Raw genomic sequence first — 72,089 nt, forward strand, 5'->3', positions numbered from 1 at the left:
TTGTGTTAAAAAATCATCAAAATAGGGTCCATTTATGGCAGCAAAATTCTTCTTGTGGTCCCCTTAGCTTAGACTTTCATTTGATTCCAAAGGACACCTCATGCCATATGAAAGCATGACATTGTTCCTTGACAAAGCTTTGTAATCATGCTTGCAATAATGCATTAAAATAAGTGTATCTTTGAAATCATGCCACCTAGTGTCCCACTAGGATTTGATTCCCCCCTAGTAGCTATTTAAAAAGAAATATAAGAAAAATATGAAAAATACATAGAATATATATATATTGGAGTTTATCTTAGATATAGGATCTAGCTAGGGTGTGAGATGATAATGAGATAGTAGAAATAAAGAATCAATGTTTTTTGCCCCAAGTTAAAGAGGTGGAGCTATTGACGCTTTTCCCATAGTATTTTCTGATGGTAAAGTAAGAATAGGTTACCCTTGAGATAAATAATAGGATGAGATAGAAGGCTTATTATTATACTTAATATGCATATGTACATTATAGGAAATATAATTATGTATCTAAAGAATTACAAGATAACTCTTGTAGCATGCGTTCCCACTATGTACATGTCACAGCATGACATCCACCCCCTCTAAACCTGCACATCTGCTACTACATTATATCGCCCCTTGTGATATCATAGCTTACAATCATAATCTTGAAGGATTTCTGCCCATCTAGCTTTTACAGCCCTTCAAGTGTGTTTGAGTAGTAAACCATTTGATACTCTCATGGTCAAAAACTACTTCAAACTCGGCGCCATATAAATAGTGTCGCCACTTTCGTAAAGCGTGAATTATGGCATAGAGCTCTCTCTCATAGACAGAATAATTCTGTTGAGCTCTATCTAACTTTTTACTTTCAAAGGCTATATGTCTTCCCTCCTGGAGAAGTACCGCACCAATGGCTTTATCACTAGCATCAGTCTCTACCACGAATGGCTTAAGTGGGTCGACGATTGCTAGGATGGGAGCAGTGGCTATAGCTACCTTGAGCTGTTCGAAACTGCGTTTTTGGGCTTCTTCCTAAGAAAAGGTCTTACCTTTTGCTTTAAGTTGATCCGTCATAGGAACAATGATTTTGGCATAGTCACGGATATACTGTCTATAAAATCCAGCCATGCCTAAAAATATTTGAAGCTCCTCAACCGTGTTGGGATGTGGCCATCAAAGAATGGCAGTGACCTTGTCAGTGTCCATCTTGATGCCAGAATAAGAGATCACATGACCGAGGTAATGTATCTCTGTTTTAAAGAAGCTTTGCTTAGCATACAGCGCATGAGCTCGTAGCTGTTCAAACACTAATCGTAAGTGTTCTATGTGTTCATCTTCAGTCTTACTGTAAATGAGAATATCGTCAAGGAAAACAACAACAAATTTTCCAAGATAGGGACGTAAGACACTATCCATGAGTGTCATAAATGCAGCTGAAGCATTGGTTAGACCAAAAGGCATAACCAAAAATTCAAAATGCCCGAACCGTGTTCTAAAGGCAGTTTTGGAGATATCTTGGAGAAGGATGCGTACCTGGTGGTATCCTGAACGAAGATCTATCTTTGTATAGTATCTTGGCCCGTGGAGTTGATCAAACAACTCATCCACTCGAGGCAAAGGATACTTGTTCTTGATGGTTATCGCGTTTAATCCGCGATAATCTACGCACATGCGCATAGTACCATCTTTCTTTTTTACCAATAGAATTGGTGATGCCCAAGGAGAAGTGCTAGGTCTAATGAAACCACGAGCGAGGTAGTCAGCCAACTGACTCTCAACCTCCTTGGCTTCTTTAGCACTCATACAATAAGGTGGTTTACTCACCGGTTCAGTGCCTGGAAAGACATCTATGCCATGCTGCACATCACGTGTAGGGGGTAAACCCGGTGGTAAATCACTTGAGAACACATCACTATACTCCGTGAGTAAGTGATCCAGCTTTTGCCATGCAAAAGGAGAAAGTAAACTAGAGTTATGCTAGATGGAGAATCTTATAATTCTTGTAATGTTTGTTTTACAACACTTGCTCGTTGCTCTATAGAATTAAAATTGAGAGCACTTTGCTCATTAGATTTGTTAACACTTTGTTTATCAGTAAAATTCAATCCAAAGTCTTGAAAGTAGCCATACCTACAAGCCCAGGATCTCCTAGATCATCATCATCATGCATATTAGTGTCAGCAACACCCGTGGTGCCCTGATTTTGATCTACGTGCTCAAAATCAAAAGTGTGTGTAGGTGGGATATCTTCACTGGCCATGGTAAACACACACTAATGCAAAGAGAGAAAAAGAAACAACAACTTGTACCTTGAGAAATTGAAGTCTTTGTGTTTTGTATGCTCCGTGATTTGCGTTGAATGCGAACCTCGCCTTGTGGGAAATTGAGCGCTTCACTTGTCGTTCCTTGTAAGAACACCGTTGATGATTCTTCACAAAAACTCGTCGTTTTTGTGAAGGCTTTTCTTCACTTTGAAGCTACCTCCTTGAGGAAAAAAGAATTTTTGGAGGAAAACTTGCCTTCCTCCAAGAAGTGAAAAGGAAGGGTAAAGCTACTTTCTTGAAGTTTGAAGCTTTCCCTTTCCTTCTATTTTTCCTTTCAACACAAGTAAACTATCTTTCCTTGTTATACACAACAATGGCCAATAGCTTGATGGCAAAGTGTTGGCCTCTTACCCACATGGGGTGGGTTCAACCCGCCTTCATGCAAGGGTTAAGCGTGCCTTCCTACGCGCGCAGCCAACGGCACCCAATGGAAGCCTTCGGAGCCTCGGTGTCGTCGAGTTGTCGGTCGAGTTTGCCTTGGTCGCCTGTTGTGGAGAGCGTAGGTGGGACGGTCGGCTATCTCTGTCTGTCCACGTGTTGCTTGCACAGGAAACTATGCATGTCTTCTTTTTGCCGCGCAGCAGAGACGTCGCTGTCTGCGGAACGTGGGGTTGAAGTAGGGCATCGCACGCACATGCAAAGCCGCTTTTAACCTCTTCCCAAAAATAGCTCGGATACCAGTGAAAGGGCGGTGGTAATGTGTATGCTAGTCTCCACCCAATCGTGCTATCTTATAGCCTCCCCCTAGTGTACACATTGTCCGGCCGTGCCGGTAGCCTTGCCCATAGGACCCATGTCCTTACAAAAGACTACCCTCTTACTTGGAAGATGGCGAAGATGAATCCATAGTGTGTAAAACCACTCAGGTAAAAAGAGCGAAACAGACCCTAGAAGTAGACAACCTTCATTCAATCATGTCTACACCCATTCAATGCACTCTTACTTTAGGAGAAATGTTAAAAATCAGACCATATTTATGGAATGATCTACAGAAAATTCTAGAGAAGGTGGGGATAGCACGGCTAATCGCAAAGAATTTGGGAAAATTGAAACACGAACTGGATAACAAAGAGATTCAATATGTTCCAATAGTTAGAGAATACTACGAAGGGAAAGAAGGAAACACAACCCTTCCAGTGAGATATAATGATATCGAAACCATGGCAATATTGGATAGTGGGGCAGGCATAGCCATAGCCACGAAAGTAGTATGGGAATCCTGGGGACAACCAACCATTAGACAAACTCAAATGAAATTGCAATTGGTTGATGGACATATTGAAATACCCTTAGGACTATTTGAAAAAGTGATAGTTAATCCCTGTGGGATTGACTATCAACACACTTTTGCCATAGTAGACTTTGGAAAGAAACTCAATTATGAAATCATCTTGGGAAGACCTTTCATGCGACAAGTACAACTCATTCAAGATTGGGAAAACAATTATCTGTACTTGAAGCAAGTGGGATCAATAACAAGAGTTAATCTAACAGATCACACTTATAGAGATGTCATGAAAATGCCCATATAAGAATTTGACTCGGTCTCTTCGGCTGAAACTAAGCTTCCATCTTGGTCGAACAAAGACACACCTATTTGGATGTGCGGAGCCTCAGAAAACGGGAGTTTAAAACGAGAAGAATGTATCTTAGAAAGGGATTGCGCAGACGAAGCCTATGTACATGAACCCTTTCCAGAGCATTTTTTTGAGCCATTTGAGTGGACGTAAATCTTAGCAACAATGGATTTATGTGTAAATACGTCTATGCCTACTCAATTTTGCAATGAGGACGTCTATGACATAATTCCTATCCAAATGATTTCAACCCTTCATATTGAAGAAGAAATTCAAGAATCCAAGGACTTGATGAAGGCTCAACAAGTCTTTTATACCTCTACTATGATGCGACATATGAGTTAGAAGAACATTCAGCTACCTCAGATGATTCGGGGTCAGAAAAAGAACATGTGAGAGCTAAACTACTCATGAAAGGAGGGGAGGAAAAGTTTTTTGACTTTCCAAACCAGAACTTGAGAAGACAAAAATGGTATAGAAGAAAAAGAGACACGAGAAATTTGAAAGCTGGACCTATGCCATCAGTCTCCCGTAGAACACAGTTCCTGATGCAGATAGATGCACAAGATTGCGTCAAGGACAAAATCACTGGAAGATATCCTTTAAATGGAAAGCAAAAAATATCAAAAACCTTGAGAAGAATGAGAAAGGAAACTCAAGCAAAACTGAAACACCAGGACAAGGATTCAACCATGACACGAGTTGAACGAAGAAAGAAGTATCAAGGGTTGAAGAAAGCTTTAAAGGAGATATATGCAGCTGAAATGGAAACCACTGAGGAGGAAGATAAAGATGTAATGAGTGTTCCATCCTATTACAAGAAATATACTCTCCCAGACCGAAAAATCATAGTCGAAGAACAACCTGTCAGGAAACTACGAAAACAGGGCAAGTCTTACGAAGGACCTGACAATACAAAAAAGACAGATCTGGCCGAACTAGGAGAAGAGCATAGACCTGCCTACATTGCAAATGACCTGACAGACGAAGAAGAAGAGATTTTGTTAAGCTTACTGAAAGAATACCGATATATCTTTTCTTGGTCTTATAAGGATCTCAAGGGTGTTGATCCAAATTTTGTCAACGTACCATACTGATGAGAGATGATGCTAAACCAAGTAGACAAAGGCCATACACTTGTAATGAGACATTTTTCACGAAGATCAAAGAAGAGATTGAAAAGATAAAGGAAGCCGAATTCATTTATGAAATTGAACACAAAAATTGGGTGTCTCCAATCGTGGTAATACGCTAGAAAAATGGAAAATTAAGGGTGTGTGTCAATCTCAAAAAAGTGAATGCAGCTACCATTAGAGACAACTTTCCTCTTCCAATCAGTGAGCATGTTTTAGAGCGAGTTGCAAGAAAAGAGGCTTACAAATTTTTAGATGGCTTTTCATGATACAATCAACTTTTGTCTGACCCCAAAGATAAGCATAAGCCTGCCTTTGCAACTGAATGGGGTATTTTTGCCTATTGGGTAATGCCTTTTGGGTTAACTTATGCTCCTCCCACCTTCCATATATTGATGAGCCATGCTTTTAAAAAATATCTTTGGAATTTCTTAGAAGTATATATAGATGACTTATGTGTACATTCATCAATCCGAGCTGATCATTTTGAACACCTGGTATTCGAAAAATGTAGACTTTATAGGATTTGCTTAATCCTGAAAAGTGCACATTCATTGGAAGACAAGGAAAAATTCTTGGACATATAGTGTCTAAAAATGGAATAGCTAATGATATGGATAAAATTCATGTTATTGCTGATTTGCCTAGACCGACAACAGTCAAAGGGGTCCAAGATTTCATGGGACATTGTGGATATTACAGACGTTCATTTACATGTACGCTATAATTGCAAAACCCATGTATAGCTTGATTACACACTTTGAATGGACTGATGAGTGTGAAGAATCCTTCATGAAGCTTAAGCAAGCTCTCACTTCAGCTCCAATATTGAAAGCACTAGATTGGAATAAGATATTCCACATACATGTAGATGCTTCCAATTTTGCCAGTGGGTGTATCCTAGCTCAACCAAGAGACGAGAAAATTGATTTTCCTATTTCTTATCCTAGTAGACAGTTGAATATGGCAGAGAAAAACTACACAACCACCGAAAGGGAAGGATTAGGAATGATCTATGCCGTAAAAAAGTATAGACTTTACCTAATAGCAAACAAATTTGTGTTCTTTGTGGACCACCAAGCCTTATTGTACTTGGTCAACAAGTCATGCAACACAGGAAGAATAGTGAGATGGTTCATCATTCTTTTGGAATTCGATTTCACTGTAGTTGTGAAAAATGGCACCACTCATCAAAGAGCGGATCATTTGTTAAGGATTGTTTCAGGAGAACCACCTAAGGGAGTAGATGACGATCTACCAGATGCATATTTGTTCTCCGTGGAAATGATACCTCGATGGTCGGAAAACATGGTATCATTGATGACCATAGCTCAAGTGGATTTGCAAATATCACTTCCTATTACAGCTGGAAAAATTGAGCACTCGGCTTTGTATCAATTACTAGCTGGAAGATTGTACAAAAGAAATCGAGACAGAATATTGATTTTATGCATTAATCCTAAGGAGAAAACCCAATACCTAAGTCAAGCACATATTATCGTAGTAGGACTTCACTTTGCGGAAGACCAAACTATGCGACAAATGTTGAGAATTGGAGTATTTTGGCCAACTATGAGGAGGGCTGTTCACTCATTTGTAAAACAATGTCCTCAATTTCAAAAACAAACACCCATACCTCATGTAACATTGTTCCAAATGTGCCTGTTCCTAAGTGGAGTAACTATTTAGTTACTTACTTTTATCAAACCAAAATTTTCCTAAGGATATGAGTAAACGCTGTCAAAGAGCAATTGAAACTGAAGCAAGAGACTATGCTCTTATCGAGAACCAATTATATCGAAGGGGGAAAGATCAACATTTGCGTCTTTGTGCAAATGAAGATGAATATATTCCCATTATAGAACAAGCACATGCTGGATTAGCTGGAGGTCACTTTTCGAGTGAGACCACCGCAAGAGCAATCTTAACGACAGGCATATGGTGGCCAACACTTTTTGCAAATGCCAAGGAATATGTTCGAAGATGTGATGCATGTCAACGAGCAAAAATGCCAACCCGTGTAGATATCATGTCCTTAAGACCAATGATAGGGACAAGAGCTTTTGCAAAATGGGGTATAGACTTTGTTGGACCAGTATACTCACTTGCTTATAGAACCCAAGCTCAATATATCATTGTAGCTACAGACTATTTGACTAAGTGAAATTATCAGTGATAGAGAAACTCATTTCCTCAATGAAGTGATCGAAAATTATCAAAAAATGGTCCTTTTTTGTTATTTTTTCATCATTATTTTTAATATTGGGACTTTAAAATAAAAAAATCCAACAAAAAATAATAAAGCTATCTTTTTAATGGATTTTTATAATTATTGGGTTTCACTTTGCTTTTTAGCTCATTTTGTTATTTTCTTTGATTTTTTAATAAACATGTCAAAAATTAATAATAAATAGCAAATGAGCTCATATGAAAAATTGAAGATACAATACTTAGAAGGACAAGGCGGACAGGCACAAAAAATTTCAATCAAATCGACAAATGGAGGCGAAAAGCTTAAATTAGGCGGCCAAGGCTAACTTTCGCAAATTATTGTAGAATGAGCTACAGGAATCCGATTGAGAAAATTTTTGAGTCTAACATAGATTTCACGGCCTAGTAGGACTAACAGGGGTATTTGGGAAAAATTGTTCAGGAAGTTCGAGTATAGATATCTAAGGTAGTATAAAATCACCTCATTTCCACTAGTTGCCCTTGGAGAGAGAGCTCTCGACCTTCTTCGTGTGTGATTTTCGGAGTCCACAGTCACCTGTTTACAGCACCATCTCACACGAGACATGAGGGGTAAGTTCTATACTTATCAATGATTAACTCCGTATGGCCGGTAGCTAGTCTAAGCCCAAGGAAAAAACCCTAGAATCTGAGCAGTGCACGAAGTCGTACGACAAAAAATTGACCATAGTGGCCTGTCAGCTCAACCAAATCGGACAAGACTTGAACTGTAGCATGTCCCTATATAATAGAATACTTCTATATCACCAGATGACCATTCGGTAGGGGTCGAGGGAGGTCCCAAGTAGAAAATCTAGGTTTTTGTCAGATGCCAAAATTGGATTCTGACTCCACAGACAGCTTATAGACTGGGTCTATACACAATGTATATGGTTGGTATCATAAAAACAATCAAGGCAAGCTCTCAAAACGCAGAAAACAGCTCGAAGGCTACAAAGCGTCAAATTTGACATTTGAAGTCAAATTGACGCCACATGGGCCAAAATTGGATGGGTAGCTTCAGGACTATGTAGCGGACCAAGTCCATAGCTTCAAAAGTGACTATTCAACTCCACAGGCAATGTAGTCACAAAAATCGGTGATTTCAGAGTCGACAAAGCACGAAGTGATGCCGACAAGACAAAACTTTACCATATTCAATTTAGGGTTTTAGGTGTATTGAATATGTTTAGGTCAAAACTTGTCAAGTTTAACAAAAAAAGTTGACTGTTGTAAATAATCGCGATTATTTACTTTTGAAATTTTTTGGTTTGAAAATGGTACCTTCACTTCACCTATCATTTGTACACACTTATTACATGCCAAATTTCAAGTATGAGCCAATGATCAATGATAACTTGAAAAATTGTCAAAAAACTCAAATAAGTCCTTCCAATCCAAATTATGAGTTATCAGTCACATTTTTTGATCCAAATCACCTCATATCTCATACAGAGGACATGGTCTACACCATGCCTAGAACCAAGTTGCACAAAAAAATGTTCATTTTGATGAAAAAGTTAATAATCATGATTATTTTCTGTTTTGCCAAGATGGGGGGAAATTGCAACATTGACCTTATGGGACCAAAGCAAATGATGTCCCAAGCCCACTGACCAAGTTTGAGCAAATTTGGATTCCAAAATCTCAAAATCCCTTTATATCTACTGTTTCAGAGACGGAAAGCCTAAATCTGACACCATTTCCACCCTGTGCACTCAGATGAGCCCACACTTCACTCAAAATATATGATTGCTATTTATTTCAAGCCTATCATGACAAAAATGCAAAAAGTTGGAAAAAATTCCCAGCTATAAATAATCACGATTATTTACTTTTGTTGCAAATTTTTGCTTGGACTTTATGATTTGATTTTTACATGTTTTTATGCATCTATACATGCTCCAAAATTGATTTGAAGCAAATTGGACTCAATTTGTCAGCAATTCAGACTCAAGGGCATTTCAGAACGGAAATTGCAGAAATTTTCTAACATTGGCACTTACTTCCCTTAACAGGAGCAATGCAAGCTGTAGAGAAGGCCATGAAGAGGGTGTCCCAAAAAGAGAAGCTGCAAGAGCTGCCACCCTCCAACTGGACCCAAGTTCAGTGAAGACGGCCAAAGCAACATATTTGTCCAGAGAACAGCTTGAGAAAAACAATATAACAGTTTTCAATGCAGGGTTAGGAGTGAAGAAGGACACCAAGTAGAGCTACAGATGCTTCCAAAAAAGATCTATGATGTCGTGGCAAAGCAGACACAAAAGAAGCCAACAGAAGGCTGTTGGAATTAGGGTTGCAGAGAAACAAACACAGCTTGGAGAAGACGAAGGAAGCTCAAGTCACACAATAGAGAGTGTGTTACTTAGTGTGCAATGGAAAGATAGATAGCCCTAGAGTGATGGGCGTATATACAATGCTCAGGGGGAAAAACCTCCTAAAGAGGGAAAATGCATCGGCAGTCCTAGTGTGTTCACACACATCACTACCACATGGTAACAAATCCCCCCTAGAGTGATGCGGTGAACGAGAGCTAGCACATGAGTAAAGGGAAGTGCCATGCCCTGAGGACATGATCAATCCACAAAGGGGAGTAAGCCCAAAGCTTTGTGGAAAGCTTCAAGCTTCTCACGAGACAATGCCTTTGTGAAAAGATCTGCAAGGTTGTCTTGTGTTGGCACATAAGCCAAGCTGATCTCTCTTGCTGAGAGCCTCTCCCTGACATAATGGTAATGTACCTCAATGTTCTTTGTGCGAGCATGAAAAATTGGGTTCCTCGCAACTGCCAATGCGCTCTGACTATCAGTGTAGATAGTGTTGGCAATGTCCTGCCCAACACCCAAATCATCCATAAGGCGTCTGAGCCATACACACTCAACCGTAGTTGTGAAGACTGCCCTGTACTCAGCCTCACAACTCAAAGTGGCCACAGTAGGTTGCTTCTTGCTCAACCATGATATACATGAACTCCCAAGCATGAAACAAAAACCACTTGTGGACAATCGTGTGTCAAAACAACCAGCCCAATCTGAGTCCGAAAAAGCATGTAAGTCTGGCGACAATGATCCCTCCTTGGGATAAAACAAGCCAAGAACCACAAATACAATTGTCAATCCATGGATTGACAATTGTATTTGTGGTTCTTCCAAGTCATCATACGACAAGTGGGAGCAAAATTCTCTTCATAATCTATGCCTTTTTGCTGTGCATAACCCTTTGCAACAAGTTGAGCCTTATGGCGATCGATCTCACCATCCTGCTTGCGTTTCAACTTGTACAAGTGATCGCCCTGATTCACTCTCTCTTTGGTGGATACTCTACTAGCAATCTCTCCAAATATGCCTTGATTTGCTAGTATACGACTAGATCTAAGGTTCATATAGACTTGTGAAGCTCTGGATAGAGTACTTACCGTCGAATTGACTTGTTTGCAACTTCTGTCAAGCTTTCAATTCCTTGTCTGCAACTTGATTCTTGTATCACTTTTGATCAAGTTAGCTATTCTTTCATAAAAACTGTACAATTTTTGCTAGCTATTTCGACTGGTCTATGTGTATCACTTCAAATTGAGCTAAGTGAGTCAACAATTGAGACTTTCAGATTCTACTTTTGCAAAAAGCCAAAGGACTAGTATGCAACCTGAAAACTGAGTGAACATGTACCAATTTGGATCCGATTGAACTCAAAATTGCCCGATGGCCTTGTATTATGTTGATCTAGCACTATACAGGTTTAAAATTCAAAAAGTTTGTCTCTGTGTATCAGTAGTAAATAATCACGATTATTTACTTTTCTCAGTTTTTTGCACTTTTTGGCTTGATTTGCCAAGTATGCAACTTGTTGAGGTCTCTGGACAAGTTTCACTAAGTTTGAACAAAATTTGTTCAAGTTATCAACTGTTTCGTGTCCGCAAACTCAGTTTTCAAGAATCTGGCTTAAGTCTCACTTTTTTTATCCAAATTTCACCAAAATTGATTTGTGTGGTCTACTTGGTATGCTTGACCTTGTGGTATACTCAAATGTGCAAAAATACTAAATTGGTAGCAGATGTAAATAATCGCGATTATTTACTCCAGCTATTTTTGTGCACTTTTTTGCAACAATTTGGACACAGATCTGTTAAGCAGCTTCAGTTAAGCTCCCTAGCCAAGTTTCATCAAGTTTGGATAATTTCTGCTCAAATGGTCAACAGTTTTGTGTCTGCAGACTGACTTTGCAAATTTGGCCACATTTTTCAGTCCAATGATCCAAGTCTTACCAAATTTGATTTGTGGGCTCAGTATAACATGCTAAAACTAGTGGTATGCTAAATTGGTCAGAAAAGTTGAAAAATGAGACAAAAGTAAATAATCGCGATTATTTACGTCTGGCAAATTTTTGCATCTTTTTTATCAAATGAGCATGTACTCTAGTTTATCACATCAATATAAGCCTATAAGTCAAGTTTAACTTGGTTTGAACAAAAGTTTCCCAATTTACACTCAAGTTCTCAAAAGTCAGTACAGAATTTAGTTTTTACCAAGTGTTTGGTCAGTTTAGTGATCCAAATTCTATGGGCCTTTACAAAAGATGTTTGTACACATGCATAGAGTCTGTGGTATCCCCCTTGGTTAGTTTTGAGCTGAAAGTAAATAATTGTGATTATTTACTTTAAGCTTAAAATGAACACTTTTTTGAACTTTTTCACTGGACAGTCTTTTCATGAGCTATTTTAAGCCTCTGAGTCAAGTCAAGACTTAATTTGGCCTAAACTGTCAAGAAAAAGTAAATAACTTGAGTTTTTGCAAACTCTTGAAATTTTAACCTCAATGTGTCCTTGAGCTTACCCACTAGTTCATACAACTTTTAAAGCATACTTCTCAATCGGATTGAGTGGTTGATAGTCTTCTGAAGCTATTTCTAGCCGTAGACCTGAAATTCTGCAACTTCACATAACAACTCACAATTGATTCTTTTGGAGAGAGCAATGTTCTAAAATCCACCTCGGATTCTACTTACCCTACTCCTAGGTTCTACTGCAATGGGGTTGTGGAAAGTGTCCACAAACACTCGTTTGCTTGTTTTTTATGGTTTTTTGAGCCTTGATCTCAATACTTGTCTCGTCTATCAATCATTTTCAACATTCTAATATAATCCTACAATCCTACAGTCTTAAAAGGTACTTAGCAAGTACAACTTACTTCCAAGCTACCTCTACACAGCAAAAGATGACAATCTTAAGCTATGCGGTTTTAAAAAGAAGGTTTTGACTCTAGGTGATCCTAAAGGAAGTTAAAGGATAACTTCACAAGATGCTCGTGTTTTCCCTATTTTAGGTCTCTTCGATCCCTGGCAGCGGCGCCAAATGTGGGACGGGTGTCTAATCTCACTCCTATCTTATTGCAGACATGGCAAGAACCACAAATACAATTGTCAATCCATGGGACGAAGATGACTTGACTAGTGCATAGAGGCTACAAGACGTTGTCAGTCTCTTGGTAAACAACAAACAACTCGCACCTAACTCAAGCTACACTCAAATGATAGAAATCACCAAAAGCTAGTCGCTCATGGACAAACAAATCACATCCGTTACAGCATCAAACGACATCCAAACCTAACGAAACTTCTAGGACATGTTTATAAGACCTAAGCACACATGCTTATAGTCTCAAATTTCACTTTAGGTCAAGTGCAAAAATCGTGATTATTAACAACAGTGAGTTTTTGACCTAATTGTTTTCAACCTAGAATGCATCTAAATGTTTAGCAATGATGCCCCAATACCCCGCCTATACTTAGTTTTTTATTTTTAAGCTTAAATTCCTACTTAGGATGCCGCGGGTCGGCGACGCCAAAATCTACAAAATACCGTGAAATGCTTACGTCAATGCGTAGAGCTCTTACCTACGCGGCTGCAATGCAACAGACGCGACTGCAATGTGACAACCGGGGAGGGAGTAGGAAGTGCGAGAAGGAGAGAAGTGAGCGTCGTTAACTCTCGTCGTGTTTCATTATCCAAAAACTTACAAAAAACTTACAAAAATTGCCTTTTATACCTTAGCCAAAGTTTTTGGTGGTCAAAACTAATAATCTGGGAGCTGTAACTAAAGACAAGTTGATACAATCTGGAAGCTTGTAGCTCCTTACAATGTTTATCTGAAAGTAGGAGTTACAATATTCCCGATTCATCAAAATAATAAGTGTTTTTACAATGAAATCTTTGAAAAATGATATCCGAGTTAGCTTGCTGCTAACATACCCAAAGTAACCATCTCAAATCAAACTTCACAAACAACCCATTCAAGCTTACAAGAAGCAAAAGCAATTATTATTGGCCGAAGAAATACATGCAATGGACTCATGTCTCATCAGATCCACCATGGTTTAAATGGATTCCAAAGTTCATATCCGAGAGGTTAACAACTGACAAAAAACAGACATGGCAATGGAGACCTAAACAATCGAACCGTCAACAACCTCCACAATCTTCAAACTAAGTCTACAAATGGGTACCCAAAACCAAGCCAATCCAAATCAACAACCCACCATTATTACTCACTAAACCAACAATCCAGGGATGGGCGTACCATCTCCAAAAGCTTTTGTTTGAAAAATGTAGCTTAGATGGAACCTCAATCACAAAAACCACAGAACAATCCATTCAGTACCCGCATCTTGCACAACATAGTGTTACCCAGAGCATCTCTTCCATCAGCATCATAAGACCACATTCCATGGCCTTCTATAGACACGTTGTTCGCGCCCAACACATTGCACAAACCTTCGTCTGGGATGACTCACAGTGGGAAGGGGGGAGTAACAGTAGTTGGAGTAGCATATTGTAAGATCTCAAGCTGCAAGATGATATAAGATCATGTATATAGTGTATAAAGTTTGTTTTATCGCTTAAATTTTTTCTTTTTTATTGCCTTTTAGCAAAATTTGACACTTATCAAGCATAATCATGAGTCATATTGACAAATTTCGACGGACGTAATGCATAAAGGATTAAAAAATTATTAAACACAGCCAAGAAAGTCGGATTCAAGTTTTGAAAGCAACCAATAAATCTACAAAGCAAGAGATTCAAGCATGTCAAGTATGGAAGGATTTGGTACATATTAGAATTCGGGCCAAGAATGACAAAATCAAGAGAATTTAACGACCAAGCGTCCAAATGATGAGCCGTCTAAACCATAGGTGGTATACCATGGGAAAAGTGAGCAAATAAGGTGAGTATGCACTTAGCATTTGGGGTAAGCCGGGCACATATAGGAAAAATGGGCAAAATAGGCATCATTGCACTCAGACATCGTCACACACACACACACACACTTATCTAGCTGACAATTCGTTGGCTAACCCTTCGCTAACAGCTTCCCTTTTTGGTGCTTTAGGCCGATGTCAGTCTTGGACATGGGTTCATGCCTACATCTTTTAGAATGGCCTCTGTTATACACATAACCTTCAAGGTTTAGAGAATGGGTCTGGTTTTGGACAAAGAGCCTCACCTTTCAGACTTATACCTGCACACACATTTACTCAGAAGCTAATCCTAGATGTCAGCTATGAGAGCTAATATATAGCCACTCATAATTACTCATCTACACACCTGCTTCAACACACCCATTTGTGTTTGATAAAAGGCAACTCAGTTAAATATAATCAGACAATCACCGTGATCAGGGATACGGTATATCATGCGAAGTTGTTACTTCTTTGCAAATCTGCACCTAGCTGGTAAATAGTATTGAAGATGTCCAATCCAATAAATTAAATGGTTTTTTATTACATCCCTAGATTATGGTTCCATACTTGGTTTGTATCTTACTTGAAAAAACTGTGGCTATTCAGTTGTCTTACCTTTGTAGAAATCTCCAGCTTAATGTCTACCATACTTGTGGGCTCAGTTTTCCTATGTTGGCTGGCCTACTATGTACGGTTAATTTCCAAATTAAATATAACATAATGGGTGTAATGCTACACATTTTGTCGATATTTATGGTACATCCAGACTATCACTTTATGAAGGAGAAGCCTGTCATGCACATGGGTAAAATTAAAGAGGGGATGCCTACCTTTGGTGGTGAGGCTCCTATAATAAAAGAGTGGACAGCCTTGCATAATTGATTCACACACACACACACACACACACACACACACACACACATATGCACGCATAATTGATTCACACACACACACATATGCACGCACACTCGTGTTGATACATAGTTTGGCATGCTACGATTCTCCTCTAAGTTCTCCTGCGGCAGAGGTCTACACTGAGCCTTGTAGAGGAAACACATTCCCATCTGCATAGTTGGTTTTCCCTCGCTGGTTGTACGTATGCGGTGTCTCCTTTCCCTACGCCATTCCTGATCTAGAACAAGTGATGGTCCTCTCTCTCTCTCTCTCTCTCTCTCTCTCTCTCTCTCTCTCTCTCTCTCTCTCTCTCTCTCTCTCTCTCTCTCTCTCTCTCTCTCTCTCTCTCTCTCTCTCTCGCCCCCTCGAGCAACGAGGGCATGGTATGAAGGGCTGCTATCATATGCACACAGGGATTGGAGTGGTCCCCCATCCTTATGCCTCCTCCAATACTCGAAGCACCTTCTGCAATCTGTTATTGAGCAGGAAAACAGTACCTGGAAGCAGCCTTCTCAACTTCTTCTGTATCTAAGGGTATACATCAAATTATATTGGCAAGCAAGATGGTCTCCCCTGCGATAGCGGATTTTCGGGCTACTACTGCATATGCTCTGGCACACAACACTTGCTTCAACAAGCAGGAAAGCAACATCATCCAAGTAGGTGCATTGGCACCTACTTAGTCCAGTAGAAAGTGTATATACTGGTTTTTTTTTAAAAATACATTGTGACAGATGTTCTTAATCTGCTGAATAGAATCTAAAGATAACTTGTAATGATGAGATTGTTACTTTGGGAATAGGAAAGTCACTTTGGACAACTTTTATGTGGTTGTAATCTCAACAATTTATTGATCATGAGGATATAGTGTTTTCTTTGACTTTGTTAATACCCGCCTCGCAATTGTACACACTCATATCCTACCGCAACAGTCTCATACCATTTGGGTTGCTCACGTTTTGACTTGCAGGAAAAAGTCTACATAAATTAACTTGATCTGGTTCGGATATGGTTTTTGGAAATGATTTGTCACTCTTTCTTTCAGTAACCTCATGTGAGGGTATCGTACATGTTGGCTGGGACTGGTTTTTTTTTAAAAGATTGAGCAGGTACAAAGGAAATGCTGTCGAAATTCCTACAAAAATCGAAAAGACATACACGATGTAACTCTAAAAAGAACATAGTATAGGGAATGATGACAATGAACATAGTATGGGGAACTATGAAATTGGGGTTGATTCCCTACGATACATAATATACATTAGACTTTCTGATGGGATACATTTATACAGGCTTAGTGCATATTGAATTTCTTCATTTACAGTCGAAATGGTTTCAAAAGATTGAGCTTAGATGGTTAATCTGGCTATGTTGCCGAGAAACCTACTCATTAAATTCTAGTTTTTTTGGTTAATATTGATGGTTCTCTCTCCGAGCTAATCAAACTTGTTACAAATGTATGTCATAAACATTTGAGCTTGCTAGGTTGAAAACATTCTCTCCTTGATTGAATAGATGTATAACTTTTGAATTTAGTGTTAGTACTTTACTTTGAACATACTCCAATGTTTTTAAATAGAGCCTTACGGATGAGATGGCAGTGAACTGGACTTTTCAAAATTAGTTCAAAATACAAAGGAGATGCTATCCGATTTTTTCTTGGAATTAAAAGATGAAAACATTATAGTAAACTAAGGACTCATTCTTTAAACTTAATATTTGATCTATGTTATGGTGTTAGCTTTTGTTGTAATTTTTGACACCAATAACAAGGGGAGGGAGTCGTCGACACCTGTCTTCCCAAGTAATGCCAGTTCTGACAGGCTTGTGTTTCTTGGATGGTGACAGGTAAGAGATTCTTTCCTTGGGATTACAACGAAAATTGTAGCAGTAACAAAAGATCGTCCAATGTACCAGCTGGATACTTCTCCATGTAGATATAGTGGAAGCTCATCCCAAAGGATGGGCACATAGAGATACAACACTAAGATATTATAGTCTAGTGATCAAAGATCAAATTTTTGATCTAAATGATTGTATTACCTATTAGATAGAGAAGGTTGTATTGGTGTATATGAAATGATAATAGAGGTTTATGACATCTTGTTTTAAAATATTGGTATTTAATATATTATGTAATACAATTGTCTAAGTATGGTTCAATTATGAGGATATTTTCATACTTAAACACACACACACACAGAGGGGGAGAGAGAGAGAGAGAGAGAGAGAGAGAGAGAGAGAGAGAGAGAGAGAGCTTGTGACCTAGAGAATTCTGTCAGGGATTTGCTTGCTACACGCACATCGAACACCCACACCTCACCAAATTTTACAGTTATGCTCCTCTTCAGTGCAAGAACAATTATGGACTTCCAAATGAACAAAACACTAGCACACAAAACAATATCAACCAAATCAAATCCGGGATTTGCACAAACTATCAAGGGACGTTTTGTGTGTGTGTGTGTGTGTGGGGGGGGGGGGGGGGGGGGGGGGGGGGAGCAATTGAAGTCCAAATCCAAACATTTTTTCACAAGAATGTTCCCCTCTCTGAGTAGAATTGGAATATGTAATCAAAGTTAAATATCATAGAATATCCTTGATGTTGGTACTAGAATCTTATCCTGGCTACAATTTTGTTTGATATCTAATCATCATGTGAAAAGAAATAATGCTGCCAAAACTAAAAACTAATAAAACCATTTACAGGACTTGCCATTAGAGAAGAAGTATATAACATAATCGGTGTAAACTTGGAAAAGGCATCATCCTTGTTAACTTGTTGGCCTTGCCATACCATCCTAGTCCTTTGAAGCAACAAAAAATTTGTTTTCTGTAAGGAAATATCAACTTATGGTTGATTCTCTCTAAGTATTGCTCTTCATGTCGTTGTCTCATAGCACTATGCAAACATTTGATGTCTTGATTCCCTGGCTTCATGTGAATCTTGTCTCCTTGATATATTCCTTTGAGTCATGAACATATTGCGCATGCGAAAACATTACCAACACGCATAATAAAGATGATGATGCATGGGAAATTGTTGCAAAATACACAAGTGTGTGCTTTGAGAGGCTGTGAAGCCATGGAACCATAAATCATAAAAAATTAAGGTTCCACTTAATTATATGATTATAAGTGGAATATGAAGAATAAACAATTTTAAGCCTTGCTAAGAACCAAATCAATGCCCATCAACTCATGTTGCCAAGTATAGAACCAATGCTCGTAAACTCCTTGTGTTGGTAGGACAAGACATGGTTTTTAAGAGAAATTGATGACAAGTAATCAACCAGAGTGCTTTGTTGCATCTTTATTAGACACAATTAAAATCCTCACGAGTAAAAAAACTCTTGTTCCTGCAACTAGTCAAGTTTGTTTACTTTTCTACAAAAAACTTAAAACAAGATTAAAAGTCAATAAATTGATCAAATTTGCAAACCTTAAATCCTCAAAGCGCTGCTTTGAATCAATAGATGGCCGAGATGAGAGCTCATAACCTCGATGAGAGATTTTTGTACACATGTAAGGCTCCTCTTAATAGAGGATATGGGTTCCAAAACACACTAAGCCCAAAATAAGGTGCTTGGATGTGAAATCTCAAGCCCAAGTTGGCTATGGCAACGATGGCGGCATGTGAGGAGGAAGAAGTCATGCTGCCCTCTATCGGCCCTAAGCGGAGTTTCCCTAGAAATACATATTTCTAATAGGTCGAGGCACTCCCTTTTGGATCCAATTGCATAGCAAATGGTCAAAGTCAATCTTATCCTCCTTCCCCTAGAAAGCGAGCGTGTGGATGTAGCATTTCCTCAAAAAGTATGGCATCGATGCTAAATATCACATGGATGGCTTTCCCACACCCAATTGAGACCTTGAGTTGCTCTAATACTCATTTAAAAGCCCTTGGGAATATGGAGTTGCTCTTTACCGCTCAACCACCTCCTCTTATAGTGATCCCCAACCTGCGTAGGACCATGTTGCACCCTCAGGGCATCCTGCCCTTGTGTTGACAACTTTCTCGTTATATTTACCCAAAATTTACCACATGCATGTGCCTTCTCTCGAGTTTGGACTTCCCACCTTCTTCTCCTTTTTCTTTTTGAAGAAGTGTTGCGTGTGTGTAGATCCGTTTGATAGTCTTCTTTATCTTTGTTTGCATCTAAGCTCATTAAGTACTTCTGTGCTTCTTTACATTCCATATTGAACTATTTCTTCTTTGAGCTACATTTAATGATGCCTTTGTGAGACATGTGCTTCATAGCAAAGCATTCCATTGCACAAGAGAATATGACTTGATTGAAAACTTCCCACCTACATTCTAGTGTTATATCATTTGGGAGATTTGAGTTCCATAACATTTGCTTAACTAGATCGATATACATAGGTGTATGTGTGAAGTGTCCCAATGCTAGGTGTTTACATGCTTGGGTCTCTTTGTACATTTGAGATCAATACATATTGTCAAGTGATCCGATTCCGGATTGCATTGGTTAAGTGTAAACTTTATATGCAATTCAAGATGGCTTTTGAAAAAGCATATAGTCAATCTCACCATGTCATCATGTTTTCTACATGTAAATCCATTGGTGCCATTCCACACACACACACACACACACACACACACACACACACACACACACACACACACACACACACACACACACAGAGAGAGAGAGAGAGAGAGAGAGAGAGAGAGAGAGAGAGAGAGAGAGAGAGAGAGAGAGAGAGAGAGAGAGTTTCTATTATTATCCTCGAAGGTCAAATATGACATGTGGGACCAAATGAAACATGTCACATGCTCTATGTTGATTTGATCAATGACTCTTAAGGCTTTCGGACTGTGGATATGAGACTCACATACGAGTGGCAACTAAGAGTCCATGGAGTGCTTGGGAGAGAGAGGTATGCAGGGAGCAATCTGAGTTGAAAATGTAAGGGAAGCAAGCTTGAATGTGGTCTAAAGTTGAGCACTCAAGTAGGGTATGATGCTCAGACCCTTGAACTTGGTAATGAAAATTGTGTACATTCACTAAGAGACTCTACCCCAATGCCCCAACATCTTGTCTCACATCGGAGGATTGTAGACAAGGGGATCACAACATTGCAACAAGAAAATGTAGAGACAGAGATAGTGGGGAGGACTTGGATACAGGAGCCAGAAGAGAGCACATGCATATGTTTCACCACTAGCTTACCACGACCCTGTATATATCCACCGCCTCTCTCAACAACTCAATCAAGATTCACAAGCTCAAGACTTCACGACCATCGATGGTATTCAAGCGATTGCTTATTGGGAGGCTTGTTGATCGGCTCAAATGGCGTGTCAGAGACTCATATCACTCTCTCTCTCTCTCTCTCTTTGTCCTTCTCTCTCTCTAAGATGCGATGCATGTGCTCAAGATCTAGGTATAGCAGCCCCTACAAGATAGAGATAAATAGATTCTCTCACATTCTAGTTTCACTTTCCAAGTTTCTAGTCTTACACTTATGGTCTCTCTTTCGACCATAAGCAAAGTCTTATCGCATTCGGGTATATCTTATGAGAACTGAGAGGATGTAGTTTTGTTCAGCTTGCGACACTATGGAAGCTGGTACCGCAAGCCAAATGCACAACCTCAGGTAGGCGAAGCTCTCAGCTTGCCATTTTCTTTCTCTCTCTTCCTCCGAATTCAAACTCTACTCTGATTGTTTTGTTTCCAGCTTTTCCTCACGGGCCGCCTCGTGCTCAGACAAAAGACTGTTAAGGGCTTGTAGGACCAAGAAGAGCACATCAAATTCTATTCTCATCGGCCCCCGTAAAACCTCCGCAGTTGTGTCCCTGGAGGAGAAAGAGGAGGTCGCTAAAGAGACAAAGCACTCCACCTCGCTAAAGAATGCAGAGATTGCCCATTTTCCATCAAAGAAGGTTTGGAAGCTGCCCTCCAGAAGACCTAGACAGGACCCTCACTCGACATGGGCTAAGATGATGAGGGACATACAAGAGGTCGACTCTCCTGTGACAGTTCTTCATGGGTACCACAAAGCAGGGAAACTTTCTAAAGAGGGCTTGGTTGGCACACTTTTACGCTTGAAACAATTGAAAGAGTGGAAACATATTACGGAGGTGAGTTCTGTTTTTGCTCTTATCGACAAACAATCAGCTGGCAATTATTCTCAACATTATCAAGGTCTGCTCTTGATTTCCTTGATTGTAGTCAGTTCATAGTTGATGATACGCTACATGAAAGATCACTTAGTTGTTTGGCTTTGGTGGTGGTGTCACAACCATGGTTTTTCAATCCGCAGACTCAAAAGCATTGTGAATTGTTTTTGGCACATGCCAAAAAGCCAGTGCTCATCATCATGACTTCCACTACTTGGCATTGATGATGTTAGGGAGATGCCATTTTATTAAGTCATTTCCTAGATTAATCTAGATATCTGTTATGGTTGTATGGTGACTTTACATTTTTAGGTTTTATCCAACTTATGGATAGTTTTTTATCTTTATTGGGTTGATTCTTTGCGTCTTTTGTAGTGCACGAGCTACCTTTTCTGGTATTAGTTTTTCTATGTACTAGCTATTTAGTGCTAGGTTGACCCTTAATCTCTAGAGCCATAAATATGCTGATCTTTCTGTCAACATATGCTCATGCGTGTGAGTGTGTTGCGCATGACCATATTTTGATACCTGGTTTTCCACCCACTACTGGACATTGATGAGGCTACTAGGGATATCACCGTATATAGTCGATACTATGCGTGATGGGGCTGTTGGGTAGGCTGTCTTGTGGATAACTACATCGATTGTATCTTTCATGACAACAATTTTGGTGGCATGCAAGGGCTCATGCTGCTGGTAGCAGTATTGAAATTTTGATGGTGAGTATGGTCGTCTTGGAGACACAAGAGTGGCCTCATTTTTACCAACATACCACAAAAATCATCTGGTATACTTTATCTGACCTACTAGGCTATCTCAAGAAATTTGTTGACTAGAAAGACGACTTTACTGCTTGTCATAATAATCAATATCTAATTCTCCTAAATGATTTTCTCATGTTAAATTGATCATTTAATATGGGGAAGTGCCAGGGGAGAAAAAGCTAGAATATTGGTTAAGCTAGCAGACCGGCCACAGGGATCCAAAGGGGGGCCATCTGCAAAAGAGCCATGTGCAACAATGGGCTAAAAAGACCCTAAGGTTCAGCCCATTAAGACTTCCAAAATGCTAAGGTTCCAAAATTCAAAGGTTGTGTCCAAAGGTCAACCATGGGGGGAATTGGATGCTCTGTGTGTGTCCCAAACGTCTTTACAAATCCCTACATAGGAGGAGGCGAGCCTTGCTTGTAGGGGATGAGAGAGAAAGTCACACACACACACAAGCTCCCTTTACACAAAGGGAATGAGGGACACATGTCAGCTCCCTAGGCTAGATGCCCACAAGGTGTACCCAATTCCTATTGGATGGCCTTGGAGGTGGACCAATGAGAATTAGGCTAGAGTAAATCTAGTTTAATTAATTTAAAAACACTTAATAAAAGAACCAATGAGAATTAAGCCCTCTAGAAGACTATTGGACAGTCTCCCAAGGGGTCCAATGAGCATTCAGCAGCCCAATGGCTTGCCTGATTCCTATTGGCCAGGAGGCAAAGGGGTCCAATGAGAGTTTAGTTGAATTATTAAATTACCTAAAGCTCTCACAAAAGGGGAAAGGGGGACACATGTCAGAAGGCTATCACTTATGCTGCTTAATTGTCATTGGCTAGCCCTAGGGAGGTCCCATGAGAGGGTAACATGAGCAAATAGCAAGAGGGGTCGACCAAGAGAGGGAGGGGGGCTGATTTTTGCAAGGCATTATCACACACACACACTCGCACAATCTCATGTGTGAAGTAAAGAAGTGCCACGTGACACATCCCAACCCTATGTGTCCGTAGACAAGCTACACCACAGTAGGGTTCAGTCAGTTTAGTCAGTTTAGATTAGCAATGATCTGACACTTTTGTGAGTCTATTCGTAGACCGTGCATGCCCAGTCACTTAGCTTAGATGCATATCCTCCGGTTGCACACAACATGATCATCGGAATTCCCATCAGAATCATTAGTATCAGTTAGAGGAATTTTCCAGTGCATTTAGCCTATTTTCCTATTTATTGGTTATTTTCACTTATTATTTTTAAGTGACTTTCCAACAAAAGTAGGTAGGGCAATTTTGCTAAGTTAATATATAAGCAAACCCAAGTTAGCACTTTCTGGCAAAAGAGGTAGTAGGAGCTTCCCGCTCAACAGGCAACTTCTCAACAGTACCCCCCCTCAGCAGTAGACCCTCGCCATCCACTCCTTCCCTTTGGCGTTTCCTCCCAGCAAGCCATCGCCTACAAGTCCTCTTGCCTGGCGTTTTCCAACCTCAGCAGATACATCCCAGCCAACGTCTTTTCAGCCTTGAAAAAAACGCCAACATCACTTGCAGATTCAGCGTTTTTTCAGCCTTGTCAAAAACGCCAGCTCAGCAGTAGCAAAAACGCAGAATTCAGCAGTTGGATTCTCGCAGTTTTCAGCCTATGACACAGTAGCAGATCAGCCCCTAGACGGGTGCAGATGTTCCCCCCATTTTCAGCCATAAAAACGCAGCCAAAATAATCATTTTCAGCCACCGAAACAGTCCCGAAATTCAGCGATTAGAAGATCTCAGATTTCAGCCATCAAGTTGTCGTTGTCACCACCGTCGTCCATAGTAACAGGGAATGGCCATTTTCAGGTCCCCGTTCCCCGTTTCCATCCCAATTTCCCGTTTCGAATCCCCGTTCTGTGTTTCAAATGTGAGTATCTGAAATAGAGAATGGCATTTCATGCATGTTGCCGTTCCTCGTTCCCGTTCCGATTTCCCGTTCCTGGTAACTATGCCGTCGTCGTCATCGGCATAGTCCAAGTTGCATTAGTCCATTGCATCCGCATTGTACACCTTTGTGCAATCAAAGTAGACCACTCTCGCCGACGAGAGTGGGGCCTTCGGAGGAGGATTTTACAACCTCTCGGGTGTCGTATCTCTTCTCTCTCCTTCTCTCAGTCTCATTCACTTGCACACACAATATCCACTCACTTTGTTCGTGACCACAACACTCTACAAGACGGAAAGCTCTCTCTTTCCCTAAGGACTAAAAGGAACCTTGAGCAATAAAGATCACTAATCTTGAGAAAATACAACATTCATTCCGCTGCACCTAACATTGGTATCAGAACTTTGGAAGTGTTCTGCATTACTCAAGGAAAGAACCACAAGAACCACAAGATTTTTTTTTTGCTTGTTGCGATCGCACGAACCCAAGTTTACTTTGGGCGTGGCGATTCCTAAGCGTGTTTTGTTGACGAGTGACAGGAATCCCAAGAAAGAAGGGCTTGTCCAGCCTCCCCTTGTGTCTCTTTTCACTCATTGAGAGCGGACCGTGCACTTAGCGGCCGGCCAATTGACGTGAGGTGGGAAAAAGCAACCTTGGTGTGAGCGCAAGGCCGCCACGGGGTGCGTCCGCAGAAAAGGGTAGAACTCAGGTGAAGAGAAGATCCTTCTCCAACGCGATTTGCAAGCGAAAGAAAACCTCAAGACCCCAAGAACCCAAGACCCTCAAGACTCAAGAACCTCAAGAACCCAAGATTCTCACGAATCAAGGACCTCAAGACCCTCAAGAACCCAAGTTCCTCGTGAACTTAAGAACCCACAAGAACCCACAATTGCAGAATGGTCATCACTCGAAGCGGAATGGATACTTCGCTTGGAGGTGATGAGCATGAGAGAGGTGAAGAAGAATTTTCCCCACCAGGAGGTTTTTCCGACCCTCCCCCTTTCCCATCTACGACAAGGAATGCACTAACTCCTATGGAGGCTTTCGCCAAGAGGATGATGGACAGGAAGTTAGAAAGCGAAGAAAGAATCGCAGCCATCGAGCGTAAGTACGAAGAAAGAATGGCAGCCATAGCGCGTGAGAGCGAGCAAGCACGCTTGGAAGCCAAAGCAAGAGAAGCAGAATTTGATCGAGAGAACCAAGCAAGACAAGCAGAATTTTATCGCGAGAACAAAGCACGATTGCAAGAGATGTTGCGACTCTTTTCTCAAGTTCAGACAACGATGCAAGAGATTCGGGAAAAGGAGACTCTCCCAGTCTCTTCTTCTCCAAAGCATGACACACAGGATTTGCATGATTGTGTGAAGCATGATGATGATTTGATTGACAATGATGAGCACAATGATTTGCATGATGATAAGCATGATGATTTGAATGATATTGCTAAGCATGATGATTTGGATGATAAAGACGAGCATGATGATTTGCATGATCAAGATGTGATTTCTCACAAGCATGATGAGTTGCATGAAGATGACGTGATTGTTCACAAGGATGATGTGTTAGTGGATGCTTTTTCTAGCGAAACTAACCTCGTTGTAGAGTCGATCAATCACGAAGAACCGATCTTGGCTTTTCAGTCGAGGTCCAAAGAACCCCCACAGGACGATTTGATCATTCAAGAAGAATCGATCTTGGCTCTCGAGCCTTGGTCCAAAGAACCATCACAGGAAGTATTATGTGTTCGCATGATTGATATGCACGCATTGTTCGAGTGTTTCATTCGTGAAGGTTTCCTGTATTTTAGTGAGCATCGTTATGTGATCCCTTTTCCTAGGCATGACATATTGCATGTTGAGCACGTTTCTCTCATGGATGAGCACGAATGTATGCGGATTTTTCGTGAAAAGTTGAAAAGTTTGTATGTAAGGAAGTCGCATTCCATGTCTCTTCCTTGGCATGACACAGTATTCGAACGAGCATATGATTGTATGAGCACCAAGCATGGGCATTTCCATTGTGATTTGCCACAGTTGATTGACTTCGATCAAACAGAAAAGATTCGAGCGCATTGTTTGCATGTGTTGGATGAACGGGTTGTCACTCCGTCTCTATGTTCATCTACATTGCATACACAGTCTATAGAGAAGACAAGATTTTTTTCCTTCACTTTACATGGAATGGGTATGTTCATGGTTTTGTGTTGGAGATGGTTTCAGGAATTTTCAGCTATGGAGATTCTTGAAGACGAAAGAAGCAGGACTCTACACGAAGTTGAAGCAAGAAAGGAGATTCAGAAGACTTTGTGTCGCTTTTGGCCCGGCCCAAAGAAGCAAGCGTTGCAGACCTTTATGAAGTTCAAGTACCGCGCGACCCACACATCAGAGTGGGCCAGCGAAGAGTCCCTTCCAGGATTCCGGATGTTGTTGGCGATCTCCCTCGACGCCATACAGTTCGGTACCAGTACCTCACTTTGAAAAGGAGGGGATGTCATGTGACACATCCCAACCCTATGTGTCCGTGGACAAGCTACACCACAACAAGGTTCAGTCAGTTTAGTCAGTTTAGATTAGCAGTGATCTGACACTTTTGTGAGTCTATTCGTAGACCGTGCATGCCCAGTCACTTAGCTTAGATGCATATCCTCCGGTTGCACACAACATGATCATCGGAATTCCCATCAGAATCCATTAGCATCAGTTAGGGGAATTTTCCAGTGCATTTAGTCTATTTTCCTATTTATTGGTTATTTTCACTTTATTGGTTATTTGTGAGTCTATTCGTAGACCGTGCATGCCCAGTCACTTAGCTTAGATGCATATTTTCCGGTTGCACACAGCATGATCATCGGAATTCCCATCAGAATCCATTAGCATCAGCTAGGGGAATTGTCCAGTGCATTTAGTCTATTTTCCTATTTATTGGTTATTTTCACTTATTATTTTTAAGTGACTTTCCAACAAAAGTAGGTAGGGCAATTTTGCCAAGTTAATATATAAGCAAACCCAAGTTAGCACTTTCTGGCAGAAGAGGCAGCAGGAGCTTCCCACTCAACAGGCAACTTCTCAGCAATACCCCCCCTCAGTAGTAGACCCTCGCCATCCACCCCTTCCCTTTGGCGTTTTCCAACCTCAGCAGATACATCCCAGCTAGCATTTTTTCGGCCTTGAAAAAAACGCCAGCATCACTTGTAGATTCAACGTTTTTTCAGCCTTGTCAAAAACGCCAGCTCAGCAGTAGCAAAAACGCAGAATTCAGCAGTTGGATTCTCGCAGTTTTCAGCCTATGACACAGTAGCAGATCAACCCCTAGACGGTTGCAGATGTTCCCCCCATTTTCAGCCATAAAAATGCAGCCAAAACAGTCATTTTCAGCCACCGAAACAGTCCCGAAATTCAGTGATTAGAAGATCTCAGATTTCAGCCATCAAGTCGTCGTCGTCACCACCGTCGTCGTCATCGGCATAGTCCAAGTTGCATTAGTCCATTGCATCCGCATTGTACACCTTTGTGCAATCAAAGTAGACCACTCTCGCCGACGAGTGGGGCCTTCGGAGGAGGGTTTTACAACCTCTCGGGTGTCGTATCTCTTCTCTCTCCTTCTCTCAGTCTCATTCACTTGCACGCACAATATCCACTCACTTTGTTCGTGACCACAACACTCTACAAGACGGAAAGCTCTCTCTTTCCCTAAGGACTAAAAGGAACCTTGAGCAATAAAGATCACTAATCTTGAGAAAATACAACATTCATTCCGCTGCACCTAACAAGAAGACTCTCTCTCCTTGTCAAGCTTTAATGGAAAGCTTACCACCTACTCCAAGCTTGTGAGAAGGGAGGCCTACACCACCAACTCTTGGCTTTGTGATGCAAATCCAACCAAGAGCCAAGCTTCAATGCATGCTCATCTCCTCTACCATGCTAATTACTAAGCTAAGCTATGCTAATATGAGTGATTACGTGAGGAGATGTACATCTTTCTCGTAAGAATACTCCTGCTTCCTCTCAATCTACTCTCATACCCTGCTAGTTCTCACCATCTTCGAAGGTGTGTGAGGTCTTGGGTCTGAGACCGGGGAGAATTGTTGTTGTGTTTGATAAGTGTTTTGCTTAGTGCATGAAGCTTTCATTTTCATTGCATTAGCTAGTCTTGAAGGAACACAAATAATTGTATTGTACAATGTCTCTCCTGATGGGAGAAACCATAATACAAAGCCTTTTGGAGGGGGGACTGGCTCCATGTAAATCCGGTCCTCAACTGTTGTCAATAGCTTAATTTCTCTCTCTTGAAAGTATTGTTCATGCTATCTAACGAGGTGTTATGCTTTTTGTTGCTCTCTCTCCACCCAAGCACTCTTGTAATTCTCATTAGGAATCTATTCTAATGAAATGCTCACTATGTTCATGCTAATTTCCGCTACACACAAGTTTTTAGGCCATTAAATGTTACATTGATATTAGAGCACAAGGTTTCTCTTTTCTTGCTCAAGAAGGGAGGTCCTCAAGCTAGCTATAAATGGTTGGTATTATTAATTGCATGTGAGTAAGTAGAATAGGGATTTTTCAGCCTTGCAGTGCCCCTGCCTTCGTGCAGCTAAGGGGGCATCACCGTCAGGAGCTATGGTCTTAATAGTGGAGTCCTACGGGGCTTGCTTACGGCTTAACCACTATTGAGCTATTAGAAGCTTGACAGGAGCCGGTGCTGTTTTGGTGTTGAACGACCCTCTCTTCCATTCCTTGCAATTAATGGTATTCGAGCCACGGGTACAGTAGCTTGAGTGCTTTTTCTAAAGGGGTAAAGAGGAGTAGCAACTAGGGCTTGAAGTGCCAAAGTACACCTAAAAAGTTTACACCTAAAAGTTGTTAGAATGGCTGACAATAGTAAAGAGAGTGAAATTAATGTTGATAACTTTGATTTTGTTAATGAGCAAGCTACTAATGATACTCCGATCCTTGTTAACTATCTTGTTTCTAGGCTTCAACAAGCCATGGGCAATCCATCTCTCCAAAGTGAAGTGCAACGGCAGCTCCGTTCTCATGGGATTCTTTAAGCTCACCACCATGACGAGAGAACACCTAGGAAGCCTCCTTGTGAGACTTCCAAAAGAGGTCTCTCTCTGATTCGGGAAGAAGAAGAGAATCCATACGAAGGGCTCAAGAATTTACTTCTTGATGATGCATCTCCTTCCCAAAGGAAAACTCAAGAGCCTCCACCGAAGGAACGAGAAAGAAGTGAGTCTCCCTCCACCTCGGTGGAGATGGCTCCACGAAGACGGCGGACTAAACGCTCTCCATCACCACCAAAGCGGAGAAGACCATCGCACCCTTCTCCACATCATAATTCAAAGAGGGATGATAAAAAGCAAGAGAAGGAAAAGGCGAGAAAGAGGACACCCTCTTCTCCATCTTCTTCATCCTCTTCCTCTTATGAAAGTGATGGTGAAGACGACGAAGATCAAGAGAAGAAAAAGGCGAGAAAGAGGTCACCCTCTTCTCCACCTTCCTCAAATTCTTCACCTTTTGAAGAAAGTGATGGTGCAACCTTTGAACCATAAAAAAGAAGAGGCCATAGGAAATCCTATGCCGCATGGAAGAGGTCGTCCAAGCTCAAGAAGTTCAAAGAGGGAGGGAAGAGCATCTCTTTCCTTACCTATGATGGCACCTTTGGTGCTACGGACAAAGTCTTGGCCTTTATCCAACAATTTGATGCGGCGTTCGGAGATGAGGGCTTCACGGAGTCCTCTAAGCTACGCCATGTAGCTATGCACTTTCAAAAGTCCGTAGGCAATGGTGGTCTAGCCTACGAGCCAACGGTGAAGCTCCACGAACATGGAAAGCTTTAAGAGCTTCCATTATGAAGCAGTTTTTGGCCACCGATGCCAAAGACAAAGTACTCACCGAATGGCGAAGCTTACAGCTCTCTCCCTATGAATCCATCCACAAATATGTAGACAAGTTTTGGGACCTACAACTCAAAGCCACTGTCTTTAAAAAGTTGGATTTTGGAGAGCAAAAGCAACAATTTTGTGCGGGCTTAACCGAAGAAATGGCGGAGTATGTCAACTCCCAAAGGCCACGTACCATATCGGCGGTAATACACCATACTATGGTGGCCTCTCGAATCAATTTCCAAACGGGGACTAAAAGAAATAATAAGCCCACGGAAAACAAGGGTTCCAACGAGCCTAAGGAGAAAGACAATGTCCAAAAGTCTCCTAAGGGCAACTCCAACAAAGCTAAAGAGAAGGGAGTTTACAAAGGTAAAAACAAACTCTCTCCTGAAGAGCTTGAGTGTTATTGCAAGGATAACCGGTGTTTCAAGTGCGGCGAACAAGGGCATGCGTACCGCGCTTGTCCTCAAAAGAACAACCGCCAAGATCCTCCTAGAGCTACCTTGGTTAAAATCCAAGAGGAGGAGATTTACCAAACTCACCACAAAGGATCTCCTCTATGCCATGCTTGGGGAAAGGTAAGAGAACATGATGCTTTTATTCTCTTTGACCCTGGTTCTACTCACAATTTTATATCTATAGAGTTGGCCACCAAGCTAGGCATACAAGCCTATGAGATGGGAGATGTCCTACCCGCAGACCGTGCTTTCAAGGGGCAAGAAGCTTTAGTCACTCTCTTTATCGGGAAATTGAGGCTTCATGTCCAAAGCTATGTGGACAAAGAGGACTTCTTTATCTCTCCTCTCAAGCATGAGGATGTAATCCTAGGGGCACCATGGTTTGATCGCCTGGCTGCTAATGTTAAATTCCCTGAAAGGAGAATCTCCTTTAAGTTCAGGGAGAAAGACATGTATATAGATGCTAAGGAAATGGGTTACACTATCCCCATTGTACATACACCAGCTTTCAACAAGTCAATAAAGAGCTCTATTTCCGTGTACATGATTTTTGTTAAAGATTCTCAAAATGAACCTAATGCTTTAGCAAAAGAAAATAAAAGCAACCAAAAGGAATTAGAGTTATCTGATTTTCTCAAGGGGTTTCAAGATGTTTTTATTGACGACATCCCTTGTGAGCTACCTCCTAAACGAGGTAATGATGACCATGCAATTGAGCTTCTTCCAGGAAGTTCACCGCCTAGCAAACCTCCTTATAGAGTTTCTCAAGCTCAACAAGAGGAGATTATGCGGCAAGTGCATGAGTTAGTTGAGAAGGGCATGGTTAGGCCGAGCTCATCTCCATTTTGCTCACCTGTGCTATTAGTGTAGAAGAAAGACAGCACATATCGTATGTGTGTCGACTATAGAGCACTAAATAGGATCACTATCAAGAATAGGTTTCCCGTTCCACGGGCAGAAGACCTATTTGATAAGCTAGGATTGACCTAAAAAGTTGCTATCATCAAATAAGGATAGTTGATCAAGACATTGTAAAGACCGCATTTCGCACCACATTTGGTCTTTACGAATACATTGTCATGCCTTTTGGCTTGACCAATGCACCAGCCACATTCAACCGCTTGATGGAGAAGCTGTTAAGGCCTCATCGAACCTTCACTGGAGTGTTCTTTGATGATATTATCATCTACTCTAATTCATTAGATGAACACAAGCAACACCTCCAGGTAATATTTCAAGTTTTAAGAGAGAATAAACTTTATGTTAATTGAAAGAAAAGTGAATTTTTCTTGCAAGAGATTCAGTATTTAGGTCACATTATCTCTCAAGATGGCATCCAAATGGATCCATCAAAGTTAGAGGTAATAAAAGGATGGCCTAACCAAAAAATCTTCATGAACTAAGAAGCTTTATAGGTATGTGTGCATACTATAGACGCTTCATAGAAAAGTTCTCACAAATTGCGGGACCATTACATAACCTAACAAAGAAAAGCGTTAGGTATACATGGTCTGCTAAGGAGAACAATGCTTTCGAAAAGCTTCTCTCTCAACCTGTGCTTACACTACCGGATCTCTCAAAACCATTTGAGGTCCAATGTGATGCTTGCGGTGATTGCCTTGGAGCTGTTTTGCTTTAAGAAGGGTACGCCATAGGCTATGAAAGTCGAAGGCTCGACCCTGTTGAGCAAGCTCTAGGCATATATGAAAAGGAACTCCTTGCAGTTCTACATGCCTTAGACTCATGGAAGCACTATTTATTTGGGACTCCTTTCATTCTGCGAACGGATCACCAAAGTCTTAAGTACTTCATGACGCAGACCAAGCTCTCCGACAAACAAATGAGGTGGGCAAATTTCCTTTCGCAATTTCATTTTCATATTGCTCACATTGCTGGCAAGCATAATCAAGTAGCTGATGCACTCTCAAGACGGCCGAGAGTGAATGCGGTTTCCATAGCAACTCACAATGATGTATCTTCAATGATAGATGAGTATGCTATTGATCCCGATTTTAGAGATGTGATTTCAGCCCTTGCATCAGGGAAGAAAGAAGAACCATTTACTTTACAAGATGGTTATCTTCTCTACGGCAATAGACTATGTGTTACTAATTCACTACGTGAGAAAGTAATGTATGAATCTGTAAGGTGCAACGGAATGAATGTTGTATTTTCTCAAGATTTGTGATCTTTATTGCTCAAGTTTCCTTTTAGTTCTTAGGGAAAGAGAGAGCTTTCCGTCTTATGGAGAGTATTGTGGTCACGAACAAAGTGAGTGGATATTGTGCGTGCAAGTGAATGAAACTGAGAGAAGGAGAGAGAAGAGATACGACACCCGAGAGGTTGTAAAACCCTCCTCCGAAGGCCCCACTCTCGTCGGCGAGAGTGGTCTACTTGATTGCACAAAGGTGTACAATGCGTATGCAATGGGCTGATGCCGATGACGACGACGGTGATGACGACGACGACTTGATGGCTGAAATCTGAGTTCTTCTATTCACTGAATTCTGGGCCTGTTTCGGTGGCTGAAAATGACTGTTTTGGCTGTGTTTTTATGGCTGAAAATGGGGGAACATCTGCAACCAACTTGGGGTGAATCTGCTACTTTGCTAACTGCTGAAAACCTACGTTTTCCGACGGCTAAAATCTAAAACGCTGACCTGCTGCAAAAACGCTAGCAAAAGCTGAGGTCTGCTGACTTATCCTAGCGTTAGCAAAACGTTGATGGGCTGAATTTATGATGAGGCTAGAATCGTTGATGAGGACCTGCCCTTGCCAAAAACGCTAGGCCTGTTGAGGCAAAAACGCTGGCAAGGCTGATTTGCTAGGGTACTAACGCCAGAAGGAGCTCCAAGGCGAGGGCTGATGCTGTGGAAAGAAAACGCCAAGAATGGGGGAATGATGGCGATGCTTACTGCTGCTGGGGGTGCTGAGGGGGGGATACTGCTGAGAAGTTGCCCGTTGAGCGGGAAGCTCCTGCTGCCTCTTCTGCCAGAAAGTGCTAACTTGGGTTTGCTTATATATTAACTTAGTAAAATTGCCCTACCTACTTTTGTTGGAAAGTCACTTAAAAATAATAAGTGAAAATAACCAATAAATAGGAAAATAGGCTAAATGCACTGGAAAATTCCCCTAACTAATGTTAATGGATTCTGATGGGAATTCCGATGATCAGGCTGTGTGCAACCGGAGGATATGCATCTATGCTAAGTGACTGGGCATGCACGATCTACGAATAGACTCACAAAAGTGCCAGATCACTGCTAATCTAGACTTGACTGAACTGACTGAACCCTGCTGTGGTGTATCTTGTCCATGGACACATAGGGTTGGGATGTGTCACGTGACAGAATCTCATGCTCCACCTTATGCGGGGCATAGAGGGATTTAGTCTACCTCAAAGGGAATTGAAACATATTTCTATTGGCCTACCATGAAAGTGAACATACAAGAGTATGTTTCTAAATGTGTGGTATGCCAAAAGACAAAATTTGATAGAGGGAAGCAACTTGGATTGCTTCAACCCTTGCCAATCCCTAATTCACCATGGGAGAGCATATCCATGGATTTTATCTTTGGATTGGCTAAGTCTATCCATGGGAATACGGGAATATGGACGATAGTAGACAGGTTCAGTAAACAAGCTCATTTTATACCTGTCAAGAAGACTATCAAAGCCCATCAAATGGCAACCCTCTTCATTTCACAAATTTTCAAGTACCATGGCTTGCCAATGTCCATAGTGTCGGATAGAGATCCTAGAATGACCAGTAATTTCTGGAAGGGTCTCTTTGAGAATTTAGGGACAAGGCTAAACTTCTCTTCGGTCTATCATCCACAAACGGATGGCCAAAGTGAAATAGCCAACCTAATGATTCTCGATCTACTAAAAGCCTATGTAACGGAAGTAGATCAAAGATCCCAATGGGAGAAGTACTTACCCTTAGTGGAGTATGCTTACAATAACACTGTACATACTTCCACGGGAAAAGCACCTTTCGAGGTAATTGAGGGAAGATAAAAAAGTCCCTTGCTACTTAAGGTACATGGAAAGATCTTCGCTGCAGATGAGTATAGGCGAGACCTACAAGAATCTTTTCAAAAGATTAAGGATGCTATCTCTATCTCACAACAAAGGCAAAAGGCTGCTGCTGACAAGCACAGAAGAGCCCAAGCCTTTAAAGAAAATGATTGGGTCTTATTAAAATTCCCCAAGGCTCGATTAAGGCACACGACGAGCAAGAATCCTACGGGACACGAAAAGTACTATGCTAAACTAGCAAAAAGGTACTATGGTCCCTTCCAGATTCTTAGGCCAATCAATGAGATGGCCTATTAACTCAAGTTGCCCAATCATTGGCTCATACACAATGCTTTCCATGTGAGCCTATTAAAGCCTTACAAAGGAGAGCCACCTCAAGAACCAACTACTGAAGACCCACCGGAGATCGAGGACCAAGAGGAGGTGCTACAGCCCGAGTCCATTCTCTGACATGAAGACAAGGTACTAAGAGGCGGTAAGACTATCTGACGACATTTTATTAAGTTTAAGAATTATCCTTTTGGAGATGCTAGATGGATGCAAGGCATACAATTAAAGGATAACCTAAACCTTGTCAATGCTTACAATGCTTCCCAAGAGTAAGCAAATGTACAAAATGTTAAAAATGAACAAAGTTTTTGTCTTCTAAGACTCTTTTTCTTTATTGTGCACAAAAATGAAGTAGTATGCATACTTAGATTAAGTTTGCGGAGACGACGTCTCCCAAACACCAAGTAGAGCTTGTCACTCTACTATGGAAGATTGATAGGACTAATGTGCAGACATGCTTGCGGCAGCCTCAGGCTCTCAAGCGCCAAATGGACTAGTCATCCATTGTGGAATGATGTCGTAGGGTAACATAGGGATCCTCTACCCGCTAAGAAAAGGACTTATGAATATGCTTTATCTTCTCTACACCATAGTCGAGGACGACTATGATTTCAAGAGAGAGGTAATGTCATAATAATCAATATCTAATTCTCCTAAATGATTTTCTCATTTTAAACTGATCATTTAATATGGGGAAGTGCGAGGGGAGAAAAAGCTAGAATATTGGTTAAGCTAGTAGACCGGCCACAGTAGGGATCCAAAGGAGGGAAAATAGGGATCCGAAGGAGGGGCCATCTGCAAAAGAGCCATGTGCAACAATGGGCTAAAAAGACCCTAAGGTTCAGCCCATTAAGACTTCCAAAATGCTAAGGTTCCAAAATTCAAAGGTTGTGTCCAAAGGTCAACCATGGGGGAAATTGGATGCTTTGTGTGTGTCCCAAAAGTCTTTACAAATCCCTACATAGGCGGGGGCGAGCCTTGCTTGTAGGGGATGAGAGAGAAAGTCACACACACACACACACACACACACACAAGCTCCCTTTACACAAAGGGAATGAGGGACACATGTCAGCTCCCTAGGCCAAATGCCCACAAGGTGTACCCAATTCCTATTGGATGGCCTTGGAGGTCGACCAATCAGAATTAGGCTAGAGTAAATCTAGTTTAATTAATTTAAAAACACTTAATAAAAGAACCAATGAGAATTAAGCCCTCTAGAAGATTATTGGACAGTCTCCCAAGGGGTCCAATGAGCATTCAGCAGCCCAATGGCTTGCCTGATTCCTATTGGCCAGGAGGCAAAGGGGTCCAATGAGAGTTTAGTTGAATTATTAAATTACCTAAAGCTCTCACAAAAGGGGAAAGGGGGACACATGTCAGAAGGCTATCACTTATGCTGCTTAATTGTCATTGGCTAGCCCTAGGGAGGTCCCATGAGAGGGTAGCATGAGCAAATAGCAAGAGGGGTCGACCAAGAGAGGGAGGGGGGCTGATTTTTGCAAGGCATTATCACACACACACTCACACAATCTCATGTGTGAAGTAAAGAAGACTCTCTCTCTCCTTCTCAAGCTTTAATGGAAAGCTTACCACCTACTCTAAGCTTGTGAGAAGGGAGGTCTACACCACCAACTCTTGGCTTTGTGATGCAAATCCAACCAAGAGCCAAGCTTCAATGCATGCTCATCTCCTCTACCATGCTAATTACTAAGCTAAGCTATGCTAATATGAGTGATTATGTGAGGAGATGTACATCTTTCTCGTAAGAATACGCCTACTTCCTCTCAATCTACTCTCATACCTTGCTAGCTCTCACCATCTTCGAAGGTGTGCGAGGTCTTGGGTCTGAGACCGGGGAGAATTGATGTTGTGTTTGATAAGTGTTTTGTTTAGTGCATGAAGCTTTCATCTTCATTGCATTAGCTAGTCTTGAAGAAACACAAAGAATTGTATTGTACAATGTCTCTCTTGATGGGAGAAACCATAATACAAAGCGTTTTGGAGGGGGGACCGGCTCCATGTAAATCCGGTCCTCAACTGTTGTCAATAGTTTAATTTCTCTCTCTTTTGAAAGTATTGTTCGTGCTATCTAACTAGGTGTTATGCTTTTTGTTGCTCTCTCTCCACCCAAGCACTCTTGTAATTCTCATTAGGAATCTATTCTAATGAAATACCCACTATGTTCATGCTAATTTCCACTACACACAAGTTTTTAAGCCATTAAATGTTACACTGCCTCAATGATGTCTAGAAATAATCAAGGTCATCTCGCTCTTTAGTGGTTGTGTTGGTGGTTCGTTTTGTATTGAACGGAAGAGAGATGGTCTAGGTTTGGTACTCAATACAATTTTATTATTAATCTTGCTAAAGGGCATCCTAGTCTCGAAATGTTCAATGTGCGTTTTTGCGATGGGGTTTAGTTAGTAAAGTATGACATGTGGTACTAATTGGAGTGGAAACGAAAGAGAACATTATGTTGAGATTTTTAGCAAAGGATTTGAGACAAAATATTCTAAGCTAAAGTCTTTTCTATAATGGCATATGTAAGATGGTACATAGACTCAGAATATATGATGGTATATGATTCTATGAGATGATGAGTACTGACAAAGGAGGCAGTGGAAGATGCAATGAAGACAAGAATTGCCTCGTGATCCGGTGGACACCTCGACTCCGATCTAGAACCCCTGCAATGCCATATACATGAACAAGGCACCTGTAGAGAAGAGAGGTCGGTGAGGTAGAAAGAGATAGGATATTTAAGACATAGTTACCATGAACGAGAAACCGGAACAGGGAACGCGGAACGGCAACTACCACAAAATGCCATTCCCTGTTACGGGTACTCACGTTTGAAACACGGAACGAGGATTTGGAACGGGAACTTAGAATGGGAACGGAAACGGAGACTTGAAAACGGTCATTCCCTGTTACTATGATTTAAGAAAGATGGAGAGAGATATCTAGGAAAAGCTCTCCATGTTGATAACAAGGTTACAGGTGACCAAGGGTGGTCCAACATAGAGTTGACGTGCCTAATGGACAAGCCCGAGGTACACACAATTGTGATTGCTACTGACACTCCCAACTGCGCCTGCACATGAGACCACTGACACGATCTCCACATGGGTAACGCTTCCAACATGTCATGTGACACATCCAACCCTATGTGTCCGTGAACAAGCTACAGCATGATCAGGGTTCAGTTCAGTCAAGTCAGTGTAGATTTAGAAGTGATCTGGCACTTTTGTGAGTCTATTCGTAGACCGTGCATGCCCAGTCACTTAGTGTAGATGCATATCCTCTGGTTGCACACAACATGATCATCAGTATTCCCATTAGAATCCATCAGATTCAGTCAGGGGAATTTTCCAGTGCATTTAGCCTATTTTCCCTATTTTTGACATTTTTCACTTATTATTTTTAAGTGACTTTCCAACAAAATTAGGTAGGGCAATTTTGCTAAGTTTGCATATAAGAAAACTAGAGTTAGCACTAAATGGCAGAAGAGGCAGCAAGAGCACCGCTCAACAGGCACCTTCTCAGCAGGACCCCAAAGGCTTCTAGCGTTTTTGCTCCACAGCAGCTTGGCTAGCGTTTTTGGACAAGACACAGCAGATTGGCCAGCGTTTTGCCCCTGCAGATCCCTGGCGACAAGACCACAACAGATCAGCCTAGCGTTTTTGCATTTGCAGAATTTCGGCAACAGAAACACCATTTTCAGCCCTAGCGTTTTTGCATCTGCCAGCAACCTCAACGTTTTGCAGATCTATCGCGACAGGATCAGCCCTAGGACCAGCGTTTTCAGTTTTCAGCAGTTAGACATCGCAGATCAAGTCCCGAACCTCACAGATCTCACCTTCCCGCAGCAGTTCCTCGCCGCACGGTCAGTTTCCGCAAGGTTTACAGTTTCAGTGCGTCGTCGTCGCATCGTCGCCATCGACATCGTCATCGACATAGAGTCAGAATTCAGCAGATAAAGATTTGCAGATTTCAGCCCATAGCGTTTTTGGACAGCAGTAGAAAGATTGCAGATTTCAGCCCTTAGGTCGACTTCGTCATCACCGCAGTCATCGTCGACATAGCCTAGACTTGCATTAGTCTCATGCATACCGTTTGTACCAGATTGTGCAATCATAAGTAGACCACTCTCGCCGACGAGAGTGGGGCCTTCCGAGGAGGGTTTTACAACATCTCTAGTGTCGTATCTCTCTTCTCTCTCTATCTCTCAGTCTCATGCACTTGCACGCACAGTGTCCATTCACTTTGTTTGTGATCATAGCATTCTCTCATTAAGAACGGAAGGCTCTACCTTCCATAAGAACAAAAGGAACCTTGAGCACAGTTCGGAGCACTCATCTTGAGCAAAGCGCAAACATTCATTCGCTGCACCTAACACAACATGCTCTAAGAATATAGATCTGGTGCACCTCCTCCTAGCTAGATCTAGATTTGGATTTGGATCTCGGATGAGAAACTCTACCATTGCATGATCACAAAGCCTATAAAAGGCTGCCCTGAGGAGGTATTGCATCATAGAGAGGGTCTTCACACACTGCCTCTGTTGCCCAACAAAAACGCTGGGGCTGATCAGAATTAGGGAAGTAGGGAGGTACTACCAAGGGAAGGGCACCATATGTCCATAGGGCTCAGGGGAAAAAATAGGAGAGGCTGGGATAAGATATCCAAGGCTTCTAGGAGCCCACATGGCCATGGCACCAAGCCAAAACCCAAGACTAATCATGGCTGGGATATCACGACATGAGAAAACTGCCTCACACTAGCCGAGCATAGTCACAAAACAGCCCTCTCCCCCTAACACCTGTCCTTGGGAGAAACGGGGACCGACTGGATCAATCGAGAGAGATGTTTGAACTCTAAGAGGTACATGGCATCACAGGAATGGAGGGATCTAGGTCAGAAACATTTGTATGGTGCTCAGTGTGTTTCTAGATATGAAGATGTTACCTTCTCCATTTCCTACCCCTCAAAGACCTAGGAACAAGAATCCCTCTCGTGCCAGCCTCTGAGTGGGCACAAACATGGCATGTGCGACTAGAAAAGTACATTTACTTTGCACATGGCAGGGCATAGCCACAAAATATCCCTCACCTTCTAATCTGCTCACATGAGTAATGGAGCTACTAGCAGATTGGAGGTGAAACTTCAACACCTCTCTCAGCTTTCGGATGGGTTAAAGGCCCTATGAAAAGCACTGAAGTCTAAAAGCATTTTCTTTATATATGGTTTAGGGCCCTCGGCCGGCTCTGTAAGTTGTTGGGGGTTAGGATTATTAATCCTAACTAATAATCCTAACCCATTAATAATTTGGGCCGCTCGGTAAGACTTCATAAGTTGGGATTTCTTCTATTTCTTCTTCTTTGCTAGGCTTTAAAGCCCCTTTGTTTTGTTTTCTTGTTAGTCGCAAAGTAAGCATTTAATTGATGCAACCAAGAATGAAACACAGAAGCATCCATCTTACCATCATACTTATTGAACGTCAACTTCTCAGTGACTCGATTGTTGGAGTCATCGTCTCTACCTGTGCTATGTGATGACTCGTCAGCCTCCTTGAGTGGTTCGCTCTTCAGGGAGAGTACCTGTAGGACCAACTCTTTCATGCGTTGGTCCCGTTGCACCTCTCGCTCTAACTCCATATTTGCTCTCTTTTCTTCGGCCACTATGCGTTGAGCTTCGCGTGCTTGCTCACACTCGAGCTCCATAGCTGTCGTCTTTTCTTTAGCCGCCATGCGTTGAGCTTCATGTGCTTGCTCACGCTCGAGCTCCATAGTTGCCCTCTTTTCTTCAGCCGCTATGCATTGAGCTTCACGTGCTTGCTCATGCTCGAGCTCCATAGTTGCCCTCCGTTCTTCACGTTCTCTGTCCATGGCGGCGCACTAAGCCTCTTGTTGTATCATCATCTTCATCATAGACTTGACCAAAGTCTCCAATAGGGTTTGGTGCAACCCGTGGCGTGGATGTGGATGAGGGAGGGTCGAGAAACCGTCCTCCTGGTGTAGGGACTTCTTCTCCAATCTACTCTCATCACCTTCATGCAAAGCATCCATTCCGCTTCTGGTGATGACCATGCACTGAGTGCTTGGTACTTGGGGTACTTGGGTTTTGGGGTCATAGCTACAGGGAATTACCATTTTTAAGTCTTCATTCCCCATTCCCATCCCAATATTCCGTTCCGGATCCCCGTTCGTGTTTTAGACGTGAATATCCAAAACACGGAATGGCATTTCATGCATGGTGCCGTTTCGCATTTCCCGTTCCAATTTCCCGTTTCGGGTAACTATGTCTGGGGTACTTGGGGTACTTAGGTTCTGGGGTACTTTGGGTGCTTCGGTACTTGGGATACTTAGGTGCTTGGGTACTTAGGGTTCTTGGTACTTGGTACTGCTTGCAATTTGCATTTAAGAAGGCTTTCTCTTACCCAAGCTAAACTCCTTCCTAATGGGCGCACCCCTTGGTGGCCTTGCGCTCACACCAAGGTTGCTTTTTCCCATCGCACGTCAATTGGCCTGCCGTCAAGTGCAACGTTCGTGGAAGAGGGGACGTTGGGCAAGCCCTTCTTTTTTGGGTTACCTACCACTCTTCAAAAACAAAGATTAGGGATCGACACTCCCAAGTGGGCTTGGGTTAAGTGCGATCACAAGAAGCAAAAAAAATTATGTGGTTCTTTCGGATTCTTTCCTTGAGTGATGATACCGAACACTGCCAAAGAGCTCAGATACCCAATGTAATGTGTAGCGGAAGTGAATGATGGTGAATGCTCAGGATGAGTGCTCAGTTCGTGCCAAGGTTCCTTTTACTGCAGGGGAGAGAGAGCCCTCCTTTACTTCATGAGAGTTGTGCAAAATACCAAAACAAGAGAGAATGAAAACTGTGAGAGAAAGTGCACAGAGAAGAAGAAGAAGAAGAAGAAGAGAGTTTTAACGTCGTAGGAAACTATCCCAAGAGACCTTAAAGATCTATCCGACGAGAGAGAGAGAGAGAGAGAGAGAGAGAGAGAGAGAGAGAGAGAGAGAGAGAGAGAGAGAGAGAGAGAGAGGAATGCCTAGGGGCTGGCTGAAAAACACTAGAGGAAGAGGAGGGCCGCTTGGCCGATGCTGCGGGTTCCATTGGCACTTGTCCTTCTCTCCTGCTTCCTAGCTTCTCAAGCGCCCATAGGGCTGCATATAGAGGTGAGTGTTGTTGGGCAATAGTAGTAAATCAGCCCCCACGATTTATTGAAATTAGCCAAGGTCACTTATAATTGAAGTGCACTATAAGAGTGGGTCCACACGTGGACAAGAGGTGGTTCGTATTGTTAGACCAGCGGGTAGACAGACATGCGAATAACCTCCCAACCATCCTATATATAGGCCCCTAGTCCTCTTCCATATATAGACCTCTTTACTGCATGTGTGTCCGGCACATTGCCCGGGCCGTGTCCGTCTAGTCCTACCCTTGGCATGACATTACTCCCCCCTTGGAGAAGCGTTTTCGTCCTCGAAAACACAAGTGGTGGTATCTTCATAAGAACACTAATGTTGTCCACTGTGGCATCCCTCATGGAGCCAACGGTTCGTTGAAGCGGAACCCGGGTCATTGGGAGGTTCAAAGAAATCAAGAGTAACATCTTGATTTTCTACATTGTTGTCTCTGTGCAACCGTCTTGGTTAACCGACTCATAATCAAAAGAGCGTGAAGGCTCCATTTAGAACTCACTTGAGAATGCTAAATGAGTTATCACAACTAAGAGGTGTTTAAATGCATACCCAGGTTTCAGACTTTCTGAAGGTACTGGAATGTGCAATATAACCTCGGCTCATCTTTCCATGAAAGTACTATGCTGACATACTCATCAACAGCAACCAAGTCCTTGACTTGCGGTGGTTTCTTGCCAATAGTCAACCTCATCCAAACTGATGATTAAGGTTGATAACTTGAGAATAACAGGCAGAGACTAGAACTAGCCGTAACATGCCTTTCATCATATGAAGCAAACTCCAAACCAGAAAGGTAATCGATCTAGTTGTTTCACTTCTTGCTAACGTATGCACTTAGTATATCCTTTAGCGTGCTTTACTAACGTATGCACTTTGCATATCCTTTAGTACTAAATAGAATGCTTGTAAGCTGCCCATCGTACGCGGGATGAATAGCAACAATAAGAGTGAGGTGCTTTCCCCCAACCACTTACAGACAGTCGCCCACGACTGACGACAAACTATGACTCAATCATTGAGTATCTAGCCATATACTCGATATGGAATGGAGACAACCAACTAGGTTGAAAGCAGATTGGAGTTTCAAGCAGCCAATCACGAACACTCATACTCAGCCATCACCTTGTATGGCAGGGTGTAAACTCATACTAAATCTGCAAGAGAGATTGCACTGGCAGTGCAAAAAATTGCAGAAACAATAATGTCCATGAATTTGCATGCCGCTCCGAATAAATTTGTGTTAAACACTAGGGCCCATAACACCTAGTGTGCATGCATTTAACACAAACATATCCGAACCGCAATTCCATGACGAGACTTTCCACGGTACGTACGTGAAAGTCTTGCAACAAATTTGGACCATAATAGAATGTGACAACCCGATCACACCTAGGTACCAACCATGAGACATTCTCATGAATATAGCATATTTTGCAACAAAATTTGGACCACAACAGAATGTGACAACCCAGTCACACCTAGGTACCAACCATGAGACATTCTCATGTACATAGCATACTTAGCTATATGTAGAAACGACCCTCCGTTAAGGTGGTTTCGCAACACTTGTAATCGTAACAAGTTTGTACTTAGTATCCGACAATTTCTGGCCATTGAAATTGCTCCTGATACTGTGTGCTTAAAATGGTCGAACCAATGGATGCGACCAGCACCTAGGGACTTCGTCGCGACACATTGGTAAAAAGTTGGTGCCAGTGTCAGTCCAAGAGACTCATATTCTCCACATGTGGAATATGTCTCAAACAAGGATATCAAGAAAAGCGACATCCATCAAGTACGAGCTGGTACTTGTGTGTGGAGGTAACTGCAAACACTCCACGACAAGAGTGAGAGGGACTCTCATTATCATGCTCCACACTGGCTAAACTGAACTCCTTGAGTTCCTAGACCATGTTGTATCCCATGTGACAACATGTGCCAAATCGAACCACTACAACTAGGTTCGTAACAGCATAAGGTATAGTGGACGCTACGGTCCAAAATACTCTGTTCCAACATGCCCTTGGCATGGCTTTGAAACATTCAAGTGTATTTATACGACTTGCACTGGAAACCGTGGGTGTTGCTTGCGCAATCCAATCCCTTTGGTTAACATCTACGTAGTCAAACCCCTTGGTAAGACCCTCTATAGAAACTGCTCAACTAGTAGGCAATGGTAACCAACATAGTTAACCGTGTACATAATGATTGGAATCAACTCGAAAAGTTGAATTCGTCCACTACCGTGTGGTAGATTGCGGAATTCTTTCCTTGAAAGTTTAACTAGGAGAGATCAAACTGTGATCCTCGATGCCTATGGGGTGATTTAGCAGTCACCCTCCGGGTCGTACCCCAAACAATATGTCTATAGACACTCCGTAGTGCTATAGAGAGAGCAAGAAATCCACACAAGTGAACTGCCTAGCTCTTGTGGACAGCCATGCTGTCTCAACTGATTACTGCATATATACTTCCTTGTAGAGATCAGCTGCTGTGAGTTGAAGATTTATCAAAAACTCAACTTGAGTGTCGCACTGAAAACATGTAGTGCAAAAATGACACTGTAAACATCTTGAATGACAAGACCCTTGCTTGTCCATTAACGTCGATGTATACTTCCCTGGGTAGATCTGTTCACTCTTGAAAACAATCACCCAAAGAATGCCAATAGTTGGGTCTTACCCTTGGCCTGACAATGGCTCTTAGCCTGTGTGGCTCATAGCCCTTGTGCAAATTAGTGTTCAATGGACGTACCGATGAAGACTAATTTGAGTAGCATCTTAGCCACGTGCTAGCTGAGAGTTAGAGCACCTTGGCTCAGGCTGACTCACGAGCAAAACACGTATCAAAAGCTTCTTAGAAGATTTTCATTATTCCCTTAAAGAGAGAGAACGAGAGAGAAGAAGAGCATGCTGGGCTGCGGAACTTTCCTTGAACGACTATGACGTGTATAGTTGATTGCCATGCTCGTGTGCATCTTATGCCTAACGTGCAGCGTATCCTATAAGCATGCAACAAGTTTCTGCTATGACTCTCTCATTGAGAGAGGTAACAGATAAACACAACCACATCTTGATCTACCTGCCTTGCAGGGTCGTGATTGTATGAAAATGACTTAGCATTGGCACTTTGCCTGTGAAATAAGTCCTAGATTTAGGTTCCTTTTAGTGCTGTTGGGTGTTGATAGCAACCAACCATCAGGTTCAACAATCCATCACTTAGTCTGTCCTTGACAGAGTTGCGAGTGTGATAGCGGAAGCATAATGCATAAAGTGGTGGAATCCATGCCACCTGCTTAACATGCCTTGCATGCAAAAACGTAAGCCCTTGGCTACTATAACGGTCTCAAGCGTGAGAACCAAAACCATAAGTGCCTTGCACAGAATAAACTGGTAGGGATTCTGTGAGCTGACATTCCCTATTTTGCCAGTTCCCCAAACTTGTGTGCCAAAGCCCTTGATTCCAAATCAATGGCAGTATCTCGGCACAAGGGAGAAGCCGTGCTTCATGTAAAATTGCCAAAGCACTTTGCTTTACACAATGACAGTAATTGCCAAGTAAAGTGTAAACATAGAAAAAAAAAAACAAGAAAAACTTAAACTTGGTTAACCTGGTAGTTGTTGCTGAAACCAGTCTTCATGAAATTCCAAAGGAAAAGCTCGCGTAAAGGTGGCTCATAGCCAAATCTGCCGTGCGAGAGAGAGTTGTCGCATATGTATATTCGTCCTCTTGTATCATATACATCCGTCGTATACGGAATGAAAGAATCTGCAAACATTTTGCCAAATCCGTCCCAAGTTTGTATGCTCATAGCATATGCCAAACGTGGGGAGTCTCAATGCAAGATGAATAAATTGAAGCCTTGCTTCATAGAACTACATCTGGCCTCATTGCCTACAAATGCGATGGACGGCAGATGCCATAGCAAAGAGAATCAACCTTGTCGATCATGTACAAAAAATTGACCTTGTGAAAATTTCAGAGGGAAACGGCCTTGCTAAATTTTGCTACTGACTGCTTGTTCAAAGCAACCTTTGCTTGACGAAATTGCATATGGTGGTCAACATTGCATTCAGCTCCTAGCTGTGGATGTCAATGTTTCTATATTGCTTGCTTCTTAGCAAGCTGCAATGGCTTGGAAATGAGTATGCATCCAATTCATGGAGCCGTGCTCCCAGAAATCTTGCTTTTCTCCGCCTCGAGATAGCACAACGAGGAGAGATCAAAATTGAACAACCGACGTAAGACACAAACCGGTTTATTGGAGTGTCGCTCTAGGGAGCCTTGCCCTTGGAAAGTATCTGATGGTAAACAGTTACTTGAAATTATACTAACTGGTCGGCCTTGCCGAATACCGTAATCGAATATGTCACAGGCCCTGCCTGAGTTACCTTTGTATCAACAATTACCCGCCGACTCGCGTGTGGTGTCGAGGGATTGTATACTCAAGCCGTGCTTGATGTTGATCCCTCAACCAAACAATGGTTCTCATTAATCACCCGAATCGACATCCCATGGTGTTGATATCTTGCATGGTGCATGACCATGCAGGCCAAACATGTCGTAGCCGTACCGATTTGTTGCATTTGCATTAGAATTTCAGAGTTCCATGTTCTTGGGGGCTTCAAAAGAAAAACTGGAGGCCGTGATCGTGATGGCCGAGTTCTTGCCGATTGCCGTGCAAAGCGACTGTAGCCTTGAAATTCAAGATATGGAGTATTTGAGACAGAGTTACCCGGAACGCGGAACGGGAACGGCGACGGGCCTCCCTGCGGAACGGGGGAACGGGAATGGGCCCGGAACGGGAACGGTGCGGAACGGCAGGCTAAAAAAACACCCAAATATTATTTTTTTTAGCGTTATGTGTTTGAATACAAGTAGTATTAGAGTCCTTTGACTCTAATACCCACAAAAAACACGATTCGAAGACCATTAAACCTTATTATGACTTGATTGGGATGTGAGGCGCCCAGAGTACATAGCCAGATGAACAACAATGAGCAAACACAATTTCCATAGTACATACACAATGCTCTCAAATAATTGCAAGAGTAGTAGTCAGAGATAACACTTTGGAATTAATTATGGCTAACATAGTAACAAGCCTCAAGGGCCGCCAGCGGCCAAGGTGCTACAAAAAAACCAAAGGGGGGCAAAGTTCAAACCAGACTTCAGTGACCACAATACCAAAAGACTGAAGGTGACAAATACCATAAAGATGCTAGTAGCTACAAATGGCAAAGAGGGCAAGGCTCAAGCAGCCATACAGAAAGGTAAGGATAAATGGCAAAGACTCAAGACTCAAGAGCCACTAGCCTGAGAGGCCTCCCAATCCGTAGTAGCCGGCTGTAAATCATGCACATCCTCCCATTCCTCATCATCAAGGTCTAGGTCCGGCTCGATCTCAGCCACAGATGAAGTACCTGGTGTTGGTGGATGTGCATCTCCATCCGCCTGAGAAGCCTCTTGCTCCATCTCCCACTGTGTAAAAGGATCTGTCTGTTTGTCTGTACTCTTGCAAAGCATTTTCAAATTTGCGCTGACGAAGACAAGATCATTAGCCTTCTCCACTCCAAGCCGATTCCTCTTCTTGGAAGCAATGTGGCTAAAGGTACTCCACAATTGCTCCAAGCATGAGGTACTAACTGACTGGCTGAGAATACGGATCGCCAATCTCTGAAGCTTAGGGCCATCATAGCCATAGTCCTCCCACCAAAGCACTGAACCTATTTTCCTGCGATCAATCTGAGCATCTGGACTGCCAAATGACCCCCGCATCTCTCTGTACTGTCTCAGCTGATCTCTGACAATGCGTCCCCCATCTCTGTCTAGAACCATCTTGTTTAAGATCTTTGTAAATTGGTTCATGACTTCCCTATCTGTCTCTTGCCCTGCACCTTGGAACTCTGGATCCACCATGTACGCTGCCCCGTGTAAAGGAGAGGCATATGAATTCCACCTCGAGCTGCAAAGCGCATGGATCTCCTCATATCGCTCTCGAGCTCCTTTTCCTCGAGCTCCTTCCTCTTCTCGATGGTTACGTTGGCACAAAATTTCACCTCATGTCCCGGCACTCGAAGAAAGTGTGCCCTCACTTTGTCATGCCCCCCTTTCCGTGTGTAAGAGCATAGCTTGCATCCCCATGCACGAGAACCTCCCGCCGCCGACAAGGTGCCCTCCGAGGTCACTTCATCCCACCACGACCATTCCTTCGCCTTTTGAGTGTTGCCCGCATGAACGGAGGGGGTTGAACGAGAAGAAGAGGCCATGGATTATCCGTGAAAGAGAGAGAGCTTGATCTTTGAGGATTTGAGAGAGAGAGAGATAGCTTGAGAGAGGGCTTGAGAGAGAGAGAGAGGCTTGATTCCGTTCTTGCTTGAGGCTTGAGCAATGAGAAGTTGAGATAGAGAGCTTGAGACTCGAGAGAGAGGCTTCACGGTTCACCTCTTGGAAGTTGAGACCGAGAGAGAGAGTTTGACCCTTGAGCCTTGAGGGTTAGCCCAAGAGAGAGAGAGGTTATGGCTTGAGAGCTAGAGGCTAGGCCCCTATGGCTTGAGAGTTGAGACTCGAGAGTTGAGAGCAAGGGAGAGATGGCCCCCTTCAAACTTCCTTGATGCTTTGGTGAAGGGGGGATTTATATAGGGCTGTAAAATTTAAATGGCCGTTGGCTGCCCAAATCTCCCAAACAGCTATATTTTTAAAAGTTGAAAAACTGCCCGTTTCTGCCCGTTGCTGCCGTTCCGGCCGTTCCGTCCCGTTCCGGGCCGTTCTGCCCCATTCCAGCCGGTCCGTTCCGGTGATGGCCTGCCTGTCGGAACGGCAGTCCGTTCCGACGTGTTCCCTGAATTTTTGACCGGCCAGAACGCCGTTCCGGCGTTCCAAGGCCCCATATAGGCGTTCCCCGGTAACTATGATTTCAGATTTTTTGCATAGTTCTTGTGCAGCAAATTCCGGTCGATCTTCCCCTGTTGCTGAGATTGTACTTGAATCTCATTGCCGTCCGGAGCCATGGCTCCCATGCATCTCGTGGGGCTTTGCCCTTGGCCTGATCCTAGGGTTGCCCTTGGGCGCTCGTGGGCGGCCAAGCATAAAGTAAAAAAAAATTGAAAAAGAAATTCCTTAGTGATGGCGGCAGACACAGGCGACGAGGGAGAGTTAAAAATCCGTCTTGCAGGTCGCCGAAGGGTTCCATGCAGCTTGGCGCAGAGTCGACTTCACCCTGTCAGCCCAGCGCGAGCCCAACGAGGCGAAAAAAACATGCTATGGTCGACCTCGACTCGTCTCCCCTTCCCGACACAGGGGTGGCTTCCTGCGGGTCCCTCCTGAGTCAAAAACCCCGCTTGCTTGAAGCCGACTCCCGTGCTTCGACTTCATCCTCCTCTTCTCCATGGCACCGCATGCAAACTCATGCAAATCCATGCAAAGAAGCATGAGGGCCACGACCTTCCTTCACCGATTCCTTCACCGAATTCATCTCCTCCATAGAGAGAGAGAGAGAGAGAGAGAGAGAGAGAGAGAGAGAGAGAGAGAGAGAGAGAGAGAGAGAGAGAGAGCCATGCTTCCAGAGAGAACGCCATGCTTCCCTCCTCCATAGCTCCCTGCTGTCCCCTCCTCTCCACCTTGCTCTGATACCAATGTTAGACCAGCGGGTAGACAGACATGCGAATAACCTCCCAACCATCCTATATATAGGCCCCTGGCCCTCTTCCATATATAGACCCCTTTACTGCATGTGTGTCCGGCACATTGCCCGGGCCGTGCCCGTCTAGTCCTACCCTTGGCATGACACGTCTGCAGTGAATTGCTTATACTTGGCTGCTAAATGCCTCACAAGGGTGCCAGAACACTGCCTAGGTTGTCCTAAACCCCAGAAGTAGGAGTAACAGCTTGTCCACATGCACATAGGGTTAGATGTGCACGTGACTTGAGGACTTCCACTGAAAGCCATGAATCCTCGGTAGACTCCGCCTTGGGCCCTCATGTGTCTCTGTCAGGAGAATGAGGTCCCGTCTTCTCATCACCTCCTCAAGCCTTTGTGGATGTGTCCATAGATCCCCATTGCAACTCCAAACCACAATGTGAATCTCCTCATGTGTCTCATAGGCCGCGAGTCCCTATGCGATGGTCTTGCCATCAATGATGACCCTACCATCTCGGCTGTAAGTTGCAGCGGAAGTGAATGTTGTTATTGCTCAAGATGAGTGCTTCGTACTGTGCTCAAGGGTTCCTTTTACTTATGAAAGGGAGAGCCTTCCGTTCCTTTAGAGAGAGAGTGCAGTGATCACAAACAAAGTGAATGCTAATGTGAATGAAAGTGCTAAGACTAAGAGAAAGAGAGAGAGAGAGAGAAGAATACGATACCAGATGGTCTCCAACCCTCCTCCAAGGGAAAACTTCTCAAAAGAACCTAGTGCTGCATGCATGATGGGCTTAAACGATTGTAAATTGCAATAAGTTTCAAAAAGAAGCATTCCTTTGAAATGCTTGACAACAACAACGTTATACCATTGAATTGGTTGATGCTAAATATTTGCGTGCTTGAAAGAGCGACTTTAGTGTATTTTTCATTGGCCAATATCATAAAATCTTGGTTAGATTTCATTCTTGTCTTCGAAAAAACCGACAGATTTCCATGCATTTTAGCGTAAAGCCGGCAAATCCTCCATTTCTTGACCCAAAAACCAGGAGGATTGAAAAGGGGTCCTTTTTCTCATTGGTTTGGTGAAACAATATATCATTTTTAGTAAATGAGTATTCGAATAAGAAAACAGTCTCTGAAGATACCTATTAGACCTCTAGACCGAGCCCTCAAAGCCAATCCTTTTCCTGAAGGTATGCCTTACCGACATTGTTCTATGAACAAGAGGCTAATTACCTAAGAGACATGATGGGTACTGAATGTCATGCTAATGATTATGCTGTGTGCAATCAAAGGATATGCAACTAAGCTAAGTGCCTGGACATGCACGGCCTGCACTCACAAAGTTGCCAGAATACTTCCTAGGCTAACCTGAACCCTAGACCTGAGATAGCTTGTCCACATGCACATAGGGTTAGATGTGCACGTGACATCCCCTCCTTTTTAAAGTGAGGTACTGGTACCGAGCTGCATGGCTTCCTTGTAGTCTGCCAACAACTCTGGATAATCTCTGAAAAACACTTCATCGACCCACACTACCTCGTGGATTCCTCGATCCTTGAACTTCAAAAAGTAATGTCGCACTTGCTTCTTTGAGCAATGGTGAAACCGATGCAATAGCACTTGCTCCAATTTCATGACTTCAGCTTTGTCGATGATCTTTGGTTCTTCTTCTTTGGAAATGTCCTTTGGAGGTGTACCCTGAAACACTTTCAACCAAGAAACATGGAAAAGGTTGTGCATTGACCATGAGTTAGGCAATTGTAATTTCATAGAAATCTTATTGACCTTTTTAACGACAAGAAATGGACCATACATTCTGAAAGACAACTTAGGACACTTCTTTCCTACTTGCTTAAGACGTTGCTTCATGATTCTTAAATAGACCCAATCCCCTTCCTTGATAGTAACATCTCGATGATGCTTGTTAGCTTGTCGTGAGTAAGATTCGTGAGCCTTGCTTAGCCGAAGCTTCACACTCTCAGAAATCTCATCCAATGACTAACTTTTATCATTGGCATCAAGCATTTGACTAATCGAGTGAGTCAAAAGTGACTAGAACGGACGATCAAAAGCTACCTCATACGGAGTTCTACCAATGGCAAAGGAATAACAGTCATTCAAAATTACTTGGACCAACGGGAGATAGAGCTCCCAATGAGACTGTCGATCATGCACATATGACTTCGAAACATCAAAAGCCAAATGATAGTAAATTTCTGTTTGACCATCTGACTGCCAAAAATTGGACGTGAACTAACATTCCTATCTGAAACAATTGACTTTGGCAAACCACAGAGGGGGTACCAATGCTTAATGAACAACCGTGCTACATCCTGAGCAATTACTGTGGCCTTACAAGGAATCAACATGCAAAATTTGCTGAAACGGTCAACAATTGTCAAACATTGAGTGTTCCTTGAATGCAAACTAAGTGGAAGGTTAGTCCACAAAATCCATAGAAATGTTGTCACGTGACACATCCAACCCTATGTGTCCGTGGACAAGCTACACCATAACAGGGTTTCCGTCAAGTCCAGTCAGTCTAGATTAGAAGTGATCTGGCACTTTTGTGAGTCTATTCGTAGACCGTGCATGCCCAGTCACTTAGTGTAGATGCATATCCTCTGGTTGCACACCGCATAAGCATATAAGCATTCACATCAGATTCCATCAGAGTCAGTTTGGAGATTTTTCCAGTGACTTTAGCCTAATTTTCCTATTTTTGACATTTTTCACTTATTTATTAAGTGACTTTTGTTGGGAACTGAGTAGGGCAAATTGGGTAAGTTAATATATAAGAAAACCCAAGTTAGCACTCTTTGGCAGATGAGCAAGGAGCACAACAGGCCACAAGCAACAGGTACTCCCTCTCTCTTAGCAAGAACCCCTCAAGCACCCCCATAAGCCTAGCGTTTTCTTCATCGCCAGACACCTCCCCTCACTTGGCGTTTTTCAGCATTGCTTGACCGCCATAGATCTCCTACAGCCTAGCGCTTCCAAGATTGCCCTCAAGCTGCAATTACTTGCGTTGTTGGTTGGACCACGACAGCACCAACTCCTAGCGTTTTTGGATCGCCTCAAAGATGCAGAAAGGCAGCGTTTCCAGCCTTCTGTCGCAACAGCAAAGCAGCGTTTCCAGCCTCCAGTACAGCAGCAAAAACGCAGCCATAAACCTGAAGATACATCAGCGTTTTTCAGCCCCGAAAACAGCAGACGAATCAGTGTTTTTCAGCCTCAAAAACAGCAGCCAGATCTGCGTTTTCAGCACCCCCAAGCAGTCCCAGATTTTCAGCCATAGCATCTTTGTGGACAGAAGATAGAAGATCACCGATTTCAGCCCTTAAGTCATCGTCGTTGTCACCGTCGTCGTCATTGACTTAGTCCCAAGTGCATCAGTTTCCATGCATCATCATTGTACCACTTTGTGCAATCAATCGTAGACCACTCTCGCCAACGAGAGAGGGGCCTTCGGAGGAGGGTTTTACAATGTCTTTGGTGTCGTATCTCTCTTCTCTCTTTCTCTCAGTCTCATACACTTGCACGCACAATATCAACTCACTTAGTTCGTGATCATAGCACTCTCCATAAAGAACGGAAGGCTCTCCCTTCCATAAGAACTAAAAGGAACCTTGAGGAAATATGGATCACTCATCTTGAGAAAATACAACATTCATTCGGCTGCACCTTACAAATGTCGTGAAAAGGCCCGTAGGGAATAGGCAGTGGCAGCAAGAGGCCTTGTTGCTTACCCCGAGGAGCTTTTACCATTTTGGCAAATGGTGCACTATGTGACACAACAAATCACATCTTTTCGCATTTTAGGCCAATAAAAGAATCTTTCTATTTTTTCCAAAGTGATGTTCATTCCCCTGTGCCCACGCTGAGAGAGTCATGAGCATCGTGCAATATGGTTGTCTTGAGAGAAGGAAACACACATAGACGGTGACGAAAATACAATAAACCTTCAGAATGAGATAGTTGCTGGGCCCTTGGGAAGCAAGAGCCTGCAACCAGTGCTTACCAAACTCGGAATCTGCATACTGGTTCTTCATGATGTCGAAAGAGAAACTGTGGATCTTGCCCTGAATAGAAACTGTGGATCTTGACTCAAGAGCCAGAATCTGTCCTTTGCGACTTAACGCATCTGCAACAGGGTTAGCTTTACCAGACTCATACTCAATTAAACCACCAAATTGCTCAAAAGAGTGTGTAGTATACAGTGTGCAGAGTCGCGGTGCAGAAAACGAATTCGGGAATCAGCAGCAAAATAATCCATGCAAGTTTCGCTCAAGAAAAGGCCCCAAAAAATTACATGCCCCATAACGAGCTTCCTGAAAATCAGAAATGCCAGGAAAGGTTTCGCGGTTACCAATGGGTCTAAAACGGCGTTTCGTGCAACTTATGAAAAATCTGTCTCGAGTCCTGATCTAAAAGGCTGTCTTTTAGGGGTGATTATGACTTCTAGAGTCAGAGAAGGTTCGTATTTGTATTTGTGAAGATTAGAAACCTAGTGGTTAAAAGTCTAGTTGGCCACGTTTTGTTCTGGCTTTGTGCAAATTGGCTGCTCCATTTATTGCACAATTTCATTGAGCCGAAGCAAGAGAGGCCTATGCCATTACAGTTGCCAATGAAGCTTAGAGCCCAAGAATCATAGAGGGGATGTGAGAGCTGGGAAGCAGGTGATAAAACTTGCTCAAACATGTCGCCTTGTTTTGGAAGCATATGTTGTAGGAAATTCAGGACACCATGCATTGTAAAGCTTGCTAACTTTGTAATTGTACTTTGGTAGATCATTGGATGGCTCAAGCATCAAAAGTGGTGGACGATTACCGAACTTGATTACAATCTTCAATTGGTTGCATATGCAAAGATTGGTGAGCCTGGGAAAGTTAAAAAAACTCTAAACAGCATGAAGAAGGCCGGATTTCAACCAAATGTGGCATCTTATACATCTCTCATAGAAGCATATGGGAATAAGGGTCTCTTTTATGAAGCAGAGGGCATTCTAAACCAAATGCTTGAAGAAGGTCCAAAACCGACGGCACTCACTTATCAGACAATAATTGGTGCCTTAGTCAAGGTAGTCAGGCTCCCATTGCTCATATCTCCTTGGACTAAAATAAAATTTCAAGTGGTTTTTATGTGTTGGGATTCTTTTTGTTATTTTAGGGACATAGGTATGAAGATGCAGACAGAATATTCAAGGACATGGAGTCGGACAACATTGTTAAGCCTGACCAAAAATTGTGTAACTTGATGATTCACTCCTATGGAAAGCGCGGGATGATAGACGAAGCTCTCCATTTATCACGAAAAATGAAGGCTGTGAAAATCCCTCTCTCCATTGTGACATTCAATACCTTGCTTTCTTGTCAGCGTTCTGTAGATGCTGCAGAAAGTGTTTTTAAACAGGTATACCCATTTCCTGGAAAATTTGGTGTGAGGGTCATTAATTACAGGATATTTCACAAAATGGGATTGATTGAGCGCTAATGAGGTGCTCTGATGGAAGATTTTCTGACATCTGACAGGTCTTTGCTCATGTCAGATGCAGCGCAATAATATTGAACCAGACGTCATCACCTATGCTGCTCGAATAGGGGCTTTTGCTAGGGCCAGGAGAGCTGAAGAGGCACAGTATTTTTTCAAAGTGATGTTGGACTCTGGAATCAGGTGCTGTCTTTTGAAAGGCTCTCCAGCTACTCGTGCCATAACAATTATGGGGCCAAGCTGAGTCATTTTTAACTGCTTATGGTTCTTATGCAGACCAAACCGCACGGTATACAATGTCCTATTGGATGCGTATGCCAATTGCAGGATGCCTGCTGAGGCAGAAGCTGTACTCAAAGATATGAAACGTGATAAGTAAGTTTCCTCGTGGATTCTTCATGTTTAAAAGCGAGTTTGGCACCATTATTGTACCTTGTCATGTCTTATTACCAGCATTTTGCGCCAGTTGGGGATGCTTCTCATTCTGTCTGTTCTTGTGGATGCACAGATGCAGCCCGGATGTACATTCATACACCACCCTGATGAATGCATATGTGAATGCGTGCGACATGGCAAAAGCTGAAAAGATTTTTGAGAGGATGAAAGGAGCACAGATTGAGCCAAATATTGTCACCTATGGGACAATAATCAAGGGCTATGCAGACAGAGGGGATTTGGATGCAATGATGAAGAAGTATGATGAAATGATAGGAAAGCAAATAAAAATCAATCAGACCGTGTTTACGACAATGCTGCAGGCGTTTGGGAAGTATGTTGGTCTAGATAGAGCTAAAGATTGGTTCCAGGAGGTGGTTTCATCAGGTCTTGAACCGGACGTCAGGGCACAGAATACTCTACGGGGGCTGTCAGATCCATTGCATCGGAGAGCAGAAATCGAGGATTTTCTGGATAACCTGCCATGATACTTGCTTGGCAGCTTATTTCTCTTTGCTCGTGAAGAGTACCATTATCTTTTGGGTGCTTATATAAGACCCATTCCTTTCAAGCTCGAGCAATTTTTGGGTTCGTTTGTGAGACCTATTCCCTTAGAGCTCGGCAATTGTTCTATATGTCATCGTCCCTCTTCTCTATGTAAGGACGGGCTTAGTTGTACAGAGGGGTTGTACAACAAAGATTTTGTAGCTGCTCCTTGTTTTAGGCTGCAAAAAAAATCATCTGGTCTCCTCATTTGCTACAATGGTCCCCGTTTTTGAGCGTGTGGTTGCTGAGTAAATGATGGTAATCAAGATAATCGGCATCATGATCTTATGCCTCTGCTTCATATGAAAACTATCTGTACATGCTAGCTCATTCAGATGGTAATGGGGAGGACCAAACTCAGTTTCCTACGATATACTGTGAAGTGAGGATGTTCGCAGTTACTTCGCAAAATGGAGTCTTATTTGTTTCCATTCAGTGACAGAGGACTAAGAGTTGATGTCTCTCCTTTGCACAAGGCTGTCATCACGTTATATTCGACTTAGCTTCTCCAATAGGCTTTGTCTATCACTGAGACGCTTCGATTGTTTGCGTCTTTTGTGCTCTTGGTTTCCAACCCATTATGTCAAAACTCAAGTCCATTATACAAACCATTCTGAAGAAAGAGGATTTTTTTTTTTGTTTTTTTTTTTGTATACAACCCTGTCATGTAGCTCCAAACAAAGCAACCTCTCTCTTAAGTATTCCTCTCTTCAGAACTGATCTGAGAATACTACCCGAACTCGCATCCTCTCCAATATCTTCTCTTGCGCTCACAGATTTATCCTCATGGCGGCTCTTCACCTACACCTTGCCAAACAGCTACCTTCCTTCCCCCTTCCTGCACCTCGAAAGCTTTGCCTCATCATTCGCTCCCGGCCTCCTATTCCCAGCGCTCTTTTGTCACAGCTCCCTTCCTTCATATAACGCAGCCTTATTGCTGCTCAAAGTCACCTACCTTATCAGCGCTGCTGGATCCTCCACTACGTCCCCCTTCCAGGTGGCGGTCCCTTTCTGTTGTTTCCCCAGTGCTTTCCTCTGCCTCCCCTATCGGCCTCAATCTCTCGAATTATGGTTTCTTGGATGGTACTTTGCTGGTTGCCTCGCCATCGCCTTCACGTGCATGGCCTCCCTTCGGAAGTTGGCACACTTCATTAACTCGTTCCCACCAAAAAATGGGCCGCATATGAGGTTGCATGTGTTGGCTTCCTCAAAGTCTTCACAATTAACACATGTTTCATCATGATGGTCGTTATTGGTGGCCACTTTAAGGTGCCAGATTGCGCACAGACCTTTGGGTAACTTGTCAACTTCTCAAGAGGTACACTTTCATTCAATATTCCCTCGAAATCATCAATTGTAACCTCCTCAACCAAGCATGCATAAAAAAGAGTAGAGGTATACCACCTTAACCTATCAAGGTTCTGTGTCCTATCTTCACACACATCTTTCTCATAAAATGAAATAGTAGAATCCTCAACCATGGCATCCTTCACCTGCATCATCCCTTTGTATGTTCTGGTCTCACAACCAAACTTAAACATATCATCATTAACCAATGGATTCCTTGACTCAATAACCTGTGAAGCATCTTTAATAACATACGCCAATGGTAGTGCTCTCACTCCCTCGTGTTGTATGGGTAGAGACTCAACCATAAACTCACCCAAGGTCTCTCAAGAAGGCATAACTTGCCCTCCCTCTTGCTCTAGCTCATGACGACAAGACAGTAAACTCTCATGCAAATCCTCAAAGAAAGGCCTACTTTTTTTCTTGTACTCCTCCCTGAAGCTAGAGTCATCTCCATCGGTGGCCTTGACATCCTCTTGGTGTGACATGTCTGAGTCACTTTTCGAAAGGGAAGCATCTGACTCAAACATGCTCCAAATCTCCATGGCCCTCACCAAGCCTTTGCAAATAGTTGCACCATCAAAGTAATAGAGATCCCCAAGATGAGTAGCATGTATATTAATGACGCTCTCCTCATCCTCACTAAAATCTGATTCAAATTCACTTTCATAAACTTCGCTACCAATTGTAAGCATATCATCACATATACCTAGATCATACTCATTGTGCCGGGACGTGCATACCGCAACACAGTTCTGTTGTGGTATGCACGTCCCTCAATATTGATAAGAGTGCCTCTTTGATACATAACCAACTCTATTGCTCATCCTCAGGCAACAAAAAGTATAGAGGGCACATTGCCTCCCTTCATCCTCATGGGGTGTATGGGTATGGACAGAGTTGTGGAGTACACGGTTGAGATGCGGAAAAACCCATTACATCAACTTCCGAGAATTGGATGGAAGTAAGTAAAAAAATTGAAAAGACGCACAAAAGTAAACTTTTAAGTTGAGGATGGATGCAAGACATCAAGAAGTGGCTTGGAATATGCAATGCATTACACCTGCTGCTTGATAGAATCCAAACTGAATGAGGCTTTTTCACAACATCAATATGTCATAGCTTGGGAGAAATCTTGGGCTTCACACTTCATACACTACACCTATGTTGCCCCCAACTACAAGAGTCATGTTCTTCTCCAAAAGGTGAAATCGAACCTACCCTCGTATCCTCGAGCAAATCGCTTCAGTTATGCACTCTATACCCTCAAAAAGTTTCCAAGTTTGAGTATCACACCCTACTTGAGTACTCAATTGTCATAATAATTAATATCCAATTCTCCTAAATAAACGATTTTCTCATGTTAAACTGATCATTTAATATGGGGAAGTGCCAGGGGAGAAAAAGCTAGAATATTGGTTAAGCTGGCAAACCGGCCATAATAGGGATCCAAAGGAGGAAAAATAGGGATCCAAAGGGGGGGCCATCTGCAAAAGAGAAATGTGCAACAATGGGCTTTAAAGACCCTAAGGTTCAACCCATTAAGACTTCCAAAATGCTAAGGTTTCAAAAATCAAAGGTTGTGTCCAAAGGTGAAAAGCTTAGGAATATTGGATGCTTTGTCTGTGTACCAAAAGTCTTCACAACTCCTACAAAGGAGGGGGCAACCTTGCAAGTAGGGGATGACACACACACACACACACACACACACACACACACACACACACACACACACACACACACACACACACACACACAAGCCTCCTTTACACAAAGGGAATGAGGGACACATGTCAGCTCCCTAGGTCAGATGCCCACAAGGTGTACTCAACTACTATTGGATGGCCATGGATGTGGACCAATGAGAATTAGGCTAGAGTAAATCTAGTTTAATTAATTTAAAAACACTTAATAAAAGAACCAATAAGAATTAAGCTCTCTAGAAGACTATTGGACAGTCTCCCAAGGGGTCCAATGAGCATTCAACAACCCAGTGGCTTGCCTCATTCTTATTGGCCAGGAGACAAAGGGGTCCAATGAGAGTTTAGTTGCATTAATTAATTACATAAAGCTCTCACAAAAGGGGACACATGTCAGAAGGCTATCACTTATGCTACTTAACTTTCATTGGCTAAGCTGGGAGAGGTCCAATTAGGTGCTAGCAAGAGCAAATAGCAAGAGGGGTCGACCAAGAGAGAGAGGGGGACTGAATTTTACAAGGCATTATTGCATACACACTCACACTAACTCATGTGTGAAGCAAGCAGACTCTCTCTCTCTCTCTCTCTCTCTCTCTCTCTCTCTCTCTCCTTCTCAAGTTTTAATGGAAAGCTTATCACCTACTCCAAGCTTGTGAGAAGGAAGGCCTACGCAAACAACTCTTGGCTTTGTGATGCAAATCCAACCAAGAGCCAAGCTTCAATGCATGCTCATATCCTCTACCATGCTAATTACTAAGCTGTGCTATGCTAATATGAGTGATTATGTGAGGAGATGTACATCTTTCTCGTAAAGCTACTCCTTCCTCTCAATCTACTCTCATACCCCGCTAGCTCTCACCATCTTCAAAGGTGTGTGAGGTCTTGGGTCTGAGACCATGAGGAAATTGATGTTGTGTTTTATAAGTGTTTTTGTTAGTGCTTGAAGCTTCCATCTTCATTGCACTAGCTAGTACTGAAGGAACACAAAGAATTGTATTGTAAAATGTATCTCTTGATGGGAGAAACCATAATACAAAGCCTTTTGGAGGGGGGACCCGGCTCCATGTAAATCCGGTCCTCAATTGTTGTTAATATCTTAATTTCTCTCTCTTTTGAAGTATTGTTCATGCTATTTAACTACGTGTTATACTTTTTGTTGCTCTCTCCATCCAATCACTCTTGTTATTCTCATTAGGAATCTATTCTAATGAAATGCTCACTATGTTCATCCTATTTTCCGCTACACACAAGTTACTAGGCCATTAAATGTTACATTGGTATCAGAGCAGAAGGTTTCTCTTTTCTTGCTCAAGAAGGGACATCCTCAAGCCAACTATAAATGGTTGGTACTATTAATTGTTTTTGATTAAGTAGAATAGGGATTTTTCAGCCTTGCAGTGCGCATGCCTTCGTGTAGATAACGGGGCATCACCGTCGAGAGCTATGGTCTTAATAGTGGAGTCCTACGGGGCTTGCCTACGGCTTAACCACTATTGAGCTACTAGAAGCTTGACATGAGATGATGTTGTTTCACGGTTGAACCACCCTCTCTTCTATTCCTTGCAATTAATGCTATTTGAGCCATGGGTACAGTAGCTTGAGTGCTTTTTCTAAAGGGGTAAAGAGGAGTAGCAACTAGGGCTTGAAGTGCCAAAGTACACCTAAAAAGTTTACATCTAAAAATTGCTAGAATGGCTGACAATAGTAAACAGAGTGAAATTAATGTTGATAACTTTGATTTTGCCAATAAGCAGGCTACTAATGATGCCCCTATGCTTGTTAACTACCTTGTTTCTAGGCTTCAACAAGCCATGGAAAATCCATCCCTTCAAAATGAAGTGCAATGGCAGCTTTGTGCTCATGGGATTCTCCAAGCTCCCCACCATGACGAGAGAGTACCTAGGAAACCTCCTTATGAGACTCCCAAAAGAGGCCTCTCTCCGATTCGAGAAGAAGAAGAGGATTCATATGAAGGGCTCATAAATTTTCTTCTTGATGACGCATCTCCTTCTCAAAGGAGAACTGAAGAGCCTCCACCGAAGGAACAAGAAAGAAGTGAGTCTCCTGCCACCTCGACGGAGATGGCTCCACAAAGAAGGCGGGCTAAACGCTCTCCATCACCTCCAAAATGGAGAAGACCATCACACACTTCTCCACACCATACTTCAAAGAGGGATGACAAAATGTAAGAGAAGTAAAAGGTGAGAAAGAGGACACCCTCTTCTCCATCTTCTTCATCCTCTTTCTCTTATGAAAATGATGGTGCAGACAAAGAAGATCAAGGCAAGAAAAAGGCGAGAAAGAGGTCACCCTCTTCTCCATTTTCCTTAAATTATTCATCCTCTGAAGAAAGAGATGGTGCAACTTTTGAACCATAAAAAAGAAGAGGCCATAGGAAATCCTATGCCACATGGAAGTGGTCGTCCAAGCTCAAGAAGTTCAAAGAGGGAGGGAAGAGCATGTCTTTCCTTACCTACGATGGCACCTTTGGTGCTACGGACAAAGTCTTGGCCTTTATCCAACAATTCGATGCGGCGTTTGGAGATGAGGGCTTCACGGAGTCCTCTAAGCTACGCCATGTAGCTATTCACTTTCAAAAGCCCGCAAGGCAATGGTGGTCTAGCCTATGGGCCAATGGTGAAGCTCCACAAACATGGAAAGCTTTAAGCGCTTCCATTATGAAGCACTTTTTGGCCACAGATGCCAAAGACAAAGTACTCACCGAATGGCGAAGCTTGAAGCTCTCTCCCTACGAATCCATTCATAAATATGTAGACAAGTTTTGGGATTTACATCTCAAAGCCACTGTCTTCCAAAAAAAGGATTTTGGGGAGAAAAAGCAGCAATTTTGTGCGGGCTTAACTGAAGAAATGGCGGAGTATGTGAACTCCCAAAGGCCACACACCATCGGTTGTACACCATACTATGATGGCTTCTTGAATTAATTTTCAAATAGGGGATAAGAGAAATTCTAAGCCCACGAAAAACAAGGGTTCCAATGAGCCTAAGGGGAAGGACAATGTCCAAAAGTCTCCTAAGGGAAATTCCAACAAAGCTAAGGAGAAGGGAGTTTACAAAGGCAAAAACAAACTCTCTCCTAAAGAGCGTGAGTGTTATCACAAGGATAACCGCTGTTCCAAGTGTGGCGAGCAAGGGAATGTGTATCGCGCTTGTCCCCAAAAGAACACCCGCCATGAGCCTCCTAGAGCTACCTTGGTCCAAGAAGAGGAAGCTCACCACAAAGGATCTCCTCTATGCCATGCTTGGGGAAAGGTAAGAGAACATGATGCTTTTATTCTCTTTGACCCTGGTTCTGCTCACAATTTCATATCCATAGAGTTGGTCACCAAGCTAGGCATCCAAGCCTATGAGATGGGAGATGTACTACCCGCAGACACTGCTTTCAAGGGGCAAGAAGCTTCAGTCACTCCCTTAATCAAGAAATTGAGGCTCCATGTCCAAAGCTATGTGGACAAAGAGGACTTCTTTATCTCTCATCTCAAGCATGAAGATGTAATCCTAGGGGCACCATGGTTTGATCGCATGGCTGCCAATGTTAACTTCCCTGAAAGAAAAATCTACTTTAGGTTTTAGGGAAAAAGATATATACATAGATGCTAAGCAAATGGGTAACACCATATTGAACATACGCAAGCTTTCAATAAGTCAATAAAGAGCTCTATTTCTGCGTACATGATTTTCATTAAAGATTCTCAAAATGAACCTAATGTTTTAAAGCAAAAGAAAATATACACACTCACAAGGAATAAGAGTTATCCAATTTTCTCAAAGGGTTTCAAGATGTCTTTATTGACGACATCCCTTGTGAGCTACCTCCCAAACGAGGCAATGATGACCATGCAATTGAACTTCTTCCAGGAAGTTCACCGCCTAATAAACCTCCTGATAGAGTTTCTCAAGCTCAACAAGAGGAGATATGCGGCAAGTGCATGAGTTAGTTGAGAAGGGCATGGTTAGGCCTAGCTCAAATCCATTTTGTTCTCCTGTGCTATTAGTGCAAAAGAAAGACGTTACATATCATATGTGTGTCGACTATAGAGCACTAAATAGGATCACTATCAAGAATAGGTTTCCCATTCCACGGGTAGAAGACCTATTTGATAAGCTACAAGGGTCCACCTACTTCAGTAGGATTGACCTAAAAAGTGGCTATCATCAAATAAGGATAGTTGATCAAGACATTGTAAAGACCACATTTTGTACTACGTTTGGTCTTTACGAATAAATTGTCATGCCTTTTGGCTTGACCAATGCACCAGCCACATTCAATCGCTTGATGGAGAAGCTATTCAAGCCTCACTGAACCTTTACTGGAGTGTTCTTTGATGATATCATCATCTACTCTAATTCGTTAGACGAACACAAGCAACACCTCCAGGTAATATTTCAAGTTCTAAGAGAGAATAAACTTTATGTTAATCAAAAGAAAAGTGATTTTTTCTCAGAAGAGATTTAATATTTAGGTCACATTATCTCTCTAGATGGCATACAAATGGATCCATCAAAATTAGATGTAATGAAAGGATGGACTAAACCAAGGAATCTTCATGAACTAAGAAGCTTAAACCAAGGAATCTTCATGAACTAAGAAGCTCTATAGTATGTGTGCATACTATAGACGCTTCATAAAAAAGTTCTCACAAATTCTAGGACCATTACATGACCTAACAAAGAAAAACGTTAGGTATACATGGTCTGCCAAGGAGAACAATGCTTTCGAAAAGCTTATCTCTCAACCTGTGCTTACATTACCGGATCTCTCAAAGCCATTTGAGGTCCAATGTGATGCTTGTGGTGATTGCCTTGGAGCTGTTTTGCTCCAAGAAGGACACGCCATAGCCTATGAAAGTCGAAGGTTCGATCTTGCTGAGCAAGCTCTAGGCATATATGGAAAGGAACTCCTCACATTTCTACATGGCTTAGATTCATGGACGCACTATTGATTGTGGACTCCTTTCATTCTGCAAACGGATCACCAAAGTCTTAAGTACTTCATGACGCAGATCAAGCTCTCCGACAAACAAATGAGGTGGGCAAATTTGCTTTCGCAATTTCATTTTCATATTGCTCACATTGCTGGCAGGCATAATCAAGTAGCCGATGTACTCTCAAGACGACCGAGAGTGAATGGGTTTCCATAGCAACTCACAATGATCTATCTTCTATGATAGATGAGTATGCTATTGATCCCGATTTTAGAGATGTGATTTTAGCCCTTGCATTATGGAAGAAAGAGGAACCATTTACTTTACAAGATGGTTATCTTCTCTATGACAATAGACTATGCATTACTAGCTCACTACGTGAGAAAGTAATGTACGAATCTCATGCTCCTCCTTATGCAGGGCATAGAGGGATTCAGTCTACCGCAAAATGGATTGAAACATATTTCTATTGGCCTACCATGAAAGCAAACATACAAGAATATGTTTCTAAATGTGTGGTATGCGAAAAGACGAAGTTTGATAGAGGGAAGCAACCTGGATTGCTTCAACTTTTGCAAATCCCTAATTCACCATGGGAGAGCATATCCATGGATTTTATTTTTGGATTGCCTAAGTCTATCCATGGGAATATGGGAATATGGACGATAGTAGACAGGTTTAGTAAACAATCTCATTTTATACTTGTCAAAAAGACTATCAAAGCCCATTAAATGGCAACCCTCTTCATTTCATAAATATTCAAGTACCATGGATTGACAATGTCCATAGTGTTGGATAGTGATCATAGAATGACCAATAATTTCAGGAAGGTTCTCTTTGAGAATTTAGAAACAAGGTTAAATTTTTCTTTGGCCTATCACCTGCAAACGGATGGCCAAAGTGAAATAGCTAACCTAACAATTCTCGATCTACTAAAAGCCTATGTAATGGAAGGAGATCAAAGATCCCAATGGGAGAAGTACTTACTTTTAGTGGAGTATGCCTACAATAACACTGTACATACTTCCATGGGAAAAGCACCTTTTGAGGTGATTGAGGGAAGATCAATAAGTCCCATGCTACTTAAGGTACACGGGAAGATCTTCGTTGCAGATGACTATAGCAGAGACTTACAAGAATCTTTCCAAAAGATTAAGGATGCTATCTCTATCTCACAGCAAAGACAAAAGGATGCTTGACAAGCACAAAAAAGCCCAAGCCTTTAAAGAAAATGATTGGGTCTTACTCACATTTCCTAGGGCTCAATTAAGGCACACGATGGGCAAGAATCCTACGGGACACCAAAAGTACTATGCTAAGCTAGAAAAAAGGTACTATTGTCCCTTCCAGATTCTTAGGCCAATCAATGAGATGGCCTATCGACTCAAGTTGCCCAGCCATTGGATCATACACAATGCTTTCCATGTCATCCTACTAAAGCCTTACAAAGGAGATCCACCTCAAGAACCAACTATTGAAGACCCACCGGAGATCAAGGAACAAGAAGAGGTGCTGCAACCCGAGTCCATTCTCCGACATGAAGACAAGGTACTAAGAGGTGGTAAGACTATCTGACGACATCTTATTAAGTTTAAGAATTATCCTTTTGAAGATGATAGATGGATACAAGGCATACAATTAAAGGATAACCTAAACCTTGTCAATGCTTACAATGCTTCCCTAGAGTAAGCAAATGTACAATGTTAAAAATGAACAATTTTTTTGTCTTATAAGACTCTCTTTTTCTTTATTGTGCACAAAAATGAAGTAGTATGCATGCTTAGACCAAGTGTGAGAAGATGACGTCTCCCAAACACCAAGTAGAGCTTGTCACTCTACTAGGAAGATTGATAGGACTAATGTGTAGACATGCTTGCGGCAGCTTAGGCTCTCAAGCCCCAAATGGACTAGTCATCCATTCTAGAACAATGTCGTAGGGTAACATAGGGATCCTCTACCCGTTAGAAAAAGGACTAATGAATAGGCTTTATTTTCTTTACCCCATAGTTGAAGACGACTATGATTTCAAGAGAGAGGCAATGTCATAATAAATAATATCTAATTCTCCTAAATGATTTCCTCATGTTAAACTGATCATTTAATATGGGGAAGTGCAAGGGGAGAAAAAGCTAGAATATTGGCTAAGATGGCAAACCGGTCAAAATAGGGATCCAAAGGAGGAAAAATAGGGATCCAAAGGGGGGGCCATCTGCAAAAGAGCAATGTGCAAAAATGGGCTTTAAAGACTCTAAGGTTCAGCCCATTAAGACTTTCAAAATGCAAAGGTTCCAAAATTCAAAGGTTGTGTCCAAAGGTCAAAAGCTTAGGAATATTGGATGCTTTGTGTGTGGAAGGTCTTCAAAGGCAAAAGCTTAGGAATATTGGATGCTTTGATAGGACTAATGTGTAGACATGCTTGCGGCAGCTTAGGCTCTCAAGCCCCAAATGGACTAGTCATCCATTCTAGAACAATGTCGTAGGGTAACATAGGGATCCTCTACCCGTTAGAAAAAGGACTAATGAATAGGCTTTATTTTCTTTACCCCATAGTTGAAGACGACTATGATTTCAAGAGAGAGGCAATGTCATAATAAATAATATCTAATTCTCCTAAATGATTTCCTCATGTTAAACTGATCATTTAATATGGGGAAGTGCAAGGGGAGAAAAAGCTAGAATATTGGCTAAGATGGCAAACCGGTCAAAATAGGGATCCAAAGGAGGAAAAATAGGGATCCAAAGGGGGGGCCATCTGCAAAAGAGCAATGTGCAAAAATGGGCGTTAAAGACTCTAAGGTTCAGCCCATTAAGACTTTCAAAATGCAAAGGTTCCAAAATTCAAAGGTTGTGTCCAAAGGTCAAAAGCTTAGGAATATTGGATGCTTTGTGTGTGGAAGGTCTTCACAACTCCTACAAAGGAGGGGGCAACCTTGCAAGTAGGGGATGAGAGAGAAACACACACACACACACACACACACACACACACACACACACACACACACACACACACTCACAAGCCTCCTTTACACAAAGGGAATGAGGGACACATGTCAGCTCCCTAGGCCAGATTCCCACAAGGTGTACTCAAATCCTATTGGATGGCCATGGAGCTGGACCAATGAGAATTAGGCTAGGATAAAGTTAGTTTACTTAATTTAAAAACACTTAATAAAAGAAACAATAAGAATTAAGCTCTCTAGAAGACTATTGGACAGTCTCCCAAGGGGTCCAATGAGCATTCAACAGCCCAGTGGCTTGCCTCATTCCTATTGGCCAAGAGACAAAGGGGTCCAATGAGAGTTTAGTTGGATCAATCAATTACATAAAGCTCACACAAAAGGGGAAAGGGGGACACATGTCAGAAGGCTATCACTTAGCTACTTAGCTTTCATTGGCTAAGCTGGGAGAGGTCCAATGAGGTGCTAGCAAGAGAAAATAGCAAGTGGGGTCGACCAAGAGAGAGAGGGGGCTGAGTTTTACAAGGCATTATTGTATACACAATCACACTAACTCATGTGTGAAGCAAGAAGACTCTCTCTTTCTCCTTCTCAAGCTTTAATGGAAATCTTATCACCTACTCCAAGCTTGTGAGAAGGGAGGCCTACACCAACAACTCTTGGCTTTATGATGCAAATCCAACCAAGAGCCAAGCTTCAATGCATGCTCATATCCTCTACCATGCTAATTACTAAGCTATGCTATGATAATATGAGTGATTATGTGAGGAGATGTACATCTTTATTGTAAAAGTACTCCTTCTTCCTCCCAATCTACTCTCATACCCCGGTAGCTCTCACCATCTTCGAGCGTGTGAGGTCTTGGGTCTGAGACCGTGATGGAATTGATGTTGTGTTTTATAAGTGTTTTTGTTAGTGCTTGAAGCTTTCATCTTCATTGCACTAGCTAGTATTGAAGGAAGACAAAGAATTGTATTGTAAAATGTCTCTCTTGATGGGAGAAACCATAATACAAAGCCTTTTGGAGGGGGGACCCCGGCTCCATGTAAATCCGGTCCTCAATTGTTGTCAATAGATTAATTTGTCTCTCTTTTGAAGCTATCTAACTAGGTGTTATACGTTTTGTTGCTCTCTCCGCCCAATCACTCTTGTTATTCTCATTAGGAATCTATTCTAATGAAATGATTACTATGTTCATGCTATTTTCTGCTACACACAAGTTACTAGGCCATTAAATGTTACATCAACTTTTTATCACATTCAAGCTTGCTTTCCATTTTCAACCATGAGCTGTCCAAGAGATCTTCCTTGATCTTCCTACAACATTTCCCTCTTAATCATGATCTAGACTCTCAATTTGTAATGCTCATTCTCACAATTCTTGAGCATCAAGAGCCACTTGTCAGCTCCACACATCCCAAAAGATATGGTTCTTTTTGTCCCATAGGTCGTATTTGACCTTTGAGCATGGTAAAGAAATCTCTCCTCTCTCTCTCTCTCTCTCTCTCTCTCTCTCTCTCTCTCTCTCTCTCTCTCTCTCTCTCTCTCTCTCTCTCTCTCTCGTCCAAAGTAATCCATAGCTTCAAACATAGCTTCCTCACACAAATTCTGATTTAGAAAAATTATGCTTCCATCAAAGAAGATAATGGTCTGTATTTGGTGATATAAAGAAACTTTTTTTTTTGAGAAATGGAAGATAAGAGATTTCTTATGGTTTGGTTTTTTCCTCTTTACGCAAGCAATGGATACAACAACCCATATAGGGTCTTTATCTTCTTCATCAACAAAATCCACAAATGCTATTGAAGATGATGATAGACCTCCAAAATTAAAGAATTCAAGTGCTTAGTATATCTACAAGAGACCAATATTGGCGTACTTAGTATACCTACAAGAGACTGTAAACAAGTAAGAGGAAGATTTGTGTGTACTTACAATGGAAAATGGAACTATATTGGTTCTTGTAGTATAGAATAAGAATCTTAAGAAGACACTTGAGAAGCAAAATGCATTCTCGATGTAACTTTAGGATGAAGTTAAAGAATGTATACACACACTTGTGAATATGAATGCACTCAAAGAGTGAATGAGCAAAGCTGAGCATGACCATGTAGTGAAAGAGAAAAGCATTGATACAATGAAACATGCTGTAAGTGAAGTGAAGAATAAATATATGGCCAAGTCACGAGCATGGGGGATTTACTATATAGGTTTGCATGGTATCATGTTAGTGTAAGGAAGGGGAGTTTTGAATAAAGGTTACATAAGTGTATACAATAGGGGTAGCCCCCACTTATTTTCTGTACCGTACAAAAATAAGTGGAGGAAGAGGGGGGAAGGAGGGGGTGTGTGAAAGGATGGGGGAAAGAGGAAACTTGAAATCGCAAAAAATCCTTAAATCCCTCTCAAATTGGACAATTATTTTTTGAAATTCTCTAATGGCCTTCAACTTTTCCAAATTATTCAAACTTGCAAACATACCTATGGACAATTCTTTTGCAACTTTTCAATGGATGGTTGATTTTTTCTTGATAACAGACCCCTCCTTGATATTCCTTTTAGCATCTAACTTTATAGTATGATGCAAATTCTTCAATAACTATGTGAAAAGTATCTTGTTTTGCATCGTCAATTTATTCTAATGTGTATTTAGATGTATATTGATAAACATACAAAAGACAATTGAGCCAAAGGAATTTGATTTCGTTTTTTTTTCAAAATAATATCTCTAACGATGAGAAGCTTAGTTTGAACTCATGGCAAGCTTTAGGGGGTTTTGAGGACTTGTCTCACTCTACTATACTATATGCCAACACTTACTCTTTACCTCTTCCAAACACACCCAAACACTCACATGCTCTCAAGCACCTCTACATAGATATACCTACACATGCACAATCATTTACACATGCATACACAGGTGCTCGGATCAAAACAAACTCACCTATGCATACATACATGCATTGCCTACGCCCACACACACATACACACACCCATTATTGTTGGGATTAAAGCCCAAGTGGCCTCTTATGCGGATATGGCCGGCCGCCCGCCTAATTCACTTACCTCTAACTCTTTGTATATACTAACATATTCTTTGTGAATACTAAGGATTTGTGAGATAACCCTTCTAACATCTCTCTGCGTACTGTACTGTGTAAGCTCACTGTGTGTGTGTGAGAGAGAGAGAGTCGACCCACGCTCCGCTCCGCGACTTCAATTGGTATCAGAGCCTTGGTTCAGTGCGGATTTGCGCAATCGCGCGCGCGCGCACTTTTTCGGCAGATTCTGGATCCGGAGTTCGAAAATTCACACTCGGCGTTCCGGGAGCGTTTCCACCAGGCGACCTGGGGTTTTACCCCCCTTTCAAAGCCGTTTATGCCCTCAGAATTTCGTTCTGAGCACTACAGCAGAAGATAGATTTCAGCCGCAAAGAAATTCGTCTTGTGTAGATCGGCAAGCAGGAGGTGGTCGACATCAATATCGACATCGACATACATCACTTATTCGTCTTCAGAGCATCATCTATAGACCAGGTACACATATATATCATCAGATATATATATTGCAGTCTGCATTGCTACTTCTTGTGCTTGCCAGGTTCCAGGGGAGGTGTGGCCATACGACGGCTTGACACCACTGGCATGTATTGCAGATTGATGTACTGTGATTGTGGGTCTGCTAGTTGTGAGTCACGCTAGCAGACAGACCGCCGCAGCGGTCATAGGACAGTGATTGGTCTATTATAGGATGTATGCTAGTTCTGGGCAGTTTGCTGAGCCATCTGAGAGGGTCGTGTGTGAGGTTTTTTGAAGCCAAGCACTGGGGGCTGGGTTACCCAGTGTGAGGTGGATTAGGTTGCTGGAGTTCCCCTCTACACGCATCCTCTTCGGCGACTTTTATCCCTTAGGATGTATGACTTTGTGTAGACATTGGATTGCATCTTATGCGTCAGGCCGTTGAGGCATTGTTCAGAGTTCAGTCTTGAGACAGATACAGGTTCTGTCATCGCCCAGAGAGGAGACAGTGTATGCTTACAGGATTTGTCACTGGTCAGCTATTTATGATTGTTTTTTGAGCTATCTTTTGGTTCCTAGAGCTCAGTTTACAGGGGAGACTCTGTCAAAAATTTTCAAAATACTGACAGTTCCTGAGGAGAGGTGTTCAGCTTGTTGATTACAGCTTGTTTACTGTGTACAGAGGCCAGTTTACAGGGGAAACTCTGCCAGATTTTTCTCAGGAGTAAACAGTTTGGCAGATATGGCATCTTCTCACAGTGAGACTCTTTACAACATAAAGAAGCTGGATGGCACAAACTTTCCATTCTGGAAGAAGCAGATTTGGCAGGTTTTGGTGCAGAAAAAACAAGTGAAGCCACTGAAGCTCAAAGGGGAGAGACCAGAATTTATGGCTCAAGATGAGTGGGAAGAGCTTGACGAGTTAGCTTGTTCCACAATCATGCTGACACTGGCAGAAAATGTTTACTTCAACGTAGCAGAAGAGACTACAGCGTATGGCGTATGGCAAAAGCTATGTGATATGTACGAGAAACAAAGTGCTGCTTCTCAGATTTACTGGCTCAAGAAATTGGTGGATTTGAAGATGAAGGAAGGGACAGCCATGTCAAATCATCTGAATGAATTTCACTCAATTTTCAGCCAGTTAACAGCACAAGAGATAGTCTTTCCAGATTCAGTGAAGGCTATGTTTCTCTTAATCACTTTGCCAGACAGTTGGGATACTTTTCGTACAGCGTTAAGTAATTCTGTCGCGCCAGAAGGTCTTACAAGTGCCAATGTAGAAGGCAGCTTGCTCACAGAGGAAGTGAACAGGAAGAACATTGACAAAGGCAAAGGCAATAGTGCTTTGGTCGTTC

General features: G+C 42.3%; 1 protein-coding gene across 1 annotated transcript; it reads left to right on the forward strand.

The window, feature by feature from the left end:
* Positions 1–20,877: 20,877 nt before the first annotated feature.
* On the forward strand, positions 20,878–56,636 carry LOC147427392 (uncharacterized). Its single transcript, XM_086497313.1, has 7 exons — positions 20,878–21,012; positions 21,094–21,496; positions 54,582–54,872; positions 54,962–55,204; positions 55,341–55,465; positions 55,559–55,657; positions 55,791–56,636. Exons 1-7 carry the CDS (start codon positions 20,975–20,977, stop codon positions 56,203–56,205), a joined length of 1,614 nt encoding a protein of 537 aa, XP_086353439.1. The 5' UTR covers positions 20,878–20,974; the 3' UTR covers positions 56,206–56,636.
* The last annotated feature ends 15,453 nt before the right edge of the window (positions 56,637–72,089 follow it).

Source organism: Adiantum capillus-veneris, chromosome 23, assembly GCF_014529385.1.
Source record: "Adiantum capillus-veneris isolate H3 chromosome 23, ASM1452938v2, whole genome shotgun sequence".
In the NCBI taxonomy this organism is placed as follows: Eukaryota; Viridiplantae; Streptophyta; class Polypodiopsida; order Polypodiales; family Pteridaceae; genus Adiantum; species Adiantum capillus-veneris.

Excerpts from the sequence above, each read along its gene's own strand:
- LOC147427392 (XM_086497313.1), top strand. The coding sequence starts at position 20,975 with ATGGAAGCTGGTACCGCAAGCCAAATGCACAACCTCAG. Across the intron at positions 21,013-21,093 it reads AGCCAAATGCACAACCTCAG|CTTTTCCTCACGGGCCGCCT; the intron begins GTAGGCGAAGCT and ends TTTTGTTTCCAG. Across the intron at positions 21,497-54,581 it reads AGTGGAAACATATTACGGAG|ATCATTGGATGGCTCAAGCA; the intron begins GTGAGTTCTGTT and ends GTACTTTGGTAG.